This window comes from Thalia democratica, chromosome 2, assembly GCF_965202585.1.
Source record: "Thalia democratica chromosome 2, ktThaDemo2.hap1.1, whole genome shotgun sequence".
In the NCBI taxonomy this organism is placed as follows: Eukaryota; Metazoa; Chordata; class Thaliacea; order Salpida; family Salpidae; genus Thalia; species Thalia democratica.
The window spans coordinates 45,083,525-45,151,804 of record NC_139166.1 but is presented as its reverse complement, the minus strand read 5'-3'; the positions used below and the strand labels follow the sequence as shown (position 1 = coordinate 45,151,804).

The 68,280-nt window shown below is 25.3% G+C and overlaps 1 protein-coding gene across 3 annotated transcripts; it reads left to right on the top strand.

Moving 5' to 3' along the window:
• The first annotated feature begins 9,268 nt into the window (after positions 1 to 9,268).
• On the top strand, positions 9,269 to 42,718 carry LOC145849805 (protein phosphatase 3 catalytic subunit alpha-like). Of its 3 annotated transcripts, none has more exons than XM_082954864.1 (15): positions 9,269 to 9,381; positions 11,457 to 11,575; positions 12,908 to 12,989; positions 20,318 to 20,442; positions 22,004 to 22,115; positions 22,632 to 22,777; positions 27,229 to 27,368; positions 27,469 to 27,546; positions 30,785 to 30,879; positions 31,126 to 31,251; positions 35,336 to 35,413; positions 36,920 to 37,069; positions 39,511 to 39,595; positions 40,305 to 40,402; positions 41,266 to 42,718. In XM_082954864.1, the coding sequence occupies exons 1-15, from the start codon at positions 9,327 to 9,329 to the stop codon at positions 41,538 to 41,540; spliced, it is 1,764 nt and encodes a 587-aa protein (XP_082810990.1). In that variant the 5' UTR covers positions 9,269 to 9,326; the 3' UTR covers positions 41,541 to 42,718. The 3 variants fall into 3 exon arrangements, with proteins under 3 accessions (XP_082810990.1, XP_082810991.1, XP_082810992.1); XM_082954865.1 differs by lacking the exon at positions 36,920 to 37,069 and adding an exon at positions 36,392 to 36,409; XM_082954866.1 differs by lacking the exon at positions 36,920 to 37,069.
• Positions 42,719 to 68,280: the final 25,562 nt, after the last annotated feature.

The following is a 68,280-nucleotide window of genomic DNA, read 5'->3' as shown; positions in this document are numbered from 1 at the left end:
CTTTTGTGTTTTTGTTTAAAAACTATTCATAATTTTAAATTTGTTCTACTGTTAAGTTCTGACGAAAAGTAGTGTAATACGTATAAACTATCACAGAAAAACTTGGGAGAGTGTTTTATATATCTGTTACGCATTAAAATAAATTAGCTAATAATGTTTGAAGTCTTTTTCTAACAAAAAATGATAATTTACTAGTTCTTATTTCAAATGTTCAAAGTAATTATATCACAGTTATAAAGATCAGTAAGTTCCAAAAAGAACTCAATAGGACTGGTTTTCTGAAGTCTGTAGCACCCTTGTAAAAAATAAGAAAAAGGTTTTTTTTTAACAAAACTATTTTTATTAGAGATTTTGTTTATGTAAGTAGATTTGCTTATGCTTTCGTACTAAACTTTTAAATATTGATTACAGATAGATAAATGATACAATAACATGTAAAAATTAGGTAAAGTAAACTACTTTCGTGTTAAGCATTCTTTGAAAACAGCTGAAACTAATTTTGGTAAATTTAAAATTATAAACGGTGTAATTTTTTTTAATTTCAAGAGCCTATTACTGAAAAAAAAAATCTTAGCTAGTTTGCAATAAATATTCAATAAAATCAAGATATCAAGTAAGATTATGCAACGTTGTTAATTTGATTTCAATTATACGTTAATCTACATAGTCATCAAAATTTAACTGCTCTTGTTTACCCGTAGAAATTCAAGCTATGTCAAGCACATTCTTTTTTAAAAGTAAGTAATAATTAATCTGCGTTTCCCAAATGTCTTATAGCATTTGGTTTTTTTTAATTTTTTTATTTAATTTTTTAAGCTTTGATTTTTATTAATTTACTAATTATCTAACAACGACATCAATATAGCGACATTTCAACATTTTCTATTTGTTTTGAATTTAATTTAAAGTACTGTTGTTGTTTTATCGTTTAAAAAGACTTAAATAAAAGTTATGCTCAAACCATTAAAGTTTTTATAGTTACACTTCAAATTTTATAAGTTAAATGGTTTTTTATTTGTTTAGTTTTTAAGTTTATTCCATAAGCTATCATTTACAAAAATCTACCTAAGTGATTTTCAATTTTTTCTAATTGCAATTTGTTTTTATTTTAAAATATTTAACAATTGTTGTATCTACTAAGGCTATCTTAAAATTTTTTAATTAATAGTTGTTAAGGGTTTTTTATTTTATTTAATACTTATAATTTATAATTCTTTATGTCTTACAGGTTTAACTACATCAAATATTTACTAACTACAACACAAATTTAATAAACACTAGTTACTTAAAACTTTTTTAGTATTACTGTAAACCAGGGGCGTCGCGTGGGGTGTTGCACTGCCGCAACTGCACCACCTTGAAATTTTGTAAGAAAAAAAAAAGTATCTATAACGTTTTCGTTATTTTTTTGAACGAAATCTCTTTTAAAACTTCAGTTTTGAAAACGACCATTTTGCCCACTTCACTGCCGCAAACTCTTAGCTGACTGCCGCAAATGAACTCAAAAAAGCAAAATTTCTTCAAGAATTACTGCAAAATCAATATCTTGCGGTAAGTAAGCTAAGTTGAAAGTTCCCTAAAACAGGACTGCTTAAGTATCATCTACAAGCTATTGTAAACATAAAATAAAAACAAAGCTAAGCTACTGCAAAGGATTAAACTTGAGTTTATGTACCCACATGATTTTTAAAATTTAACAGATCACTTCTATTAAAAGATTTGTCATAAATTGCATATTTTGAAAAAAAGATAAAAACCCTAAATCACCAAAGTCTTAAAAATTTGATTTTTTATTTTAATCTGCATACATAAACTTAACTATAACTGATTATTGTTATCATAAAATTAATAAAATAAATAATAAAATTTAAGTTCTGAAAAAAAGAATTAAGAAGTTTATTATAAACTTCTAGTTCACTCTTACAGAAAAATATTTTAGGTTTATATTAAATAAAAAATAGTATTATTTAAACAATCACATATTTAAATAAAGTAAATAGCCTTAACTTAGAAACTTTGATTACTTAGAGTAGTTTAACATTTTAGGAAAATTTAGTCTACCTCTACTTTATATGACTTTTGGTTTAATTTTTTCATAAACAAAGCAAAAAATTTAAATAAAATTGTTGAAACATGGTTGCCTTGCCTCATAAACAGGATAACTTAGAAATGTTAAAAACTCAAGATGACCCAAGATAAATTAAAACAGACCAAATTAGAAAAATATTCAGGCTAACTAAAGCAGTTTTAATTTTTACTCTGAAAATAACAAGCTTATTTAAAATTAAAAAATAAGTGTTTTACTCCTATGGCCACATGAAAACTAACTAACCAAATTTTTACTTCTATAATGGTTACATATTTATAAGTTATCTTTAAAATTCATGAAAAGTTCAACAGCCTCACAACTAAACTTAAAAAAGTTGAGCTCCTGACAAAAATACTGTCATCAAAATGAAAAACAAATTAAAATTATGTAAAGAGAAGATACCCTTAAAAAACTATTGAATTTTAAAACTCCAACAAAAAACCATTAAAATTAGAAAAAAAGTTTATAAAAATTTTAATGTTTGTAAAAAAAATGTGCAAATTAGTGAGGGGTAAGGGGGGAGGGTGTATAGGCACTTTTTTACATGTTGTTCTTATTTTAACTTTTTCAGAAAGCTAATAGTTACTCTTTAATAAACTTGAAATTTCCAATTAAACTTTCAGTTACAACCAGTCAAAGCCAGAGAGTACAATGATTTATTATACAAGGAGCAAACCAAAACAGCAAAAAATACAATTTTACTGAAAACCTATATTCTCCATCATTTTTAAAACAATTTTTAATTAAACTTTTTCATCCTAATTTTTATAAAATTTTATACTTTTGTTGAAGAGAAGTTTTAAATTTTTAAGTATCAATATGTATTTTAATATATACAAAAAAAAACTTTTGTTAAAATTTTTTTTTTTTGTTGTTTTAAATATCTAATTTAGCATTTTTTTTTGTTTTATAAAAGAAACATCTAAAGATTTTGAGGCCAACTTATAAAAAAAAGATATGATTTTAGTGATTTGATTTATTTGTTGTTTGAGTTTATATTATAAAAATAAGGATTCATTTGTACCTCTGACTGTGAATTACCATATCTCAAAATTTTTTATGAATTTTTAATATTGATAAAAGATGACTTGTAGTTAAATTAAAACTGTATAAAGTAATTTCAGTAAAATAATTCTAAAGTAGATGTTAAGGGCATAAAGGGGAGGAGGGGGGGGGGGGGGTTAAAACATTTTTTTTAAAACTGTTTTAGTTTGTGCCTCCCATTATGAACATTTTGTTGCCTTTGAATTTGACCGGCTATATCTTAAAACATGTACTGAATTTTTGAAATCTGTAAAAAGCATCTTGTAGCTTAGTAAAAACTACATAAAATAAGATCAAATTGTGAAAAAAGTGTTTTATCCCCCCTATGCCCTTAAAAGCAAAGCTTATCTTCAGGTGTAGCAAAAGTTCAGTTGTTTTCAAACTTGACAGTAAAAATATATTTTTATTAAAATAATTGATTTTTTTTTTAATTCTGCACCACCTAAAAAAAATACCACGCGACGCCACTGCTGTAAACTATAATTTGTTTTGTTCTTTATTTAATTTTTTGCCATTACTTGACGTCTACTAACACTATCTTCTAATTGATTTTTTTTTATAGATTTATATATACTGATGAGCTCATTGAGCAAAAAAGTGCGTATTAAATAGTTATTTGTAAAAGATAAGCTAAAATACAACAGACTAAATAGTATTATATTACTTAAGTACATGATAATAAACATAAGTTTGTTATTTGAGTAGAACTGTTTTGTATAGTATTTTTATAAAACTCAACAAAAATAAAAATATTTATAGCTAAATAATTAAAATCTCTGGTACCTAGCTTTTACAGCTACCTGCATATTACAAATGCAATATTTAAAACGTGCGTTAGTTCTGTGATCAATTTTTTTGTGCAAAAAAAAGTTTATACACATGATTTCAAAAAAAAAAATTTAAACAGCATACGGTGAATAATATTTGATTTAAACAAACTAAAGAAAAGTTGTTATTTTTATTCTTTTGGATTTGTATTGCAAATTTAAATGCTTATCGTATTGAAAGGACAACAAATGTAAAGGGTATACTTTCTAAATAATTTAAAGGATTAAGAAAGTATTTAAAGTAACAAAATTATAAACTATACGTAGCTATTAATTTTACTTTTCACGTAGTTAAAAATTTTGTTTTTAGAAAAAAGCAGCATTGAAAACAACAAAAAATTGTGTAAAAAAAAAACATTATAAAACTAAATTTTTAACTAATAACTCTTTAATAATTAAAAAATAAGTAGTTAAATATTTATTTAAACTTAAATAATTCGATTTAAAAAGTCTATGTAGAAGTCCCTGTACAGTACTTTATGATAATTATAAGTCAAAACTTACTTTCAAAAAAATGATTATAATTGTTAAGTCAAAAAAAAACTATGTAGCACTTCGATCTTGGATTAAAGAAGTTTAGTAAATTTATTTAAAAAAACAACACTTCTAAAACGAAGATAAAAAAGAAAAAGAACACGATTACCAATTATTATTATTGGTAAAAAGTTTTTACGAGTTAATTGTGACGGTATAGTTGTTCAACTTCTAACGTCAGTTTTGTTGATTTTTTTCATGCGTCAAAACGTCTACGTTTTGCTGCCAGATTACTTTATACACATCTAAAGCAAAGAGTCGGCAGGCAGTAGGGGGCTGATTTGAAAAATAAAATACTTTCGAGCCGCAGTTCTAGTTTTTTTTTACTCTTTATGACCCAGAGTATACAGTGTTAGTTTTGAACTTCCGGTAAATTGAAGCTAAGCGTTTTTTCTGCTCTTCATTTCAAACTAAAGAATAAATAGAAATGTTTTTACAATTTTCTTTGGCAAGCTAAACTTGAATGTTCGCAAGCGGCAGTAATACCTTTCGCAGGCCGCAGTTTATTGACTCTGTTTAAAGCGGATATAGCTACGACTGAGTTCAACATTAAAAGTTAAGTGAACATAAATTAATGTTAAATTTTTCATGACTTTTCTTTCAAACGTCAATACTACCATTAGGTCGTGTATTTGGAACTTAATTTAAATGTTGACGAACTTAAAGCGCTCTTTAACAGTATTGAAAATCTCAAAAACATTAACTAACAGCTTTAGTTAGTTCCTTATTAGTTTGTTCGCTTACTATGTAATTTATCATTTAAAAAGACTGTCCATCAATTTAGTTAAGTACATCATCAATAACAATATTTTTATTGATTAAAAAAGAAAATTTTTGAATTTTTTCTACCTGATTGATCATTTATACTGTGTAAATTTCTTCCAGTTTCAAATGGCAAAAGTAATTTTAATCTACTTCTAGGAGCAGCTGTTTTCCATATTCTTTAATAAACTGATTTTGTGTCGCTTTTATAAACAGTACAGTAGCTTAAATACTAGCGCTTGATTTTAACCAAAACTGGTGAATTAATTTTCTTAGCTTTAAGAAACCTATTACGACTTGTGTTACTCATGTAAAAATAACAATGAACATGAGCTTGTATTTTAAAGAACAAACATTGATTTTTTTATATAATTAATAAAAATATTAATCTAGTTTTTTTTTCGTTTTATAAGATTTAAAACATTAAGGTATATATTTTTTTTTGAGCCTTGGCGGCTAGTATATTTAAAGATCAGTCTGATTTGCACTTTTACTGAGTCAGAAAAAAATTAATGTTTTTTCATGATATTTTAGATTTTTTCTACTTAAACTTCAATTTCTGTTTATTTTAAGATATTTAGGTAAGGTGGGTCAGAGATAAAGGTATAATTAGTAAGTACAAAAAATGGCTTTAAAAAAAAATTGCTAACTCAGCAAATATGCAAATCAAAATGACCGTTGAGTACACTTTCAATCGTAGACAGAGACTTATTAGCAAATTTTTCTTAGGATGAATAGACAATTTGCATGAGGTGTATTTTTTTTGTAATGTGAAATGTAAACAGTTATTTTATAAGTGTTGCGTGTGTTCGTTAAGCTTTCGTATGTTAAAATAAGGTTTAACTGCGTTAAAAAATGATTAAATAAATAAAGCTATTTTAATTTAAAGATCTATAATAAAATTATATATTCTAAAAGTCTTCAAAAATGGCTAATAATAATAAAGAATGCGTATAACATATTAATTAAAATCATTCTTACAAAATATCAAATCTTAAACCTTATGCTTAGTAGATACATCAAATGCGTATTTTTATTTTCTCTTGTTTGGTCGATTTGAGATAAAAGTTTTCAAAGTTTAAATTTAAAATTAAATTAATTGGTTTAGTGCTGTATCGAACTTTAATTAAAATTATATTTAGCTTCAAAAAAAAAAGTAAAATAGTGCAATTTATAATAAACCTTTAGAAAATTTGTCTTTGTAACCTGTAATTTTAAGGCAGTTGAGTTTAGTAAACTGACGAAAAACTATGTTTTTAAAAGTTGTTATGTTACCTGGTTGATCGACTTTAATTTAAAATAGGGCGAAAAATCTTTTTTTTTTAATACTAGTTGTTATGAAAAATTGACTACTAATGTATGCTAATGTACAGTATAAACACCTATATTGAATAACATACATATTGAAGACTTTAACTATGAATTTCTCATATTAAAAACTAATTAATGATTACAGCTTAAAGCTTAGAAACTCTTGTCATTAAACTTAAGTTCGAATTATAACTTCTTTTTTTCTGGTTTTTCAAAGTAGATTCCTGAACATTTATTACTGTACAATTTATTTTGATTTTGGATTTAAAAAAATTTTACACTTCCAAATTCTGAATTCTAAATGTTAACTAACATTGATTATAATTCAACCAATAACGTTTTGTAGTCTCAAAATAACTATAGTTACTTGTTTTTTTAACAAATCCAATATATAACAAAAGGACGCTATCAGCTGAAATTGCTTAATTGTATTGTGCATAGAAGAATAGAAATAAATAATAATACTTAAATATAGAATAAACTGTACTTAAAATATTTTTAAACACATTGATGCCATAAATAAAAAAGAAAATAATAATTAAACCTATATTAAACAAAATACATTTTAATTATTGTTTAATCTTCTGCTTTGGTTTCTTAAAATGTTGTTGACATGACCAAACAAGCAAAGCCTATGTTGAATGAGAGTTGTAAGACAAGTAAATGGTGGTAAGACTAGAGATGATCCTGATTTTTAATTTATTAGTTGAAACAATTAAAAACAAATAGGTTCATAATTGTTCATATAAAAACTTATTTAAGAAATTTGAACTGTTTTGATTTAGAATTATTTGTTGTTAGAGTGTTTTTGCGTATATTTTTAAAAAGTGAACATAGATGTTTTTTTCACATTGAAGTTTAGAGCTCAAGGACTTTTCAATACATTAGTTAGAATAATAGAAAACAAATGGGTTCATGGCTGTACCTATAAGAACATTTTGGATAATTTCAACTGCTTTTATAAACAATTTTATAAATAGACTAAAATGGTCTATACTTAAAAAAAAAAAAACTTAGTTGCTTCTCAAGTAAAGTTCGGATAGGTTTAAGGTTTCAAATACATTAATTAGAACATTGAAATACAAAAAGGTTCATGATTGTAAATTTAAGAACATGTCTGCAAAACTTAAACTGTTTATATAAAGAATTTTTGTCTAGGAGTGCTTTGTCCAGTAATAAAGCAATTATTTTTGAAATGCTTTTAAATATCAAAACAATGCTTAAGGGCGTAGGGGGGTATCACCTTTTTCACAACTTAATCTTATTTTATTGAGTTTTAGCTAACTAAGCTACAAGTAACTTTTTACAGATTTTTAAAACTCAAAATTTATTTTGAGGTATAGCTGGTTAAAGGTGAAGACTACAATAGGTTCCTTATGGGAGGCGCAAACTAAAAAGACAAAAAAAAGACTTTTTCACTAAAAATCTTTCTTCCTCTACGCTTTTTGGGATAATTAACTCAAACTTTCAGGAAATGTTCCTTGCATTTTAAACACAGAAAAACTAGAGTTTTCCAAAAACGACATTACCTACTACATTAGATTAAATTCTATTATTTTATTAAACAACTTTTATGTACTGTACACTTATGTTGAGCTTATGAAAAATTATTGAGCTTAGGCTTTTGTAAAACTAAGAAGTAAAGATCAACTTGTTAATATTTCTCACCTACTCAAATCAACAATCTGATTTGCAGATAATTCACTTAACTATTTTTAATCTTACAGGCATGTTGCTTGCTGTGCAGCACATAATTAAAATAGATTTATCTCTCTCATTTGACAGACTCAAAAATTGTTTTAAAAAAGGATGTACATAGTGGGCTAAAAGTAATATAAGTAGTTCAAGTACAAACTATTTCCAAAAAAAAAAAAACAGAATAAGACATTTATGAAATTGATAACTAAGAAAACTTAGAAGAAATTTAAACTTTTTTTTTTATGCTGACATTTCTTTTTGATTAAAAGTTTAGTTTTTTCTCTAAAATTACAAATGAATTTCTGAATATTTTGTCAGATTTTTTTTTTAAAGCATCTATAGCAAAAGAAGAGACCTTCAATTTTAACATAAACAACACACTAAAAAGTTTATTAAATTCAAATCTGTAAATGAAGTAGGCCACATCTCTTTACTCCAAATTATTGAAAAGTTGTATTTTCTCAACTTCAAAATTATTCTCTTCATTTTTTTTCATTATCAACATCCTTCCTACAGGGTTGGCACACACTAAGGATAACTCTTTGAATTTTTTGAAAATCTCAAGATGACCCAGCTTAGCTGAGGTTAGTTTGATTTTTTCAATGGGAATAACTTAGGCAGTTTGTTTTATTTTCTATAAAAAACAAAGGTATTTTTCGGATTTAAAAAAATACCCGGTCAGTATTTTCTAGAAATTGTAATGAGATTTAGGTTTAATATTTGGTTATTTTATAACTAATTTTGTTAAAGAACTTGATCTTTATTAGTTTTGAAAAGTTAAAGGAATATTTTTTTTTAAGAATTTGAATAAACCCAGAATGACTCATGACATTTTTTTGACTCAAAGAGTGGCAACCCTGTTGCTATCTTTAATTTTTCTGAAAATATACTAAATTTATATTTCTTTAATTATCTAATAACTTTTAGGTAATTAGTTTTATAACTAAAAGTAGCGACTTTAGAAACAATAGCAACCTTTTTTATAATGTATAATTAATGTTTCAAGGTATAATAATTTTATGTAAATTAAAATTAGTAAAGCTTGTTTGAATTGATATAAGATGGCAACTGAGGAAAGTGCTCCTAAATTATCTACTACTGAAAGAATTGTTAAATGTAAGTTTTTTATTTTTACAAAGAGTTTAAAAATGTTTTGGAAGAAATATATTTGAAAAAAAAACTAAAACAAAAGTTTATGAACTAATTATGTGATATTTGTTTACTGTTATATTTAAATTGTTGTGTGAAATAGTAAACATTCAAAATGTTTTCTACTTTATATGAAGTTTCTTTTAAGAAATGTCAAACTTTGATAAACAATACATAAATACTTTGAATTATACTTAAAATAGAAGCTAAAAAAAGAAGCTAGTTATTAACCGCCAGAAATATAAAGGTTTTAGAAAAAATGTTATTGCCCTTTTTTGAACTTTATTTTCAGGTGTCTTAAGGCACTTAGTTTTTTTAATATATAGTTTGAAAATTTATTGTACAAAGGTGCACAGAAATTTAAATTCTAGTAATTCTGAGTTATTGTAATTTTTATCTTTTAATTTATTTTAGTTATTTTACAGGGTTCGTGCGCGTCAGGCTAAGTCAGGCTAAATCAGTTTTTTTGAAAAAAGTTGAAAAACATCAGGCTAAATCAGTTTTTTTATTTAAAAATTTGAGAGTCTCAGTTTTTCTCATTTCAAATGCTTGCAACACTTTTGATGAAAAAAATTGAGAAATCTTTTTAAAATCAAATTGAGATGTGAATTTATTTCTAAATAAAACTTAGTTATTAAAGACAATCAGTCAGTATTTGTTAAAATAAATGCTTAAAACCTATTGTTAAATCTTAAAAAAAAAATTAAGAATCTTAATTATTTTGTTTTGAGTAGATTATATACGTTATGAAAATTCATAAAAAAATACAGTTTAAACATTACAGTTTAGTTCAACAACTTAGCTTTTTTTTGAGTTTACTGTTTGTTTAAAGTTATTAGAGATATTCACAACACTAAAACTTAGCTTTAAGATATAAGTAATAAGTTTTGTGGGAGTACAAATTTTAGGTACAATACATTTTTCTTTACAAGAACAAAGTATTAAAGGTTTTTTTTTAATTTAAGTGTAAGCTTTTTAAATCTGATATGACAACAACAATCACTGTATTTATTTAGAGTTTAGGATTTATAATTATTTATCAATTTTAAGTATTTGTCAAAAAACTATAACAAACATTTTTACCTATTTTAATACTCGTGTAAGCGTTTCATTTAAAATTTTAATGCAACAAGACAATGCATGCACGTCGTTTTGTTATAAGTCTCCTGGTTAAAATGTTTTTACTTAGTGCTTAATAAAATTGAACAATTGTGTTTAGTAATATATATTAAATTTTTACACTAGTAATATATTAGATATAACACTTATTTAAAACTTATCACTGAATTTGTTATGTTAAGGGCATAGGGGTGTCAATTACTTTTTGACAATTTAGTCTTATTTTATTAAGTTGTAACTCAACTATGAGTTGCTTTTTGCAGATTTAAAGCTCAAAATATTTTTGAGATAAAGCTGGTTGAAGTCGGAGACTATAAAAGTACTAAACAAGAACCCCAATACCTAAAATGACTTCTAAAGGGGATTTTCCTTACTTTTAAAAAATGTCAGGCTAAATTGGTCTCAGTCAGGCTAAATAAAAAAAATTTCGCGCACGAACCCTGATTTTACCATCATATACTTATTTAATAGGTCTTCAAGAACACTTTTTATTTTTTGATATGTGGCTAAAATGTTTTAAGTTTTAAAAACATAGTAGTATACGATTATTTTTAGTAGTTATGAATTTAATTTATTTACTATTCATTATCTTACTAAGTATTAAGTAGACCTCAAGGAACTTTTTTTTTTGAATTTCAAGTTATTTTTGACCTGTAGCCTTAAAACTTTTTGTAAGAATTTAATTTTTGTAATTATGATTTTCATGTAACCGTCCAACAACTGTGAAAGATTTCAAGTATAATAATTAATTTAAACTTAAAATTTTTTACATTTGAAAATCATACTTGTAATTTTAAGAATAAAACTATAATTAGTAGTATGAGTTTAAAATACAATTTAACATGTTTTTATTTTAACTATTAGTTATCAGTATTTATAGTATGTACTTAACTATTTTATTTTATATAAGTCAATATTTTTAGCTGTACCTTTTCCACCTACACAAAAACTTTCCATTAGAGACTTATTCAATGCTGAAGGTAAAGTAAACATCACAAAACTTAGAGATCATTTATCTCAAGAAGGCCGATTGGAAGATGAGGTTTGTTTATAATTAAACAAATTGGTTCAAAAACTTCCTGAAGTTTGAGGTATTTATCTCAACAAACGTAAGAAAACATATATTTTAGTGGGTTTTATTTATTTACAGCTTTATTTTCCTCCTCCCATAAGAACCTGTTGTGCTCTCTAACTTTAATTGGCTATATCTATAAAAATGCTTTGAATATTAAAAAGCTGTTCAAAGAAAGGTATAGCTAATTAAAACTTTACAGAATAAGATCAAGTTAAAAAAACATTTTTTCCCCTATGCCTTGTGTGTACTAAAATTTATAATTAATTGTATCACTTTGAAAAAAGTTGAAAATTTATTTCAGTATACTTACTTATGTGTAAATAAAATAAACTTAAAGTTGAAATTAGCCGTACATAAGTAACATACAAAATTAAAGACGATACTTGGGTTAAGCAACAGTAATTATCTTGTATAGTTTTTTTTTCTATATTTCTATCTTCAATTCCGGGTTTCTGCTATTTTCGCTTAAATATTAAAATATATACTTGTGAAAATATTTCAAATTTAATTTTTTACCTTACTAATCTTATAGTGCATAGCATACACTGCTTATAATACCTGCATTTTATATAAAAAATTAATAATATGTCTCTTATTTTTGAAATTCATTGAAATTAACAATATTTTCTATAAAAATATGAAACTAATTTGTTTTATGTGTGTTTGATTATATTATGCAATAACTAAACTTTTGTGTAATTTTTTAATTGATTACTAAACTAAATAAATAAGATTTTGTTGTATTTTAAGTGTTTAGCATAATACGTTTTTAATGTGCTGTTCTAGATACTTATAGACATATATTAATTTTAATTAAGACTTAAATTTACTTGACACCTTTGAATCATTCAAGTTCAACAAACACAAAAAACATAAATAATTGTTGTAATTTAAAAAATAAATCAAAATAAATAACTTATTTATAACAACTATAAATAACTCTTATTGTGACTTTTATATTTTCATAAATTTTTGTTTCACACTCAAATAAGTAAAAAGAAAAACTTACATAAACTACCTCTACCTCTATTACTAACATTAAAGTAGTTCTGTAATAAACTTGAAACAGTTATTCCTGTCAGATGAAATTAAAATAAACGCAATTTTTTGAAATGAAGTATTTGGAATTTTTAAGAACTTTTTGGTTCTTAACTTAGCTGAGTTTTTCTTTCTTTTAAGAATGTAAAAGTAGTTATAGTATTGTAAAACATTATTTAAGTTATATATTAAAGACAAAAATAGATTATTGTAGTCTTTTATGCAGATATTATCAGTTTGTAAAACATTATATTCTTTTAGGCTGCAATGAAAATCATAAGGAACGGAACAGAATTATTAAAGAAAGAAAAAACTGTAGTAGAAATAGCTGCCCCAATCACAGGTTTTTTTATATATTTAAATAAGTAGTTTGTTTTCTCTTGTTAACAAAAGTATTTTAGTGACTATATGGTTTTATCCTGATAATTTTCATAATAGTTATAATTCTTTCACCATGGTGCTAATTTAAGTAATTTGATGTATTTACACTATGTTTATGTTATGTTTAGAGTTTATCAATTGGAAAAAAAAGTATTTATACTTTCACTCTTAAATATTCATCAAATAATCATGCAGTAAAATCTGCATGTAAGCTTGAGCTTTGCAACTGATTCCATCTTTAAATAGGATGGTAAAACATATTGCTCTAGCGTATTTCTTTTAATATGACGTAACAGTGCGTATTGTGGGGGCGGCGTTAGACGTTACTGCGCACGTTGTGAGTTGCTACCTTTCTTCGCCACTGTTACTCAATCAATACTCAAACGCACTGAATAGAATTGCAAGGCTCCTATTTGCTTTCTACCTGCCCTTCCGTCTGTCTGATTTAAAATCATAATCCTTTTACCGTTGTTAGCTACTGTTAATGAAAAACTAATAACTCTCTTTTTTCCCTTTTTATTACTAACTTAGTTTGCTGCTTATGATTGCTTTAATTCCATGTTGTAGCATTTTTTGATAATGTTTTTCTTGATAACGATGTTTAAATTTAATTACTGAATTAAAGATAACTGTGAAACAAAAGTACATGGTGCATAGAAAAATACTCCACTAAAAAAATATATTATAAGCGTTTATTTTTAACGAAGTTTATATAATAATTTGTAAAACTGGATTATAAAACATTTATTTATTATTAAAAATTTTTGTTTTCACTTCAACAACATTTTCAAACTGGAGGAGTTTAATAACTTTTTTATGTTATAATTAAGGATAAGGAAGACCTTAGTGTAAAATAATAATATTTTTTTACAAAACAACTGTATATAAATTGTTAAACAATTTTTTGTAAAATAAAGACTTCATTTATTTTATATTCAAGTACATGAATATGTAAAATCTGCGAGCGTTCACGTTCAAAGTTTGTTTACTTGTTTCTTGTTTATTTACAATTGTTAAGGCATTGCTTTGAAATTTATTTATTTTATATTTTTAAAGCAAAAAGTTTTTTACATTTCGCTATTACGTATAGATTTATAAGTTTGTTTTTTTTTAAGTATGCTTTATTTATACTTTTATTAATTCTATGGTAAGATGATGCAATCTTTGTAAGTTCACTTATGAAACTAGCCTTAGAGATTTAGAAAGTTCTAGAAGAATAAGATAAAATTAAAAGTAGGCTGTTGTTTCACAAAGACATGTTTAGTCTGTTTGCTTTATTAGTTTTTTAGTAAAATTAGTTATTAAATTAAAGTGTAATATGCAATGATTATTGGTATATGTTTATAAATAAATGTGTTTATTTTTGAAAACTAAACATATCTAAAAATTTGAAGAATTGACACTAACTATTGCGACACGGAGCATAAGTTTGGAAATTGAAATCACACTTTTGTGTTCACGTTGGAATTTTTATTACTTATTTAATTCTTTCTTAACTTTTAATTATACTCAGTCGCTTCAAACTACAGCCTCTGTGCTTTTGTCATTAAACTAATATTGAAACGCCCTTCTCTGGTAGTACAACGTATTTTATTTGAATATAACACGTTTAAGCTTGTAGCTAAAACACTTGATTATAAAAACAAGTAAATCGTACTCTTTGTAGCATATTTGGTCTAAATTTTTGTAGCAATCTTGTTTACATATAGTAATAAAACAAAAAAATCTTGTTAGTTTTAAACTTGAAGCAACGTGCTCTAAACTTTACTAAATTTGATAATAAAAAGTTTTTTGCAAAAATGATTTTTGAAAATACTATATGGTTTAAAGAAGTATTGCTTTTCAGTATAACATAAGTTTATAGAATTTTAACTGTATTTTTTTACTAATTTAATATAAATACCACTATCTTGAGAAAAAGCTGTTTGAATTTTTAAACCTTCTATAATTGTTTTATTAACTTCTAGAAATTAAGTAAAATGCGTAGAAGATGGATTAGTCTTAAACAATATTCAAAGTTTTTATTTTGCATAAATCAAAATTATGACTGTTAAAGTCATTGGAGAGGGCTCTAACTTTTTTTTACAAAATGGTTTGTTTTTTAGATTTTTTAAGCTAAGCAAAATTAATAATAGTATTTAAGGTATGAAAAACGATAATTAAGTACCTAAGAAAAACAAGTTTAAAATTTTTCATGAAATTTGAACTTTAAAACTAAAAATATTTATCCTTTATTCGGCTGAATAAAAATATTTTTAGAATAAGCAGCTTTATTTTTCAAAATAGTGAAATGTTGGGCTTTATTTTTCGAGCAAGGCCCCTTTGAAATTTCTGAGGTTTTGTTAGTTTAACAGAAAGATTTTCAATGGTTTTTTTATGTTATTTCAAAACAAAATTTTAACTTAATTACGCAGCAATTTAAAAAAAATTATTTTAGTTTCCACTTTGTTATCAAGATATACCCAAAAACAAGTTAAGTTAGCACTTCCAAACTCTACTTCCTACTTCTTTAGCACATTAAAATACAATTAAGTGATAACATTTTTAATACTTTTTATTATTGTTATAATTACAACAGTTCATTCACGCAACAATCTGTTTCATTTTTTATCGGGTTTCATGAAAACCATGTAAGTTTTTTGTTTGATATTTATGTTCCCTTTGTAGTGGTTGCAACATATTCGATTAATATATTATAAAATTCTATCTATGAGTTATTCAATCTTTACATTTGTATGCTTGTTATTAGTTTTATCTTAAACGAAAACAAAACATACAAAAGAAGTTTTAGCTGGGTTTCAAATCTAAAGTCATATTGTAATTTTAAATTATTAATACTGCTCCTAATTTATACCAATCCTATGACTTGTCAAAAACAATAAAAACAAGTTAAATATATCTATATTTATTTACTTTATTTACATTAAAGGTCAAAGTATATTTAGTTATTGCAGGCATTACTTAGGAAATTTTGCTTACATTGTATATTATAGAAAAAATATTTTAATTTAAAAATTAGTTAAAGTTTCCCATGACTCATACAAAATCAATTTTTTAATTTTTACTGTAACTGAAGTAATTTATAAAAATCTGTTTAAAGAAAATATACTTTGTTAGTTTTAATAAAAATGCATGTGACTATATTTCAGCTTAGCGAGTTCGTAATTTCTTTGTTTTTTATTAACTAGAAAACTTGATTTAGCTTCTGTAGTTGACAAGATTTTCCAAATTTCTTTTTGTTGTTTTTTAAAAGTCATAGGATTGGTATAATTTGAGAACAATTACTGATAATTTTAAAATACAATACGACTTAAGTTTTAATTTAAAACGCTGCTAGTTTTTTTAATTTATGTTTTTTTAGATAAAATTGATAATCAGCTTAGCAGATAATGTAATGATTTAAAACTCATATGTAGATTTTTTAAACATACTAGCTAAATATTGTTGTATTAAAATTTTCAAACATTAAGGCTAATCACAATTATACTTTCCAAGGGTGTTTTTAGGGTTGGGATAAAACACTAAATTTATATTTTTACAATGTTCAAGTTGTAAGTATTCTTTACTTTCGCGTTTTTTAAAAACTTTAGATTTATAAGGAAATAAGAGTAAATTGTATTGTAAATAAAACCTGTGTAATTTTTTCGAAGCTTTATGAAGTGATAGGAAACAAAATAAAATCAGTTTATATTTAAAATTGTATATAGATCAGTTTTCTCGATTTTCAGTTTCTCAGCTAATCAAAGTTTGAAATTTAAATCTAACAGAACAGAAAACAAAGTAAACAAGTTACACAAAATAAAAATATTATGACGTAATTTTGACAGTTAGGTCAACATTCTTTAGAATATTTTTTTAAGTGATAATCTTGCATACTTAAAAAAAAGTAAATGTTTTGAAAATTCAAAAATTACACTTTAAGGTTTTACTAAGTCCATAAATAGTATGCTAGTTAAGAAAAAATAGTGAAGCTTTTTTTGGTATCTGTAAAATAACTGAATAAAAAACTGTTTAATTGCTGTACCTCAGAAAACACGTACCATAAAAAAAATTCTTTAAAAGTATTAATTTTATAATAAACATTTTAAACGAAAATTAGTTTTTAGATGTTGTTTTTAAGTCTTACTTTATCCATCTAAAACTTTATTTGATACATCTTGTTTAGTTTGAAGCTTTACATAAAAAATAATTTATATTATCTTCAGTTACATAATTACTTTGTTTAATAATTTGATCTTTTTTTTCGCTTATTTTATGTTAATAATCAACAACAAATACTTTTTATAAATTTTTTGTCAATAATTACTTGCTCTTCCTAATTTTAATTATTAGAACGTGCAGTAAACTATCTTGAAATAACAAATAACTATTTTGTGCATATATTTCTCATACTTTTTACATTCTATAACCAGAAAAAAACATGTAACGAATGTCAAAGGTGGTACTTAAATGATTTAAGTAAAATCAAATATTTATAATGTTAATCATACTAACTTCTACCAGTTTATTAAAACATGTTGTTGAAATATTTTTCACTAAAAATAAACTTTTTTCTTGTATAGTTGCTTTTGTTGTTATTGTTGTAAATTTGCTAATTATTAGATTACTTTTTTATTCATATATATGTATTAGTTAACGGGTGTTTTTACATACTTGTTTTTGAATCGTGCTTGTTTTTGAGACTATTTGTTTCAAGTTAAGTTTGTTATAATAATGAAATTTAGTTTTTGATCAGTTTCTTAAAGTTATCATTGCAAAAATTTTTAGTACTTCGTAAAATTCTTTTTAAGAGGTTACCTAATTAAAATTATGCTCTCTACTGTTTAAAATTTTGAATAATATAAAGTTAACTGTTTATTACTCTATTATTTATTAAAGTATTAAAATTTTACAACTGTCATAAAGTAAGGTTATTTTTGGTATAATGAAAAAAGATTTCAAAGTTTTATATTAGGAAGCAGGGTTTTATTTTGGGATTTTTTATCTTAACAAAATTATAAATTACATTGATTTTTGTTTTTATCTTTAGGAGACGCAAGTTTTTTCACTTTTTGTTTGTCTACTGCTTTCCTGGTATATTTGTGTCAGTTTTTATTTGATTTTCAAAGGGCCTTGAACTTGCTTTTACGATATACATTTCGATACGTATACGCGTCTACAATGACATTTTTAAAGTGTTTGTAAAAAGTTTTCTTATTTTACGCCAAAGTCAAAAAAGTCTGTGGTTTTCATGCAAAGGTAAAGATGAAAAATATAAGTTTTATTAAACATTTCCTAAGCTAAAAGCTTATAAAAAGTATCTAGAAGTCTTGTGTAGCCTGTTTTTAATTAACATTTATTTTTACTGCTCTACATCATCATTAACATCTCTGAAAAATTTGGTCCTTACTAGTATAATTTAAAGGCTATTTTTAATTTAGATTACATTTACCACAAAACTATTTTTATTAAACTTTTCCATATATAGATGGTTTTCTTTGCTTAAATATTAACTCAAACAGACATTTGAAAAGTAATTACCAGATAAGATAGTTTTCGGAAACTTAGTCACTTTATCTTTTCTTCGAGATTGTGATTTTAATAATTTAAGTAACTTTTTAACGAGTTTTGAAAATAGTATAGAAAGGTAAAAAATAAAACTAATCTTTTTTCTTCAATAATTATCTTAGAAAAATATTTTACAAAGTTTACACTAATTTATAGATTAATGAAAAGTTCGTTTTTTACAAACAAAACTAGAGTTTTTGTTGTTATGTGTGACAAACACTTTTTAAAAGCGATAATAATATTATCAAGACGCCTTATTAATGTTAATGTAATTAATATTAACTATATTATAATTTCTCAAATTGTCCAAATAATGAAAAACTGTTTTGTTCTGCAAATTTTGTTTTTATCTGGTACAATATTGTTTAATAAATTTCAAAGTATTGTTAGATACATCTTATTTTTTAAAATAGTTTTTTAGAAACACATTTATACAATATACTTTTAAAGCCTTAAAGTAAAAATTTTGTAAATTAAGTCCTAATTATTTCAAACTATTTTTAGACAAAGGAAATTAGTTTTTAATATTTTCTTTTTAAGGTTTTTAAGCAGTTTTTTGATCAGACAAAATTATTTTAGAATTATTAATAGTATTAATAGTCAAAATAGTGAATAAATCAAATAGCTAACTTAAAATAATTTTTGAAATTGCTAATTATAAATTTTATAAATTATTGTTTATAGAAATTTTTTGTTCCTAAATTAAATATTGTTTGATTATTGATGAACTGATAGTGCTTTCAAAAATAGTGTATAATAATTACTTTTATAGATGTTTTTGATTTTAATAAAATAATCTTTTTACCTTTGTAGTACTTAATTGTATAATGTTTTTTAATATGATATAAAATTATTGTTTTTTATTTATATATAAATAGTCATGTAAATCAATATAAAACGATATAAAAAACAACTAGCTCTTAATTATAACTACAACAGTTGGTAATCTAGGGTATACCTCAGTAATTGAAATTGCAATGCGTCTAGTACGCACGCCAACTCTCTTTGTTTTTTTTATTGCTTATTTTACACGCAAGGCAACATTTTTGTCGTCAAGATGCTTCCTCAAGCTGTTTACTTTTACTTTCTTTTACTTGAAAGGGTGGTAAGTAGATTTAAGTGAAAATTATTTATATTTTTGAACTGCTGTACATTTTTTGAGTATATTCTTTAGTCTCAAATATAATCAAAATATAATTAAAATAAACTTGGTTTTCGTCAAAAAAGTTTAAATTTTAAAACTTTATTGATAAATTATTAATGTATACGAAAGTACTTTTTATGTCTTACTGTTTGACGCATTTGACAAAAATCAAGTACATTTAGACTTTTATATTGTTTTTAATTGAGTTTAACATATGTCAATTTATTATATGTTTTGATTTTGAGAAAACAAATAAAGAGATCTCAGCTACTAGAGGATAGATTAAGATGAATTAAGTAAGATTAAATTGACTTAATTGAGATTTTTTAAGATAATAAACTTAGTTTGTAAAATAAAGTCTTGAAAGAATAAATTTATATGTCAATTTATAGTATTTTGTTTTTCTTTGACACCGTTTATTGAATAAACGGTTTTTAGCAACCTCAAAAAAAGTTTTGTACAAATATAAACAAACTTATGAATCTTTGGTATATTAGCTGTACAACCCTACCTTCGTTAGGTGTTAGCATTTAGCTGCACATTGTACAGTAATATTATAGTTATGATACAATTAATGTTAATATTTTATTTATTTTCAGTTTGTGGAGATATTCACGGACAATACTTCGACTTGATGAAGTTGTTTGAAGTTGGTGGAAATCCCGCAACAACTCGCTATTTGTTCCTCGGAGATTACGTTGACAGAGGCTACTACAGCATTGAAGTTAGCATAAAAACAATATTTTTATTAAACTTGTACTTTAAAATTATCCAAAGTTGCAGCATAAAGTTTCTTATTTTGTTAACGCCAAAACAACTGCTATATATGCATTTTTGCAACTCCCTTGACAGTTTGTAGTCAAGCTAAGAAAGCTCTTAATAGCTGAGCACAGACGGCTCATACCTTCGTAGACGGCGTTTAATTACTTATTACTTGCACTGCTTAAGTGTTAGAATAAAAGAAAATGTTGCGGGTCGCCGCAAATCAACCGCACAATACACTAAGAGAAGACCTTACACATTTGAATACGCTTATGTATTACTTTATAAACTTTACGTTTTGCTAATTTTCAATCGTCGTTTTTCCCCCTTGGTGGTGGCTAGCTGGCTTTTACGCTGTCGAAATCAAAGGTTGTACTCATTATTAATTCATCGACGGCCTGCAAAAGATAGCGTTGCTCAACTGTGCGTAAGAGCCGCGCAAGATTAGGTTTTAAAGCAGAATTTTGCTAAGTTACATTTTTTAATAAAAAAAATATAATTTTAATGTAAACAGCATTTGTTTGATAAATGTCTTGTTTCTGTTGCATTTAAATTGTATTCTAAAACTTTTACTTCAGCAGTGTACGTATAAGATCAAAAGTGTTTACATAAGGATTTTTATAGTTAAAATAAAAGCAAAGATATAAAAACAACTGTTAAATTCAACCGTAAAGATCTATTATAAACTTGCTGGAACTTATTCTAAGTTTAGGAACTAAAATTTACTAAAATCTTTTTTTTGTCAATAAATTAATACGTACAAATAAGATGCTTAAAGATGATTCATAGAAACTTGAATTATTATTACCTAATGATAAAGCTTTAGAACTTGTGCATATAGGCTGAATTTTCTTTTTTACTAGAAAAGTAAACTTGTTCTATAACTCAACAGTTATTAAAAATGTAACTTAGGTAAAATTCTAATCGATAGTTTAACAAAGTTAGCTATTTAAGAAAAAAATTGCATAAATAAATGGGAAATTTCTTAATTTTAACTTGGTTTTAAAATGTGTATTGATTTTTTACTTCTTTTATTTTTGTTTTAACTTAACAAATATATTGTATAAGAAAATTTTTAACTCTTTTTATACCAACAATATCCACAAATTTCCTGCTAATTTTGTTATGAAGTTTAGTAAGCTTGCATTAAAAAAAATATTGCTTAATTTCCTGTTTATTTTTACGTCAAATTTGCTCGGTAGTTAGCTTGACTATATATTAAAAAAAAACTTAAGTTACAAATCAAATCACTTACATTTTATATATGGTGTTTAAAATACAAAATAAAGCTTTAAAACTGTTTTAAACTTTCATGAACATAAAATTGATTTAGTAAAATTCGAACACACGAATGTTGTCAACCATACTTGTAGCTAATGTCTTTTGCTGTCAACACAAAACTGCTTTTGCGCGTTACAAGTACAACATTCCTTCGATTTCTCAAATGTGATTACATGGAAAATAATCGACAGTAACAATTGAAATGACAAGTCACATTTGCCTTATTGTTGTTGTTTTTACAGTGCGTTTTGTACTTGTGGTCGCTGAAGACCCTCTACCCCGACACATTGTTTTTGTTGCGAGGCAATCACGAGTGTCGCCACCTCACCGAGTATTTCACCTTCAAACAGGAATGTGAGTTTGTGTTTAGTTTAACTGAATTTCTAAATGCCTGAGATTTAATTATAAGCAAATTTGATAATTTCAACCAAAATGTAGAATTTTAAAACAGTTTATGAAATAACTATTATTTCTTAAGGATCATTTTAATGTTGATTTAAATTTTTGTATAAAGTAAAATAATTTAGATATTGGATTTAAAAAAACGTTTTTTTTTTTCAATTGAAACCTTTATTTTTAGTTAATATTGCATAACATTAAATCTTTACCAATACTGAGCTATGATAAACTCTGATAAAATCTAAGTTTTTAAAAGTTATTTCATTAAACTAATTTAACACTTGTTTAAGACTTTTACTCACGTTATAATAATTATTAAGCGTAAAGTTACCTATTTTTGTATCACATTTTGATATCTTTAAAAACCTTAACTAAAAAATACTGTTGCCATTCACATTAAAATTATGTTCTGCATAAACAAGGTTTACTAACAGCGATTTTATCATGACTTAACCAAAATCGTCAATGTAGGTAAAATCAAATACAGCGAGGAAATATACGATGCTTGCATGGATTCTTTCGACTGCCTCCCACTAGCTGCTATAATTAATCAGCAATTTTTATGCGTTCACGGTGGCCTGTCGCCAGAGACGCACTCCATAGAAGACATCAAAAAAGTAAGCAAGCTGTGTTTAGTAGATTGTTACTTGATAAATTTTATAAAAACTATAATATTATTTTAATGTTTTAAATAAAATTCTTTTTTAATTAAGTATTACAAATGCTCTCAATCATTTTTCACTGCAAGTTTAAAAAAAATTGTGATGGGAAAAACTATCATTATTTAAAAAAAAAGTTTATCTTAAAAATTATTTAGAGATTACACAGGTGTTTTAGCTTGAGTTTTAAAATGTCAGCTAACTTTTTATCTTTTAACAAAGTTTTATTATTTAGTACCCTTGTTAAGGATTTTATTAAACTATATTTAAATTATAAGCTCAGTTTGTAATAAGCTATGGTATTCATTTATAATAACTTGAGAAGCCATGCAAAACGTTTTGTTATACTATTATTAAATAGTTTTGACACAAACCATGTTCCTAATTAATATTTTAAGTAATTTTGCTTCTTTAAAATAACTTTGAATATTTTCAAGATAGCCTTCAAGGTTTTTTTGGAGGGGTAAGAAAGCTTAAAACTTAAATAACTATTACTAACTTATTGGCTAATTTTACAGTAGGTTAGTTACTTAACTTAAAATATGTTTGTTTAGGTAAATAAAATACGTATATCTATTACATACGTACGTAAATTCTAAATATAACATATTATTTTATTACATTATTATTGATTTTTTTTAATCAACATTCGCTTTTATTTTAATAAAAATAAACTTTTAGTTTCCTATCAGTATTTTAATTTAAAACTTCCATTTAAAACCGCCTTTATAAAAAATTAGAAAAATTTCGTATACGATTAAAATTCTACATATGGAATCAAAACACTTTTAGTCAGCTAATTAAACTATACAAAGTTATATTTAAAAGTTTGAACACACACTACAAAAGTTTTTTTAAACATGTTTCAGTTTCAATAATTATAATTACAAAATCTCATGATTAAATTCATCTCAGCATAATTCACTTCACAGATTGTTTTGTCCATTATGAGCCTGAAAATCCTTTGATAAAATTAAAAAGCGATGACGCATTTGATGAGATTTGGTTTGGGGAACGGAACTTTTAGATTCCTGCAGCATTCTCAAATTCAAATAATGAATCGTCATGTATTGAATGACATGAGCTTTTTTCTTGCTCTTGTTGTCCATTATCATAAATAATTTTAAAAGGATATTAAATTTAAAAAAATCCTAAAACAACTATATCTTTGCACTCAGTTATAAATATTGTCTTTTAGTCCTTTTATTGTTAACAGTAGTGCTGCTTTTAACAGCACTGTTAACTTGATATACTACCTTTTGTATGTTCCTTTTAATGACGGGACGTTGGTGAATCGTTTCCCTGTTGTCGATTTCTACTATGCAAATGAAATTTACAGCGCCACGGGAGACTTGGATATTTATATTTTTTCGTTAATAATTTTGATGTTTTGATACAATCCCTTTGGATATTAATCGTGTTATTCTATGTTAGTTCTGCTGTTGATATTTGCAATTACGATTGAAATAGTTAGATTTTTGATTAAATTTAGTTGATGTATAATAGAATGTGTAATAATTTATTCAAGTTTTATAATGAATTGATTCAGGTTGTTAAATTCTGGCATAGTTTATTTTATAACAGTTTGCAATCCATGTTTTTATGTGCATTCCGAATCGCTACCCTTTTCTTTTTAAAACTTCTATATTTTTGTCTTAGTATTCTTTGATTAAAGAAGACATTAAATACGACTATACAAAAATTACTTTGTCGTCTTTCTGAATATTTGGTTCATTTTGTTGCAGTAAAAAAAAAAGAGATTTCACTGTTAAAATAAACGCTTTATGGTACTCTCATTTGATGTTGAGTTAAGAATACACAAAAAATAAAAGCCAAACAGAATCTAAACACCATATATACTTAAATTATAACAAACTAACATATCACTAAAAGTATATTTGTTTCCAACAAACTTTAAGACACAGACCTGCAAAACTTAGTCTGAGAGTTTTCGAACTGAGTAATTTTATGTGAACTGGTTACAACAAATTTTTTTATAATCTGTACGCTTTCAAAAAAAATACTTCTGTTTTGTTTAGAAAGTAAACAGTATTATTCTCACAGAATTACTTACTATTTTTACAACTACTAATATACAAAATTTAAAAGGTGTTACTTACGTAAAAAAAAAAATTTGTTCTAATCTTGGTAAATTCTAAATAATATACACTACTTTATTACAAAAATTTGCCCAAGAAAGACCAAGTAAAAATATGATTATACTTGTTGAAATAAAGCTTCACAAAATGGATCATTTAAAATTTACTAAGATGTCACTCTTACAAAAAATGAATTTTTTCTTTTTTTGTTACTAGTTTCATCTTTTTGGTGTACTTTTTTAATAAAAGCATACCAGTGAAAATAGTATAAACTGTCTTTCACAATTTTATATCTAAATCGATTAAACAACTTTTTGTTTGTTTGTTTTGTGGTCATAACTTCAAAAGTTTAATTTAATTGATTAGTGTTTTCAACTAAATTGAACTTAAGATGTAACGTTTGAATAACTTTCTTAAGTTTTTACATGTTTGTGTTTTCCAGTCTTGTGTATCGCTTATATCTCTGTATTAGTATATATATGTAACTATGTTTCTAATTACTTTTAGTGTTTCGTGTTCTGTAAATTGTTTTTTTTCTAAGCTAATACGCATAGCCAATTTCGGCTGATAGCGGGACTGTAGTTTTTCGTATTATTATTATTAAAGTATGTGTAAAAAGTTAAAAAATAAACGCGTCGTAAATTAATTAAATATAACAAAAGTTTAGCTAAGTTCTCGATTTTCCATAGTTTTTGAAAGTTCTTAAAAGTTGAATAAATTTTTATAGACTTCATTCCTTAAATTTTTTTATTTCAAGCAAAGTTTTGCTTACAGCAATCAAGGTACACGAACGTTAATTTTCAAGCGTGGTTATTGCAAGTGTAAATGGATGAATTAATGCTTGTTTTATGACATCACAAGTGAAAACATGGGGTTACTCGGTGCGGTAGTTTAACGTTGCAATTGTTCCGCATGCATATTGCATTAGGCCTCCCTTCCGCCGCATATATTTCAGTTTTAAATCATTTATAAGTGAATTTTAAAGCAAAAAGTTACTTTTGTCGAATATATTTGAAATCTTTCTTTGGTTTTATTTTTTTTCTCTATGTGTAAGATGTTTTGTATTTTCATTACGGTTTTATTAAAATATAATATTTTACATCTGATCAATATAGTTATTCTTTTTTAGTATTAATATATGTTATAAGTTTTGCTTGTTGTGTAGTATTTCCTATTGTATATTTTTTGTATATCAAATAGCTAAAGACAAGTTTAACAATTAGAAGTTGTTATTTACTGCATATTTTTAAAAGTTTAAACTGACTTATAAATTGTTTCCTATGCTATATTCAAAATGTTTTTTGGTAAAATTAAAATGACTACTTGTTTTTGTTTAATGCTGGCGAAACGACTGTTTCACAAAACTTTACTGATACTTTGTTTTTGCATATAATCATTAAATCTATCTTCTTGCTCACGACAGCAACAAAAAACACATAAGTCATACACAAAAGTAGATAAAACGTTTCTCCATGAATTTTGCAATTTGCATTGAGATATTAAAGTAAGCAGAAACCGTTAAATCAGATCTAAGCGTGAAATTAGTTAAACTTGGTTAGTCTTACAACTGCAAGTCCACATAGTGTTCGAGGTTCACCAAAATACAAATGTGCGGCGACTTGCCTGTCTTACATTTGTTTTTTTATCCACAATGCAAAAAAAAGTATTGTTTTGATAAACATCAGTACGCTCAATTTGACAATACTTTTTGTTCTAGTTTTGTTTTATATATATGCTTCTTTTAGCGTTTCATCATTTTTGAACACCATATGTTGTTTTTATTATGGCTGCTAACAACCAGCTTCAATGAGCTAATGCAAACAAGGTTATTTTAAATGTATTTTTAGTAACTTGAATTGTCGTTTAACCATTAATACTGCAGGAAAAATATGTATAGAAAAAACCAGCGACTAGTTTTGAAAAATATCTATGTCTTTTGCTTATGTTTTTTATAGCTTTAAATTTTAAACCACTACTTTAATAAAGATATTTATGAGTCATTATATATATATAGAACGAGTTTTTGTTTTTGTCAAATTTCATGTCACAATATTTTAAGTGTATTGATTGTGGTTTTTAAAAGGATTTTTGATATAGCTGTCTTTTTTATAAAAATGAAAATCTTAGACACAGTTTTATTCTAAAAAATGTATTACATCAAAAAATAAGACAACTTGTTATGTTTGATTCTAACAAAGCAGTTTGCAAAAATGATTTTTTTTATATAAAATGAAAAACTCTGTTTTTAGAATCTGTTTGTATCAAAACGTTTTGATTAATAATTATGCACTAACAAGCTTTGCTTTGCAGATCGATAGGTTCAGGGAACCTCCGGCCTTCGGACCAATGTGCGACATTTTGTGGTCCGATCCGATAGAAGAGTTTGGCAACGAAATGTCAGGCGAGCACTTCTCGAACAACACTGTCCGCGGATGTTCGTACTTTTACAGGTATTTTGCTTAAAAACTGCTGTCTCTATTTATGCTTTTTTTTTAATCATTGTGCTGCTTATTGATTTGTATAAAAATCACGTGAATAAAATTTCAACAGTTACTCCGCGGTGTGCAACTTTCTTCACAGCAATAATTTGCTATCCATGATTCGCGCTCACGAGGCTCAAGACGCTGGGTTGGTTTTTTTATTCTTGATATGTTTTTGTCGCTTTATGATGTAAAAAATGTTAATAAATCACTAATGAGGTAACTGAGCTCTAGAACTACCATTACACTAGTCAGATATTTATTTTGGCATGGTCTATTTTTCAAGTTAAAAGTTAAAAAAAAAATTATTTTGGACTGACGAAGAGTTATAAACTTTTATATAATTCTTTGATACTTTTCAACTTCTTTTTAATTTATAAAAAATTAAGTATTATTCTTAGAAAAAAATTTAGATTTATGTTTTTTAATAAAAGTTTTATTTAAATGATCAATTTTTTAAGGTCAATTTTAGTAAAGCTATTTTACAGTTTGAAAAAAATCTCGCGGCTTGAGTAATACTATTTTTGTTATTATTGGGATAATATACCAGTTTTTTTTTAAAGAAAAAGGCTAGTTCTTTCACTCATGAAGTCTAAAATAAAAATATAGTTAAGGTAGGAAAAGTATTAGGTAAACCATAAAAAGTTTCAAACAAAAATGTTTGATAGTTTATAAGAAATGGATATATTCGTCATTCTTAGTTTCAAATAACTACAATAGTTCAGGGTTGCCACTCGGTCAGGAAAAGTCAGGAAATTAGGAAAAGTCAGGAAAAATTTCAAAAAATGACAAAAGTCAGGAAAAAATGGGGGGTTTTGAAAAAAAAGTCAGGAAATTTGATAAAATTAAAAAAAAAAAGTCAGATTTTGTCAGTTTAAATTTACAAAATTCCTTGTTTTCCAAAGCTTTCAAATGGTAAAAATTAATTAAAATTCTTTAAAGTCAGAAAAAAATTCCAAAATTTTCCTAGAAATTTACAGAAATATTTAATTTTATTTCCAATACCTTCATCTGGTATAAATTAGTAAAATATCCTTTTTAAAACTGCAAAAATTTTCTTTTAACATATTGAACAAGTACCCCCTTGAACAAGCAGATTTTGTAAGCTTTTTAGTATTGGTGATCTGTAGCAAGGACACTTCCATAGTGAAACTGTGATATATACATTAAAGTTTATCTAGCATAATTTTAGAATCAAAGTGTTTTTTTTTTAAGTAAATGATTGAGTTCTTTTTAACTAAGCAGTTAGTTTGGTATTTTATAAAACAAGTAAATGTGTATACTGAAGCGGAATGCAGACCAGATGAATGAAACCATATCTTAATTAGATGAAAAGGTTGAAGTGCTAATAAAAAACGGAGAAAATAAACTTGAGTACATACATTTAAAAAAAAACACTATTTGATTAAGTTCTTAATTGTTTAAATGTTTTAACTGTAAAATTTGTTATTGTTTAAAGATTTCACTTGTGAAAGTTTGTAATTAATTCAAGGTTTTAATTGTAAAAGTTCCTTATATGTCGTTTGTTTATCTAGATACATTTATGCTAGGAAATTCTAAAAAAAATGTGTCTTTTTTAGGACAAGCTGTGTTTATAAGGTAAGAATAAAAGTATTTTGCTGATAGAGCTGTTTATTACAACCATCAATCATACACAAATGGTTTAATTGATGTACTGGAAGTTTGATGATAGAATTCAACAAAAAACTGTTGTTTTTAACCTGTATTGAAATTAGATTGAAAGCTTTATATAGTTTCAAGTGTTAGGTTATGTATTTTAGAATAAGTTTAGTTTAAGAGTTTGATTTAGAAAAGTCAGGAAAAATTTTGGTAAAAAGTCAGGAAATTTTTCTCAGCTAGATCAGTGGCAACCATGATAGTTTTTAGTTAAATAAAAAATATCTTTAAAGGTCAACGTGATGAAGATGTGAAGTTATTATTGTACTACCCACCCTATTAGTACTGAAAGATTTTTCCTCAGTATTTATATTTTAAAAGTTATGTAATGTTTTTTATCTTTTCTTTGAAATAAGCTTTTTTTCTACATTTGTTTATTTTTAAACTAAATAAAAAGCTAACTTATACCAACTTATTTGATTAAAAAATTCAAATATAATGAAGTTTGGAATTCGTCGTCATTAACTTAATTTTGCCAAAGCTCGAGGTTGCCTGGAATCCTGGAAAAACCTGGAATTTAAAACAATTTTTACATGTTAAAGTAATGAAATTTTGATTTGATACAAAAAATATCGTAACGAAAAAAAATTGTTATCATAATTTTTTTGATTAAAAACACATTTAAAGTAGCATAATATCTTTTTAATGTTGTTATACTATTTAAAACATTTTTTTACCATAAATTTATACTAAAAAAAGACTCAAAAACTTGTACTTTTAAAAATTAGGAAGAAATTTAGAAAACCTGAAAGAAATTTTTCAAAAACTTTTGGCAGCCCTGCAAAGCTGCTGTAGTTAATATTATTGACAAGAATGACTATACTTCTCAGATTAGGAATTTTAACAAAATTTTTGAATTGATCATTCAAATTTAGTTGAGTACTAGCAGCATTTACAGAGTATATACTTATACTATAATAGGATTAAACAGAATATACTTATAAAGTCTTTATAAAGCTCTGAATATTTTTAATTGTTTCAGAACATATTTCAGCAATTTTTTTTTGGCATTTTAATCTTAAGTTTGATAAAGATTATGTATGATGGTTACAAGTCAAATCACATGTACATTACCTTGATTTTTAAAGTTCTTAGCTAAAAAGAAAGTAGAAGAAAATTGACTGTTAGTCAATTATTGATAAAGTATAAAGGAGCACTTTTAGGAGAGTAAAAATACAAAATATTTTATTAGAATATATTTTAATAAAAAAATGTGATATACTAGAAAACTTGTTTTAAGTTGTTCTGCAGGCGTTTATATGGCAACAAATGCTATTTTTTGCGAAAATAAACGCTGAGTTAAAAGATATCATAATGGTTATAACTTGTGCAATTAAAACTCAAAACTTATTAAATATATCTATGTATATACTATCTAATTGTATATATTTTTTTTAACTTTTTGTTTTCTAAAATACATATTATAGTTCTAAAGAAAAGTTTTATCATTAAAAAGGTATAAAAAACTACTATATAACTTTACTGAAGTTTTTAAATGTGTAGGTAGTTTTTATCAAGTTTGTTGCGTTAGTTAAACTCATTTTTGAAACTTAAAAAAGCGCATTTCTTTTGTAATTATTTGTAGTTAAGTTTCTTCAAAAATACAAAGTTTAAATTTCAACAGATGTCTAATTTAAGGTGTGTAAAGTATACTAACAAAGTTAGTTAAATAAAATTAAAAAAAAAAACATTAAACTAAATTTAAACAGATACAGAATGTACAAGAAGAGTCAACGCACCGGGTTTCCTTCATTAATTACTATTTTCTCTGCTCCAAATTACCTTGACGTTTATAACAACAAAGGTACTTTTTTATTTTATTACTAATAATGACTGAATTTAAATACTATTAAAGAATGTTAATAAAGAACAATTATATACTTTTTTTTAAAGCATTTAATATTTCATCACAGTTTTTTTTCACCAAATCGACTTTTTCCTCAAGCTTTTAGTTTTTTGTTGCTTACTTGTTTTTGTGTTAACCTTACAAATAATGTTTCTACATTTAAAATTATATATTAACAATTGCCTCATACTTTTTTGTTAACAGCTGCTGTTTTGAAATACGAGAACAATGTAATGAACATTCGCCAGTTCAATTTTACTCCCCACCCGTACTGGCTACCCAACTTCATGGACGTGTTTACTTGGTCGCTACCTTTTGTTGGCGAAAAAGGTTTTTTTTAATTTATTTTTTAACGTAAAACTCATGTTAAGTGCTTGCTAAGCGAATTTAAATATATTTTTGTGAATGATTAAGCATCAATCTAAAAGTTCATTTAGACTTTACTAACTCTAAACCAACCACCATTGAAGGATTATCCGTACCGCTTTTATGCATTCTACACTGAAATAAAGTTCAATTTGCACCGAACAATATCGTTCATCACGACTTTTGTCGGCTGCATGTAAGTCGCATCGAACTCACAGACTGCAAATCGCATTTTTCTTTGATAAAGATAAAAAACGCAGCTGCAGAAGAGGTGACGAAATGTTTCGTTGTTAGCAGCTTTCTTATCCCCGCTCACCTTCTCTCCCTGTCACCTCTTCGGTATTGATTTTATTTCGCCTCTCATGCTGCTCTTTCGTTCTTTTTCCTAGAGATGATTTTTTCTGTGCATGGCAGCAGGTTGGTTTTCGGCCGAAAATAGCAGGCTTTATATGTGCCTTTCAATGTTTTTTTTCTTAAGAATTTTGTTTTTAAGCCGTGTTGAAAATTTGTAATTCCATTTGATTTGTTACTGTATGTCCACGGTTGAACTTTTGAATATAGAAGTGTTATCTTTTTTGTTTTCAAGAAGTATTTCTTTTACATATTTCCTTAATTTATAACTATTTGTTAAATGTTTTATAGAAAAAATCTAGGTTCCAAAGTCCGACTAGTTCTTTATTATAAAACTTAAATTTTAAAATATATTTTTTTAATGTTTCTATGGTTATACTTGTTTACGCTTTGTAGTTTTTGCTTGAATCTTCTAAGTTGTTTAAGTTTTTATAACTACTCATAATGTTGATGGTATCTTTATGATTTTTAATTTTTTTAAGTTTTGTTATGCACTACTACTTTATTATTAGTTCTTGGTATGAATTCATTATTAACAATACTTTTTCTTATTATTGTGATGTATTTTTTTGTATCCCTTTACGTGTAATTTACAATCAGTATGTTTGTTTCGTCAATGTAATTATAAAAGTTAATCATTTTTTAAGGAAAATAAAAATATCTTATTAATTTTTCTAGTTATAAGAAGTTTATGAAGACTGCAATTACAACTAATTTAGGTATAACTATATAGTTCTAACAACAAAATAAAAATTTATTTTAGATTTATTATCACAACATTAAACAAAAAAAACTATTGAAAAATCTGAAATGTTATACAGGGTTCGTGCGCGTCAGACTAAATCAGTTTTTTATTTAAAAATTTGAGAATCTCAGTTTTTCTCAGTTTAAATGCTTGAAAATTTTTGATTAAAAAAAATTGAGAAATCATTTTAAGATCAAGTTGAAATATGAATTAATTTCTAATTAAAGATTTAGTTATTAAAGACAAAATAAGTCAGTATTTGTAAAAATAAATGCTTAAAACCTTTTGTTTAATCTCTAAAAATCACCTTTTTCACAATTTAGTCTTACTTTATTGAGTTGTAACTAAGCTATGAGTTGCTTTTTGCAGATTTTTAAAGCTCAAAATATTTTTGAGATAAAGCTGGTTGAAGCCGGAGACTATAAAAGTACTAATCAAGACCCCCTAATACAAAAATGAATTCTAAAGGGGATTTTCCTTACTTTGAAAAGATGTCAGGCTAAATTGGTTTCAGTCAGGCTAAATGAAAAAAAATTCGCGCACGAACCTGGTTATAGTACTTCGCACTTTGAAAATGAATAATTTGAATGTTTAACTTTAATATGTTTAAAATTTATAACTTAATGATATACCTTATATTATATGTATGTACGCTATATATAAATTTTAGGCTATTTATGCCTAAATGTGTCTAGATAAATTATTTTAATCTTTAAAAATTTATAATATATATTTTGATGATGTTAAATATAAGTGCATATTTTAGTTTACTTATTTAGTAAAATTTAATTATTCTTTCATTAAAGTTCATTCTTGAATGGATTTTAAACTTTTTAGAGTATAAAACTTACTCATTCAGAGAATAGTAAGTAAATTTTGTTCACAAACTATCAATAAGATATATATTAATAGCATTATCAATTAAATTTTATACGTGGTTAGCTAGTCATTGTATTTTTTTTTGTCTTTGTATTATGTTTTTATATAAAAAGTTTTATCTGCTCTTGACCTGACAGAAATCTTTATTATATTGATATTTGCAATGGTTTATTGTAAACGATATTAAATTGAACATGGACATAAGATAAAACAGTTATCTAATATATGCTTTGTTAATTTCGATATCCAAAAATTTTACCCGAGTATCAAACTAACACACCTTATAAATGCTATAGAGTTTGCAAGAAAGTTCACAGAGATAAGTGAAGAAGATGTGAAGATTATAACACACATTTTTAATTCAGTTCTCACCTACGATGGAAAAGTATGGACCAAGAAAAATCAAGAATCATCGTTTGACGTCCCTATGGGGTCGTACTTCGGAGCTGATTTATGCGACCTTATTGGTCTACACATTCTTGATAGATTAGGGAAAACATACAAGTCAAACCAGATAGGCTTATATAGGGATGATGGCTTGGCGATTATCAAGCACAAAAACAACCAGGACCTCGAGAATATAAAAAAACAAACAATAAAGACCTTTAAAGACATTGGTTTTAAGATAACAATGGAAATTGCTTTGACTAAATGCAACTTCTTGGACATCACACTAGACCTCGCAAACAATTGCCATATGCCATACAGAAAAGAAAACTCCTCAATCAGATATATCAGTAGTAACTCCAACCACCCGAAGATAATCAAGAAAAACCTACCCAAAATGATTGAGAAAAGACTAAATAGACTGTCCACAGACCTAAGAACCTTTGATAATGCAAAACATAGCTACCAAATTGCACTGCTCCAATCCAACTTTAAACACAAGCTTGAATATGAAAACAAAACCAACCCTGTTGACAAGAAGAAACGTAAACGAACAAGAAGAATTATGTACTTTAATCCCCCATACTGCCAGTCAGTAAAAACCAACATTGGGAGGAAATTCTTAGACCTAATTGACAAACATTTCAAAACAGAGAGCATGAAAAAGATTTTGTTTTTGATGAACTTTTAATTTTGTTAATTAATTATCTAGTAATAACACTATACATTTTTTAAATTTAATTTGAATTCAATTATAATTTTTTGCATTATTGTATTTTTTTTTAAGTTGTCCATCGTCTTATGTTTATTTTATTTTGCATGCCTGAAGATCCCTTAGGGGAGAAACATTGTTGCCTTTGTAAATAAATAGATTTAAAAAATAAAACAGTTATCCTTAATTTAAAGTTTTCTTATTATTTATCACTTTATAAAAATACTATCAATGTTTTTTGAATATTTTAATTTTTTTACTATTTTTTTTCAGAAACGTACTGTAGATTACTAAAAATTAAAACACAGTTTTTCAAATAAAAGTCAAACATTAAGTATTGATGCTTGACAAATTATTTTAAATTTAATTGTTAAGGTAATATTAGTCAATACTGCCACAAGTCAAGTAATTTTGTTAAAATATTAGTTGCAACTGAAAAGCTGAAATTAGACCAAAAGACTAGTTTTTCTTATGACAGTCTTGAAATTATTTATGTGATTATTACCATATCATTTGTTTATATATTTTTTTTAAATGTTTTTAAAATTTTTTCAACTTATTTTAAATAAATGCTTAATTTAGTTTTAGTTTAATTTTCTAAAAATTTATAGTTTAAATAAACTCATTAGCTAAGCTAGCACTTATGTTTTAATTAGGTCTCATGTATGTAATTCTTATTTTTAATTACAGTCTACTTACTAGATACACTTGTGCTAACAAATTTATGGCTGACAATCCTAATAAATTTAATAATCAACATGCAAATCTAAAAAATATTACATGTAAATATGATCTTTAGTAAAGAAGCTGTAAATTTTCTTAAAGGTATATTATGCTATTGTGAGGTACTAAATTAATTCTATGTGAAAACTATTTTTTTAATTCAAAATAAAATAATACCAAGTTTTGTTAATCATATATGTTTAGTTATAAAATTTATTAATAACAATACTTCATTTTAAATACTCTCACAGTCACTGAAATGCTAGTCAATGTTCTCAATATTTGCTCTGATGAAGAACTGTTCAATGATAAAGACGACACTTTCGAAGGTAAACCAATAGTTTATATAACTTTTATATTTTTTATTTTTCTGTTTTTATGAACTAACAAACGCTATTTTGTATTTTAATTTTATAAAACTTATATTATTTATAAATATGTAGCAAAATTTTAAAGTTTGTTAGCTAAAACTTTAAGTAAACGAGTGGAAATAATATTTTTGATACTTAATAAAGCTTTTATCAAATTTTTAGTCAATGCTTCATAAAACTTATGCATAACTACGTTTTTATAATCTATAAAATCTTACTATACTATTTTTATATAGAATATGCTCAACTTTTTTTATTAATTTGAGGTTGTTCTGCCCTGCAACAAAAGTGTTAATAAAGATTTAAATGTTCTGATTGGAAACGAAGTTGATAAATATTCTACAATATTAAATACATCTTAGCAGTATTTTTTCGTACCTCTAAACCTTGAGATCGATTTAGAATTCTCTTGAAATTGAATTTCATCATGTATGAGCTTTATAAATCGATTTTCAATTTAAAGAGCCTACCTAATGCTTCTAATTAATCTATATCCATGCCTTTATTTTTGTTCTTTAGTTATCTTGTTTCGTAAAATGTCTTTGTGAAAGTAGATTTAAATGTTTTAATGTGCTTTAATTTTAGAGTCTTTTTCATATGTTTGTGTACATTCGTAAGATAAATTAAAGTTTTAATTATGATGATTTTTTTAAGTATACCACAAGTATTGCGAAAATAGTATGATCTTTTAGATAAAAATGTACCTCAACTCTAAACATTAAACAAATTTTCACTTTTGAAAATTAACCATTATATTATTGACTAATTAGCTTTCAAATTTGTTAGTTATGTGTAGTTGACAGTAAGTTATACTTAACTAACTTGAAATTAGTTACTTTTATGTGTTAGATTTCGTAGTTAATTTTGTTTAACTTTTTTCCAGTAATAATTTATGTTTAGTTTAATGTCAAGAAACTAGAATAACAATTTATATAGGAAATGCCCCGGCAAATGGTAAGTTGTATGCTTTGTAGTAAGTGTATGAGTGCAAAATACGTGTATGTTTTTGTAGTTAGATGGCGTCATATATTTAAAACAACTATTCATATATGTAGTTGGTACACAGTTTATTTCATATTTGTAAAATTAAACTACAGTTTATATTGTTTGTATTACTTACTATTGATAGTTTTGCATGCGTTTCGAAATTTTTGAGAGTCACTTAGTTTTTTTATTAGCTTTATCAAACTAGCTTGCCAAATTTTAAAAGACATTGCCAATGTTCTTATGATTTCAGGATTACATTTTGATTGTAGAATAATAGTTTGATCTTTTTACTCAGGTAAGTTGTTTACAAAACTGAAAGTATGGTTACACTCCAGTTTTGCAAATTTAATTTTTTCTTTCGGTATAAAGAACAGTTCAGGACACAGTCATCATCAGCTTCAAGTGTTCACGCTTTTGCTTCTCAAAAACTTGTTTTGTTAAATTTAAAATCCCCTCAAGTGAAACTTCACTGAACAGGCTACAAGCAGCTCAACATTAACGCTTCCCTTCTCAGCCATCTGATGCTTCTACAGCAAGTCAAAAACCAAAGACCGCAGCCCCCGGATTCGGAGGACGATGCTCAGGACGGGACCGATCAGTTGACCCACAGGCCCAGAACCAGAAGTGGTTGGTTACTCGTTAGCTCCACCTGGTGTAGAATATGTGTCTTTAGATAGTTTAAGTTGTAAAAGTTTATAGAGGAAGTTAGATCGTTGCACATCACACCCAGATGTTTTTACTTTGAAAAAAGCTAGGTTACCTTGTAGACGTAATAGCTCTATAAAGTAGCACATTTTTCCAGTCTAAATGTAATACATGTTTCTTTATAATTCATAAATTGTAGACTTAGCCTTACACTAGTAATTCATTTCCATTAGGGCGGATAATATCTGTATTGTTATGTTTCATAATAAGTCTTTGTAAACATTATCAATTGTAATACAAAACTTCAGTAAAAACAAAACTAAAATACTTTTAGTATAGTTTAAACCATACACTTAAAACAGGATTGCCAAAAAACTTCGTATTTGACTATTTAGGCCAAAAAAACTTAGAAAAACCTGAATTTTTCAAAATGATGAAAAAAAGTAGAAGCTTTGAAAAAAAAATCACTAAAAAACCTGGAATTTTTGACTATTTTTACCTGAATGTAATTAAGTTTCGATTAGAAACGAAAAACTATTGTATAATTTTTCTTTTGTATCATTAAAAAAAGTTGTTTTAAGTAGCTTAACTATATCTTTTCTATGTTCTTCTACTATTTAAGACAGATTTTTACCAAAAACTTGTTCTTTAAAAAACCTAGAAGAAATTGAGAAAACCTGGAACGAGTTACAAAAAATATCTTTTGGCAACTCTGTTATTACTTTATTCTTTGTACAACTGGTTTTGTACATAACTTTCATGAAAACAATTTATAATTCTTATCTTAACCAAATTATACTTGTTAAATGCTCATTCAACAAACCATATTATTTACAATTACCGTATTAAGTAAGCAATATTTATATGAGTTGCTGCAAGAAAAGTAGTAAAAAACGTCTAACAGTGTTACTACTAAAAAAAATTTAGACCTAGGTTTTACTCGTATTTATTTTTTTTAATGCAATTGATAAGATTATTTTTATTATTTCTAATGTATGACACTAAAATTTTTAATTTTTTAGTTTAGTTTGTTCCATTTTTCCAAACATTTGTTTTAATTTTGCTTTTTGATTAACACTTTTACCGTTTAAAACTGACCATTTAGTTTGTATCAAGTATTTCAAAGTAGTTTATTTTTTATTCTAATAAATCATACATTGTTTATGTATCATTTTTTGTTTATTGTTTTTATTTCATAAATTTTTTAATTAATTTGTTTCATTCATTATGTGTACAATTTCTAATTATACTAACCGTGTTACTAAGTTTTGCCTCGGTCCTTTGGAAAAGTATGTGTCATTGTCTAAAAAACTGTTTTTACATCGCCCACACACGAAGTCAGAGTTTATCATATTATTTGTTAGAATCTTGTACAAGTTATGGATTCTTAAATTTAGTGTAATATTAACACATTTGTTTACCAGTAGATTTTTAATTTTTTTATTAAAATATCTCACTTCTCATTTTAACAATTGAAAATACAAAAGTTTTAATTCTCTAGAAGTTTTGAAGTATTAAAGTTTTATTTAGGTTAAAGTCTACATTTTTGTATATCTGTCACATTTTTCTTAACAAGTTATTTTAAAAAATAATAACGTTTATATTGTTTTACCTTTATTTTTCTCTGATTTAAATTTTTTTAAAGTTAAAAATTTCAGTTGTAGTTCGAACTTTTATTTAAAAAAAACAGATTACAGTCTTAAATTTTATTTTTATAATTCTGCTGTATAAACTTCATTAAATTTTTTAATTTAAACTAAACTGTTTTTAAAATAAATAAGTTTAGATCCTTTGAATTATACCTACAGAACTTTAAACTTTTATGTTTATAGCTAAGTTATAAAAGTTTTTTATCTTTATTTTGAAAGCAAGTTATTGATCTTTTTATTGTATCCAAAATATTTTATAAACGAAAGTTTATAAAGGTAGAAGAGTCAAGCACTATTTTTTTTTCTAAATTGGCGATATAAATTTCAATAATAATAACTTAAACTTTTTTATATTTCAAAGTATATTTCTAACTTAATTGTTTTACCAAAATGACTTTTTTAATCAAACAGTTATTTGTTATGCATATACCAATTGTCAACTATACATTGACAGCTCTTTTCTCAATATAAATATGCCTTAAGCAAAACAAGCACATAGGCAAAACTATCTGATATTAATTGTTTTTATTTGTATATAAAAATTAGTCACAGTATTTCACATGCGTAGAATCACAGTATACTATCATATTTAGCATTTCACACAAGCTCGTTTGGAAGAAATTCTCACGAACTTTGTTCTTAATAAATCTATACAAACTTTTAAGACTCAAAAATAACGATGTGTTGATGTTCATGTATTTGAAACTGAACATATTTCTATTTTTGTTGCATAAAGTTTTAAATGATTTTAAACTATGATTGGTTTCACACAAGGTGGATACCCTGCAGCGCGTAAAGAAGTTATAAGGAACAAGATTCGCGCCATTGGAAAAATGGCTCGTGTGTTCTCTGTCTTGAGGTAAGTACCGTGAATAATCGTTGAGATAATTAAAAAGGAAGTAAGGTTAGTAAAAGTTGGGGAGAGTGTTAGAATATGTACAGGAATATTTGTTTAGGAAAGTCTAGTGTTTTAAGTGAGCCATAGTGCGCAGTTTAGTGTGTTAGAAGTGAAAGGTATATATTATGTTGTAAGGGTTTTGTTTAATCTCATTTATTTTTTTACAGATAAAACTAAAAAGAAAGCAGTTTTGTTTCAAAAGATCCGTTCAATTTCCAGAATGAGATACTTTTTCTATTTACTCAGGTATTTATTTTTAGTAAAGTGTTTTTACTACAGCTTTGTTTATAAATTTATAAGTTAGAAGTGCTTTTTATAAGTGAAGCTAAGACAGAAGTTTCTATTGAACATTTTTTAAAGTACTAACATTTTTACAGTTAGATATAAAAACGCTATATACTTTTTAGTAGTTTTCATCTACTTTAGAATATCGTTACTTTATTATTTTATAACCATTTTTTTGTTTTTGTAATAAGTTTTAAGTACAATCATACTTCGAACTATGTTTAACGATTAAAAAATTAAATATAAACTCAAACGTTTCAAAAAATTTTTGTTCTATTAAATAGTACAATGCTAAAAATTTCAACCTAAGCTTTTATAAAACACTTTGAAAATTACAAACCTACAATTATTTATGAAGTTTTTTACACAAATCTAAAATTTTTAGAAAAGAGAGTGAAACAGTTCTTGAACTAAAAGGCCTCACCCCGTCAGGCATGCTACCTATGGGCGTGCTATCCGGAGGTGCATCTTCCTTGCAGACTGGTTTGTCTACCCAATTGTTTTTCAGTTGTACTTAACAAAATATTTTAAATACTCAAGTAAGTTTTTATTTTTTATCGACAACCTTTTCGTTGACCAATGTTGATAAGTTGTATTAATTAACATGCTGTTATCATTTCTTAAAGTGGAATTTTCCTCTACGATGAATTCGTTTAGCGTAATTAAGTTTACGGCCATAAAGATTAAGTGTTATTTTACTACTCGTAAGTTTAATTTACACATTAAAATTAGAAAATCTAAATAACTGTTCAAAATATAGTTTTAATCGTTTGTTAACAAAAGATCCTAGTGAGGTAACTTCACTGGAGAATAAATAAAAACAAATTATACAGTAATCTTCCTTTATTCTACCAACATATGTTTCTGTGTGTCAACGAATCAACACACTTCAACTGGGTTGTTAATGGGAAAGATAATCTAAATATGATTTTTGATTTTAGGAGTTTGGTAGTGTTTAATATGTGTCTGAAAAATTTTAAATCATGATTACTTAGGAAACTTATGATTGGTTTAAACATTTAAAGTGTGTATTGATCAAAGTTTTTGTTTTTGAAGGAATGTTAAAATCACTGTTTTGATTAGATTCTTACTAAAACTTTTTTTAATAGCTGTAAACCTTTGATTTTTTTTGAGATTATGAATAATAACTAAGAAACTAGAATCTTTACTATTATGACTTTTTTTACAAAACGGCTTATTTTTATAATTACTGTTATAGTTTTCTTATAAATATTATTAATAATTTTATACTTAATCTTAATGAATAACACTTAAACTCTTGCATTCAAAACTTTTAGTTTATGCAACTTTTAAACTTGATCAGACTAACAAATATTTGTCTTCAGCCATCAGCGGAGTCACAATTGGCCAGTCCATAACGTCCTTCGAAGAGGCCAAGGGTCTGGACCGCGTCAACGAGCGAATGCCGCCTAGGAAGTCCGCCAATTCCGACTCGGCCGCGGACACGCCTTCGTCCGGCGCCAAAAAAGTACCGGCAGGCCGCAAGCATGCCACCAACTACGAAGAAGGGAAGTCGGGAAGCCCTGGAACTAGCAACTCGCCGGCTCACCACCGCGCCAGCAAGAACGCCGCCCCCGCCAAAGGGCGCCCCTCCAAGTAATCGCCCCCACCCGCAGTTCAGCGAGCAACCTCATTTGCATAAACTGGTGTTGTTTTGAGCGTTTCACTGGAGTCGGCTCTTCACTCTGTTGTGGGGGCAGCAACGTTACTAAAGCGCGTACAGGAATTATACTTCTCGAAATTTCAACCACTTGGCTGCATACGAAACAAAAGCAAACACTATAAAAGTTAGTCCAGGGACAATTATGAGCTCTCTCTTAATTTTTTTTCGTGTTTATCTTAGCTGTTTGCTACTTAGTTTCTAGCATTGTTGTTTCTTACCCACTTTTTATAATTTTCACCCTAATTGCATCAGAAGCGCATTTCTTCCTTGAGTTTTTCGATTTGGCATAATTGTACGAGTTACGTTCATATAATTTACAATCTGTTTTACTTGCTACACATGTTATTTATGGTTGAAAAAAAGTGTGTATAACCTAACCCTAAAAATATTTTTTTAAAGCTAGCTTCATTGTTTTTTTAACACGTGTTATAGTTCTTAACTATTTTTCAAAAAAACAGTTAGTCTGAATTTTAAATTCCGCTGTGTTTGTTTTGCACTTTTAACAAATTTACTTGAGCATATGCTTAACAATTTTTTTATAGGTGACTCACTTATCTCTTAAAAACTTCTTCCAAAAATTTTCATAACTTGGTAGTTTTACTGTTGTCATGTATATGCGATAACCGTGATTTGACCTTTTCATTTTGCCCAACTGTTTGTAGCAACGTTTTGGAATTCTGTAAAAACAAAATTTATACATTTTTAATTTAACTTCAGACATAATTTGTCTAAAATGAAATGCTGTGCAGACGAAATACTAAGCCTCAATGAAGCCTCATCTTATCCGTCCATCTATTTTTGTTTATTTGATTGTATACGGTAACAATTCAGCTTTTAAAATGTTCTACGTACATTTTTCAAATGACTTACTTATTTCTATAGAGTAGCATTTAAGAGAGTTTCTATAGTATTTCTGTAGAGAAGCCTATTTTTATGTTACATTTTCAAGTAATTGTAAATTTATCTCGTATTATTCAGATTTTAATTTATAGACATGTTTGCTTGTGTACGTTTTGTTTTTTGGTATTCTTTAGATTTTTATTTTTTTTTTTTTCATTTACGTGTAGCTGAATAGCACAGAGTAAAGTTTCAGTTGGAATAAATATTTTTTTTTATTTGCAGTTTGCTCACACACCTAATTAAAAGTATTGCGAGCTCTTTTGTTTCTGCGTTTTACGCTTCTTTTTGCACAAAACCTAAAAACAATTGGTTAAATGCCATTTAAAATTCCGACAATTAAACTTCTAAAAAAAAATAAAAAGCTAGAAATCAAAAATTATTTTATATTTGGAAAAAGTAAAAAAATGCGTATGTAAGTCTATTCAATAAGATTATGATTTTAATTGTTAAAAGAGAATTTTAAATATTACTAAAGTTTTTAAGATATTAAAACTTATTTAAACCTTAATTCAAGAAAATCTAAAACTTTACATAATAGTAGAAATGTAATGTAGGTTTTAATTAAACCTACATAAACATTCTTTTATTTTTTCAAATATACATTACTTTTTTAATTGTGGTCCTTTAAATATTTTTAAAGAATTTTAATGGTTTGAATTTGAATAGCCGTGCACCCAAAACAATTAAATTGGTTTGTAAGGTCTGTTTAGAGGTAATTTTAGATATGTTCTCTATGTTTCAATATTATTAAGCTAATTTTGTTTAAAATTCTAAAGACATAAACTGTAGTTATGCATAATAATTTTTTAATGAATTTATTAAGAATTTAAATTAAATTTCAACAAAGTTTATCACAGTCTTTTTTTAAATTTTCATCATTCTTTAATAGTACAAAAAACATTTTAAGGCCAAAACGTAAATTTCTAAATAGATTTAGTTAATGAATTGTATCCATTTGACAAAGAAGCGTAAAATTCCAGCATAAAATAATACACTTGTTGTGCACATTAATACTTTAGGACAGTGGTCGTCAAGCTAATCAAATTAAGTGTACACCAAGCTGCCAAAAATAAAATCGGTTCACCCCAAGATCTAATTTTAATAAGCGCCGCTAGTGGTGGGACTACGTAAACACTTTTATTAGTTCATTTCTCCTTAAAAGTCATAACTCAGTTTGTATTTACATGCAAACCATTTGACAACTGAAGCTGAAACTTTTTATTTGATCCTCTTTTTAATTGACCTCTTTATTTGTTATACATTATTTTCACAATAATATTTTAGTTACTTTATAAAATGTTAACTTCATACTTAATATAACTCTATGTATTTTTTTTTGTAATCTCAAAATTTCGTGCACCCCTAAATGAGTTTCGTGTACCCTAAAAATTTCGTACACCCCAAAAAAAGTTTCGTGTACACCTTGACGACCACTGCTTTAGGACATAGATTCCGAAATCGATATCGCCCCCTTTTGGGCGTTTTTTATATTCGTTAGTTTTTAAAAAACTAAGCCTATTAAATTCTTTTTTGAGTTAAGTTTATAAATATATATTTTACTGCAGTAAAAAATACTAAAACACTAAGGTGTTTCAACGAATAATTTTATAATAATATTTCTACAAAAAATTCCAAGAATATTGTTTTTGATAATATGAAATATCGGCGAAAGTCATCAGAGCCAAAGCGTTGACTTTAAGCCGTGAGACAAGCTCAAATTAGTATAAAGTTTTGGTCATCGATTAATTGATAGCTAGTGGTTTGATCGAAACTTTTATATTTTGATGCTTACAAATTGGTTTTCTATTATAAAACATATATTAGCTAATTGAAATTTCTACAAGATTATAAAATTGTTTAAGATCGTAGTTTTTTTAGTTTGAATATCAAAGCTGCGTAGAGATTTTTTGCTGAAGTTGCGTTATTATGTTTTTACTTAAATCGTAATCCTTAAAATATATATTTTTTCTATTAAGATGCTTTTATTCTGTCTGTTCATCACCTATAAATATACATTTGAAAAAAATTCTCTGGAAAGAAACTGTTGGATAACAGAAATAGTAATAAGTTTGTTTACTTTTGTGTATCTTTAAACAGTTTTGATTTTATAAAGATGTTTAAAAAACTTATACAATAGTTAAAACTGTTTTGCGCTACTAAGTATATAGTAATAAGTAATTAAGTAGTATCTTAATATAACGGCTCTCTTGAAAACTCATTTATTTTTCAACCGATCTTTTCAAGCTAACTTTGTTTGATTTTATATTCATTATTCTAATGTTCTAATACGGGGTGGGCAAATTTTCTAGTCTTCGGGCGAGATTTACTAAAAAAAGTCTTTATGAGCCATACGTTTCACATCCCTATTCTAATTTCTACACTGCGCTTTTTAACTCTTAAAAGTATAAGCTGTTTACAAAATATTTTTATGTTATTTCAACTTTTCGATATAGTTTTCTTTTTTCATCTAACATCACAAAGTAACTTCATTGTTTTTGTTTTTAATTAGAGCTTATAAAAAATTGTTTGGTAGAATATTTAACTTGAACTATAATTATTACAACCTCAAAATATGCTTTAAATTGAAAATCTGTATAAACTTAAAAATTTCTTCGTAAAAAGCGTAAAAAATAAGATAAATTTAAATAAACGCTTTCAAGAAAATCGCAACTTTGTAACTTTTGTATTATCAACATTCATTATCTCATCTGATATATTATTATTATCTTCATTTACTGCATGCAGTTTTTTAAGTAAAAAATACGGTATGCTTTTTCACGGTCAACAAGTAAGTTCTTACAAAAAAAGTATAAAAACAGCTAGTTGTTTTGTTAACAATTAAACTTATAGCACATTTGTAATTTTCACAGTTGACCCAAGTCGCGCTGAACTAGATAAAAAGTAACTTACTGATTAGATTTTTTTAATACAAATAGTTTAAAAATATCCAAAAATTAAGTTTTAATGTAGCCTAACTTCACAGTTTTTTCGTAAGTAAATATACTATTTTAGAAAAAAAAAATAATTTGAGTAGTAGTATCTTTCTAAAATGTTTTCAGTAAATGATTATTCTACAACATAAATAGATTTATCCTAAACATAAATTTACGCAATTTAAACTAATATTTTATTTAGTTTTTGTTGTTAAATATTTTTAATGTTTAGTAGATGTTAAACATAACAGTTTGATAATAAAAAAAACACGTTTTACTTAATCTGTTTCAAAATATTAAAATAAAAGTCCTTAAGGGTATTTTCGAAGAATAGTGTTTATTACATAACCTTTTCTGTAAGTATTATTATAATCCACAAAAAAAAGGTAGTGTTATATATATAGGTTTACATCGTCAACGTTTGCACTTTTTTGTTCAATGTTAAACAAATATTTTCGTTTTTATGACGACGTTTCGCTAAAAAACAGCTCTTCAGCTATTAACAAAGCTAAAAAAAATACAGATCGATAAAATAACACTAAAATTAAAGCACAGTCAAACACTATTATTTTTTTTTGTTAGGCTATAACAATTTTTAAGTAGGATAAAACTTATGTTAGTTTTATCTCCTTGCACTCAAGGATTGATACCTCGTCTGATCTTTTTTACATAATGTAATAATTTTTGATGCTTACAAGTTTAATTGTCGATAAAGTGCAAAAAATACTTTTTTTTATAAGTTTGAAAAAAAATAAATCAAAAATTTTTATGTTTTGGGATTTTTTTCTCAACAGATTCTTTTATTTACAGATGTTTATATTAAATTTAAGCGAGTCCTTTCAAATGAACTCGAGCTCATTAGTATGACATAAGTTGTGCATAGAATTTTTGTGTTTGGTTTGAAGTTATTTATTTATTAGGTCTTTGCTTTCTGGCCACTAACTTGCAAGAAACTTGAGGGGGCCATGATGTCATATTTTGAAACTAACTCACTCTAGATATTCTTAATGGTTATTTTTTGAAAAATATAGTTGGAGGGCTCCATAGTTTTTTATTTCTTTATAGGGGGTCATTTGGAAAAAAGTTAGGGAAACCCTGCTGTACAGTTTCAGTGTTGGCACACACTCAGGAAGGCTCAGGCTTGTTTGATCTTTTTTGAAAATTTACGGCTAGGTTTTTATTTTTTCCCTAAATTTCAGGATATCTTTTTTATTACATATTTATTCTTCATATCAATTTTGTTTTATCAAGTCCTTCTGTATTTTTTGGTAATTTATGTACTGAAGCTTTTTTGATACTCCTTTTCACAGTTTTTTGGTCCTTTTTTTTTGAATTTTTCAATAAACTCAAGCTGGCTTTTTTGTTTCGAAAAGCTGCAAACCTGATATTAATTTTCCGCCGAACAATCCCAAAAAACTCAGATGCTTTCTTATAGAAATACTTTTCAATTTCGATCAAAATTAAATTACATAACTAATAGATCTAGCTGTCCATAATGTAGTAAAATATGATCAGCTAGTTTGGTATGTATTAGAGTAAAAAAAATACTTATGTAGGTACAAATTAAAATAAATCCTTAAAACTTATTCAACACCTTAGATATGAAAAATTAGAATATTATTAAAATTTACAAGCAAAAAGTGGTATAGTTATGTTTTTAAAATATAAACAAACTTCATTTAAATTCCTGATAACAAAAAAACTATTAAAAATTAAAAATAAAATATTGAAAAATATTTTGCTGTACTTGCAGGGTTGCCGAATTATTTTTTTCTAATAGCTTAAAACATTTTTCTAAAATAACATTTCTAAACTTCCCTAAAATGCATAAATTAACAACTACAGCGTATTATTTCAAGTTCAGCTAACTGTACAATATACTGTTTCATTACTACGTCAAAATTATTATAAAAATTTTCAAAATCTAATTTATGTTTACTATTGTAATAAACTGTAGCTTACTGAGGAGTACATGAAATCTAATATTTCATGTATGAAACAGGTGTGTATTTTATAATTTATAAAATTAGATAAATATATCTAACATTATGTACCTATAAAATATATATTGAACTCTACGTCAAAAGGTAAAGTTTCAATCTGAAATGTTTTTGATTTTTAAGTTTATTGATAATTGTAGCAAATAATTTAACCTTTTATTTTATTTTAGAAAGAAAAAAATAATAATAATTAGTAAATAAATTTGAAGTTTTTTTTTTTCGATTACTTTAAGAACTTGGACTCTACTGTTAACATATTTTAACCTATCAAAAAATAAGCAAAAATAAATTAAAGCTATAACATAAAAAAGATACCTAAAATAAAGTTGCAATATTAAAAAAATAAACAGTAATGTTAAGTTGTATGTAAATTGCTTAATCTAAATAAAAAGTATATAATAAATATATCATTTTAATTAAAACTACCAGTTTTTACAATCTTGACTAAAGTCTAAGTATAGAAGTTTAACTATACCAAAACAATCAAGTAAATAACCACAAAAAACACTTAAAATAGTAAATAAGTTTTTTATTTGTAAGAAAGGAATAGTAAAATAAATAAGATAAAAAACAATAATAATCATAAAATAAATCAACCTATTATTAGTTTTAAGTTTTATTAGTTATTTAAGCTCATAATATAAATATTTAACTTATTTAACTTTCTTTGTTTTCTGGCAAAAATATATTTAGAGACTAATAATTTTATTTACACAGATAAAGTGTATACTATGAAATTCTTTACTGATGCACTAACAAACTACGGGTCAAATGTATCTTTTTATCTAAAAAACTGCTAACAGTATTAAGCGTGTATTTAAATAACACTTTCTAAATAGCTAATAAACTAACAAACTACAAAAAAAATATTACAACTTTATACAAACTAGACTGAATTAATGCTATTAAAACCCAGTTAATATACTCAAAAAATAAAACCTACTCAGATGAAAAATGAATACTAATCTTATGTTTATAAAGTCTGTCCAAAGTTTACTACCTTGATTAAGAAAAGGTATGGAGTGCTAATTAACAAATTTCGACATGTTTAGGTTTTAGTCTACTCCTTCATGTAAATTGAAAACAAGTTTTTATGTTATTTTTATTAAAAATCTTTGTTTTTTGCATTTTGTTACTTCGGGTCAAATGTATCTTTTTATCTAGAAAAGCTGCTTACAGTATTAAGCGTGTATTAAATTAACACTTTTTTAATAAACAGCTAATACACTAACAAACTAAAGCAGGGTCGGTAGCCTTTTATTGTTCGCGAGTTTTAGAAAAAAATTATCATGGGCTGCACTGTTTAGTAAAAGGTCTTTGAAAGCCGCAATTATTTGTTTTTAATGTAGTAATCAGTAAAAACTACAATTTTAAGCAAAATTGTGGCATAATAAGCTATTAATCTACTAGTAAAGATCTTGGTTGAATAATAAGCCTAATTGTGAATTTTTACTACAAATTTAAAGTATTTATGGTTGCAAAAAAGTATTTTTTGAGTTAAGAGGGCCGCAGTTTGCCTACCCAAGAGTTTAAGTAAAGTACTTGTTGATAAAATCTGTAAGTTTTTAGTTCAAAATTTTTGACTTATTTGGATATTTTACTTTTCATTGGATGTTTCTTAGCACACAACAAAATGTTCCATTATAAATACATTATGCTACAAATTTTTAGTTTCTTAATAAAAACTTACTGGTTATTTATGCTAAATCCTTTATGCAATACTAAATAAATACTCTTAAATTATATCAATAATAGTCAACACTTGTTAACTATCAAACATTTTTGAACAAGATTTTTAGTCCTTTTGAGGCACGCAAATGTACGTTTCTGTGTGAACTTTGTCTGAACCTTATACCACAAACATAACATTCAAATGGTCTATCTCCAGTTTGGATTCTAATTTGAGTGTTTAATTAGGATTGTTGAGAAAACTTCTTGCTACAAACTTCACATTTATTTATGGGGATTTTCTTTAGTGTGAGTCAACATGTGTTTTTTCAAATTAGCTGTCCGATAGAATGATTTTTGAAAAACTTCACGCTGAAAATATTTTCTTTCCTTATGTAACAACATGTGTCTTGTCAACTTATCTTTTCTAGTAAAAATTTTGTCACATTGCTCACATTTAAATGGTTTCACATTTAAGTCTGTTTCAGATGAATTCTCCGTGAAAAACATCACACTGATAAATCTCCAAACCAGAATAGTAAGCTGATGTCTTTTCAAATTACATTTTTTTTTTAAACCTTTTATCACAGACATCACACTTATAAGGTTTTTCTCAAGTATGAGTTCTTTTATGAGCAATTAGTTGTGATTTAAAGTTGAAAAACTTTTCACAAAATTCACATTCCTACTGGTTATAACTACCTAAACCTGTTTTTTTTTACTTATTGTTTAAAACTAAAAAACATAACAATTACAAACTAAGAAAACTATTTAAACAGTTAACGTTCTGACAAGCTATAAGTGCTTAATAATTTACAGCATAAAAGTTGGTATACAGACTTAAAAAAAGGTACTTTACATTAAGAATTTAATTGACTGACAATGAAATATTTTGAACTTTTTTCAGCTGTAATTGCTTTAATAAGTTGATTCAAATTAAACAACTAATATTACAGAAACTACAAAGTTTCTGCTATACAGAAGTTTAAAACATCTTTTTAATTTTTACAAATCTTAAGACTGCTATTACAATGCTTATCGTGAAAATAACAGCTAAAGTTAAATTCTTGATAAAGAGAATATCATATAATTAAAGTTTTGTTGAATAACAAAATGGACAGAAAACTTTATAAGTAAAGATATTTCAAATGAAATTATTTAGTATAAATACTATTATAGTAAGTAATTAGCTCAAAAATAGTTCTAAAAAAGCTAAAACTCAAATCAATTTTATTTTGTAAGTTAATGAGTAGAACTTTTAAAAAATAAGCTAGTAAATAAAATGAAAGGATGTTTAAATCAATACTAAAACTGACATAAACATGACTAAGTTACGCTGAGTTTTTGAAAATCAATAAATTTAAAAGTTTAAATTTTAGTAGTTCTAAAGTAGAAAAAAAAAACACAGTTTTTGTTTAATTTTTATTTCTTTAATAGTTAAAAAGTTTGCTACTTACACTTTTGATTCAATACAAGCATTTGTTAAAACGTTGTTTTGTAAGTATAATATTTAAGTATGTATTTATTTTTAAACATTTAAGTATTTAAATATGCAATACTTGCAAAGGTTTTATTAATTCATGAAAATATTTGCAATCGATACTTGATGTATTTATATTAAAATTAATAAACAACGATAATACATAAATGTTTTCAATACATTTTTAAACAAAGTAAAACGTTTAGATAAAAATTTCGCGGGCCGCATCTATGCCTTTGCTCATTTAAATTCAACTAAACATTTAGTAAACATTTGCGGGCCAGTTGTTTACACTCTAAGGCTCGGCAAGCCGAACATTGCTCACCCTTAACTTAGAAAGTATATTAAAGCTCAAAAGTTTGCTATTCATTTTATGCAAATGCATTTCCAAGCATCCAAATTATTTAAAAGCATTTTTAAGTAACTTCTTTAAGTTTTATTTCGAAGCTCACTTTAATGCGGTTTAATTAAGTTATAGTTTTAAATAAATATTTTACTTTTTTCGGGCTTTTTTAAAAGTTCTGTAACATTAAATGTAGTCGAATTATTTTTCAAGTGTAGCTTATTCAACAAATCTACTTTAGAAAACAAACTAACTTAACCTCAAGTATTCTAATTATTATCAAGCAAAAGCTGTTTGTACGAATTTCTTGTGTTTAAAATAAAAATTAAATTAAAGGGCTATATATTTCGTTAACGATGTGTAGAATATGGTAGAGATTTATAGAAAACTACAAACTTAATTATTTTCATATTTCAAAATCATTCCAAAGCTTTAAAAGTAAAGTTTTATTCTGTTTATAAAGCTTCGCTTTATACTTATTTTAATTTGTTGCGTTTATATAACTTTATTGTTAAATAGCTGCTCAAATTTCTTCAAAATGTTCTGACAAAATTTCTATATTTTATAGAAAATAAAACAATTCTAAAATGATTTAAGTTTTAAAAATAACCTAAAAACCTTAAATATTTTTAACTAAATATGTACAGTCTTGAGTAAAATTTAAACTTTATATAAAAACATGTTTTCTTAGAACTTCAGTAGTGGTTAAATTCTGTTAATTTGTTATTATTATATTATTATATCAAAAATGTTTTCACGTGATAGCATATACTTTGAAATTTTTACTGAGAAAATCTATTTTTTTCAAATAATCTTTAGCAACCCTAATGTTTTATAATGTTAATTATAATAAATTTCTCAAATTTTTTTCATGACTATCATTTATTGACGTAACAATGTTTAAATAGCAAACTTTTTTCACTTAAATTATTTTATTTTTAATTGGTTTTATCAATATAATCTTAAAATTACTTCGAAGACCTTATTATTTATAAGGTCTTACACAAGATCTATACATAGTTCATTTTTCACTAATAACCAATTACGAAATATTTATTACTTTATTAAACTAATGCAAATAATTTTTTAGTATTAAAGAGTAAAATGCACTTTTAAACTGGTAGGTGTCACGAAGACTTTTTTGCAAGGCGTTACTTTTGTTCGAAGGATCACTCTTGCACGAAGTCACTTATGCACGGGCTAGAAATATTTTATTTTAAACTTTTTTTTCTTTTTCTATCACTGTTAACCCTTACCTTGGTCGGTAGTTAAAAAAATATTTTATATTTGGTTTTTATTACTTTTCAAACTATAGCTGTTACCCTTACCCTTAGTTGGTGTTTTTAATTAATATTATTTTAAAGTATTATTTGGTCAGTATTTTTTTTTTACTCTTGTACAAAAGCATCCTATCGTGAAAAAGTGTCCCTTCGTGCATATTTGACCCGTCTCCCTTTTAAACACTGCGGTATAGTAAAACTTTTAGACTTATATTTTTTACTGTACTGTAATACTTTGAACAAAATTAGTTATAAATTAATTGACGTAAATTTGTTACTTTTTATTTTGCAAAAAATCTTGAATATTTCAAAATAAAATTCAATTAAAACATCAGTACTTTACTTTTATATTAATTAATACTATTCTAAAAACTAATCTAACTCAATCTTAAACTGTACATGGATAAGTAACAATTTGATATAAATCTAAGAAGCATTACTGTTATTTATAAATCATTAACGTTTACAATGTTTTAATACTTTTTCGTATTTTTCGCAACCTTTTCTACACTTTATAACTTTGTTTATTTTAAGTATTTAAAAGTTTAACAACTAATTGAACTTATAAAATAGTTTTCCAGTATTCTAATTTTTTAATATTTTATAAAATCATTTAGTAATAATACAAACTAGTTAACTTCAGTCAGAATGTTTTACATTGAAAAAATAAGAAAGTATTTTGTATATTTTTAAGTAATTAAAGACATAAAAACTTCTAACCTAATTTTATAAAATTTAAATTTAAGTAAATATTAATACATAATTAAAGTGGTTATATACGAATAAAATTTAGAACATAAACATTTATTTTAATTTAAAAAAAAAGAACTTTTTAAATATACATTTAAATTAAGGTTATAAATTTTAGTTATTTTTATTTCAAAATTAGAGTAAGTGGTACAATATTATTTTAAGTTAAAAAAAACAGTTTTTAAATTAATTTATGTTATTTAAAAAACAGAACTTTTCACGTACTAAACTTTAAGTACTGGTTCAAACGTTTTTAAAAGACAAAGAACTTTAAAATTTAATTTTGTTAGTTTTGGAATGAAAGTTAGACTATCACATATTAATATTTATTTATATGATAGTATATTTTTATTAGCAAATTAACTAAACATTTTGAATTCTAATATTTTTATAACGACTAAGTAGTAGTAAATATTTTTTAAATAAAATCTGTTTAACAATCAAGATTTAGTATAACTCTACAGACAAGATGCTAAAAATTAATAATAAGTATAAATAAAATTAAATCCTAAAATAAAGAGTATTTGTTAAACTCCACAAATATATTTCTGCTGTTACTACTAATTAGTAATTTTTTTTAGTTGTTTTAAAAAAAATAATAAATGAAAAAAATATATATATGTAATTTAAATTTCAAGGAAAAGTTCAATTTAAATAATTTTAAACCTAAAATTAACAAACAGAAGTATCTTAAAATAAAACATTGATTTTTCTGTATAATAGCTTGCTTTTTAATTGATTTAAAAATATTAATAGTTTTAAATAGCAAAGTATTAATATTTTCATTTTCTAACTTTTTATAGAACTTATTTCTATATTTAAAATGTTTAAACTGAAAAAATAATCACAAAAAGTATCAAAAATTTAATTAATCATTAGACATTAAAAATTAAGTTCTATAATTTTTTTATGAATCAAAATCTATAAAATATTAGTTTTATAACGTTTTAAAGTACATACTAAATATTTAGACAAAATCAACTGGTAAAAACAATAACTTCTTGCAGAAAGTAATTTTTAAAATGTTACAAAAATGTCATTAAGTCAATAAAAATTTATAACGTAAAATTATTGAGACAGTACATATTTTTTTTATTAACTTTTTTCTGTTTCGCTTGAATAAAATCAAATAATCAAAACAATAACATAAATTAGTTATCAAGCAAGTAGCTTTTAGTTAACCATTTCATTATGTAACTTTAGTATGATGGTTAAACGCATAAAAGATGTAAACAATTTACCAACTCAGAGTAAAAATTACTTTTGAAATTACAACAAACAGAAAAAAAATTATAAACAAAACTTTTTTTTTTAATAACATAACAAGGAAAATAAAAATCTAAAACTCTCGATATAATTTATTAAACTGCAGTCGATCTATTAGTGTAATCAGTACTAAAACTTATTTTGTTTAATAAATACATTAATTTTTCAGTATGTTAAGATATTAAGTAAGTTTTAGAAAGAATATACTAGATTCAATAATAAATTTAGTATTTAGCTGATATAGTGGCCGTATACCAGTAGAATCTTGGGATAGGTGTGAGGTTGATCATTATAAGTTTTAGTCTATTAAACCATTTACCCTTACACAAAACCAATATCCTACTCAGTACCCTATTGCTGTTAAATAAAATCTAGAAAATTACATATTTATTAAAAAGTTTAATTAGTTAATAAGAAATTTTATATTTTTATTAATATTTTAAATGCTACTTATAATAAATGAACAGCATAGAATAAGCCAGTTTGAAAAAAAAAAGTGTCATTAACGACATAGGGTTTTAAATTTAAAATGTCACTATTAAAATTCTAAGTTCTTAAGGGATTCAAAGTGCCAATATTGATAAATAAAACTCTTAAACGATTTCTAAACTAAGTATTGCAACTTTACTTTCAAAGTGTTTGATGCCATGCTCTTAATGTTGTAAAATTTACTTGGAGAAAAAATATGTGAAGTGAATTTATAAATTTATTATTTACATCTTAAACAAAGTGCTAATATTTTTTAATTGCCCCAACATCATATGAGTTTTTTATTAAATATTTTTTTTTTTTTCAAAAATGTAAAAAAATCTATAAAATTCTATAAAAAATGTAAAATAATTTCTGTATATATATAATTAAAAAAATAAGATTTTGTTTTATTACGCCCTACTAAATTTTAAATATCAAATAGTGGTATCCTCTTTGTTTAGATATTGCCATTTAATATTGAGCAGATATCAAAAAATTTTGTTTTCAGCAAAAGTAAAATAGCGCGAAAAGTAAAAAATTGCTTTAAAGTTATTTATATTTATTTTCTACTTTTAATATCTAAACATAATTTGAATTTATACTTTATAATCTTTGTACCATATATTATTTAGAAGTTAAGAAGTTTATAAAGTTATTAAAAATTAACAAAAACTAAATACACACGAAGATATCTAATTTAGTATTTTTTTTACTATTAAAAAATTATTTTTTATAATCAAAGGAAAATCTTAAAAGAGTTTCTGCAAGTGGTACAAGTGTTTTGTGAAGAAAATATCTAAAAAGTATGGCGACAAATTGGAAAGGTTTTGTGGTTATTAAACCATCCTTTAATACAAACTTGAAAAAATGTGCTTGCTGACCATGACCGATTTTCTACCGATTTCATATTTCTACCGATTTCAATGTATGCCATGCATATTACACACTAATCACCAAAAATAACTCATCAGCTGTATATGTGTCAAATTGACGCATTCTTTTAGGGGTCAAACCTTTATGTTCATTTTAAACATTAACAAATTTGACAATTTTTTTTGTCCAGTTCACCGGTTTCTAATGCTGCGACCTTTAATTTATCTTGGTGGATTATGAATTTGTTTTCAAAACGAGTTTTATAAAAACCAGCAAAGAAAATACCCCTTAAATTAACATTCCTACTTTCAATTTTTCTTAACATTCTTGATACTGATTGTCAAGGTCTGCTTACAGTTTCATGTTGACATCCTAATATTAATTTAAAAAAAAAATAATTTATATATTTTTTAATCTAAACAGTCACTTTTAACAATGTCTACATTTAATATGATTATTATTGAAATTAATTTGCTTACTGTTTTTAAAAAATACTAAATGGTAAAACATTTTAACTAACCTTGTAATTTTTGAGTACGTTTTGAGTATACATATCTGCTGGTTCTTTAAAATATTGTTAAATTTTTTATAATAGGAATAAATATGTAGGAAATTTGAATAGTATAACTATATTTATTGTGTTACTTCTATTTCAATGAAGACCAAAAAGGCTAGTCTGAGTTTTCTAAAACTACAAATAAAAGTTTATTTATTACTCTCTTTTTTTTAATTCGTAAATAGAAAATGTTTGGCTTATAAGATATAAACATAAGTTAAGGTTTCAAATTTTGTTAGTACTCTCCTTGAAATTAAATTTAAAATGTGATGTCATAATAAATTTGTAAATTATGATAGCCTACTTGTAAAAGAAATTGTATAAAGCTTTTTAATAGAAATGCTAGTATAAGTAGATAATGATGATTATTTTCTGTTTTGATAAATAAAATTATTGATTGTATCACTTTGTTTTAACTACAGTTAGTTGCTTGTAGAAAATAATACTAGAAGAAAACTCTTATTAACTTAAAGTTTATACAAACTTTAAAACTGGTTATATTAAAACAGATTCTTACACTTCTTATACTCAGATATTCATTGATTATACTCATTAGTATTTTGTGTTATTGTCTAACCTTTAAGTTTTGATTCTTATAGTTAATAATTTATTATTTTTGAGAATAAACAATTACTCAGTTTCACCGCAGAGCGGATTTTCAAATTGTAAATCTGTAGTAAAATAATAATATTAAAAATGACAAATATTTAGAAATTGGTTTGAGTTAAGCTTATATAAAAAAAATTAAAAAAAAAAAAAATAAATAAAAATTAAGAATTATATTAATGTAAGACAACCTTTAATTTTAAAACTATCAAATTATAGTCTACAAACAATACAATTAAACCATAGTATACTGTGGGGTATTGATATCTAATGGATTTAAAGAGATAAAGACTTTTACAGAGTTAGAAGTTATGGAGTAGTATATACATATTATTAAGCACACAGTTCTAATAATAAATTAATAATGTTCAAAATAAAACCAGGGAGTAAGCATTAAAAAATTTTATGAAAGTATTGTTGTTGTTATTGTTAACACAGATGTATTATGATGACAAAGTATAAAATGGCTTTTTGTGAAAAATTTTAGATAAGCAAAAATTAGAATGAAGGTTAGATTTCAGATGCTAAATTTAAAAAATAAGATAAACATTGAATATATTTAGTTGAGAGATAATCAAAGAGAGTATAAACTACTAATAATTCAACTCAAGAAAAAAAAAATATATATATAATAATAATAATATATATATTAATTCTCCAATAATTATGATTTACAACTGGGAATGGGTATATTATAATGTATGCACAATTTATCTTATATCTTAACAGAATTTAACTAATCAACAGACTTGAAAAAATAAAATAGTTTTAACAGTTTAAGACTGAGGATGGGAATAGTATTATAATACATGCACAAATAATAAAATATTTTTATATAATTGATACCTATGTGAGATATAAATTATAAATATTCATTTAAGTAATGTGGGCATTGGGTTATCAGTTCGTTTCTCTTGTTTAAGGCTTTTCTTTTGTCTGCTAGGGCTATATGGAGTCTTTCTAGGTTACATAAAGTGCACATGTTAGTATGGTTTGAGTTAGATTTTACTGATTCTACTATTTTCCATTCAATTGAGTATTTTATTTGGTTACTGTATAGATCCCATAGGTGATTTGCAAGTTGGGTACAATTTTTGGGTTTGCTTTTAAAAGGTTTTGGGAAAGAGGTTTTGTGTTCATTATATCTGGACTTAAATGTTCTTTTGGTTGAACCAATATAAATTTTGTGGTCATTTACGGATGTGGAGACTTTAGCTTGATATATTACATTACTTAGGCAACACTTGTTATCAACGGGGCAGTTTGTTTTTATTCTACAATTACAAAGTTTTTCGTTTTTATCTGATTTTTTCGTGAGTTTTTTGTTGTGGGAATTTATAAGGGCCATAATATTTGGTGTGCAGCAGTATGATATTTTTATAGAATTTCTGTTGATTATTTTATGATAGATGGTGTCTTTCTTAAAATGTTTATCTACTAAATCCAGGAAAAGTTTGCCAATTTTAGTCTTTACAGATTTACAAAAGGGGGGATTGTAATAAATGCAATTTCTTTTTCTAATTTTGTTAATGTTTGTACTATTAAATTTTTGTAGGTTAAATTATATTTAAAATTACTTTTATTTAATGCGTTTTGGTATAAGCCCTTGATGTTATTAAAAACTTCTTCATTTTTAGATAGTTTGCATAATCTTTTTTCAATCATTTTTGGTATATTGTTACGTATATTTTTAGGGTGGTTGGAATTGTTGTTGATGTAGCTAGTTTTGGAATTAGGTTTACGGTAGGGACTATAGGTGTTTAGGGATAGGTCCAGGGAGACGTCAAGAAATTCTGTGCTAGTGTTGCCAATATCTATTGTAATTTCAAAACCTATTGAAGACATTTTTTTTATAAGGGACTTTTTAATTTTTTCAAGTGTGGTTCCAGAGGATTGTTTTATGATTGCAAGACCATCATCTCTATATAAGCCTATATTTGATGGGCCTGTGATTGGGGATATTTCGCTTAGGATGTATAAGCCTATTAAATCGCAGACCTCGGCGCCCTGGAATGAACCCATAGCTATATCAAAGTTATTGTTATTTGTTTTTTTGGTCCAGATTCTGTTGTCATAAAATATAATGGTTTGGCAAGTGTGCATAAGGGTGTCTATTTCTTGTTTGTTGAAGGTTGTGTATTTTTCTGCAAATTTAATAGCTTTGGTGAGGTGTTCTTTTTTTATTGAAGGATAAAAATTTTTTATATCAAAATTAATGAAGCATTTATGGGATTTATCATTGAAAATATTGAACCATTTTATAACTTCTTCAGAATTTAACCATTGGGTAAGATTTGATTTTGATCTTATTTTGTCAATGTGGGTTTGTAAATTTATTTTAGCAATTTTACCAAGAAAAGATTTTGATGGGTTGATTGTTCTGCAACTAATGTTATGGGGGAAATTAGGTTTGTGGTCCTTGACAGTTATGAATGCTTCAGCTTTGAGGAACTTGGGAATCTTTCTATTTTTTGTATTATAGTTGGATAATATTTTGGTAGCTTCTTCATTAATTTTAATTGTTGGATCATTAGGTTTTATTGAATATTCACTTGTTAAATTATTAATAATTAGTTTTTTGTAAAGTTGAGGGCTAGCATAATACAGGTTGGAAGTTTTGTCAGATTTGACAATTACCATTTTAGTGTTTAACAGTTTTTTTATATCCTTTGACAGTTTTATTTGGTATTTTGATTTAAAGTTATTAAATTTGATATTCTTAATCATGTCAAATAAATCATCCTCAAAAGCTTTTAAATCTTTTATTTCAGGGGCTGATCTTCTAGAGGCAAATATTTTGTTAATGTCTTCTTGTGTGGGGGTGTCTAGATAATCATGGGGGTCTTGTAAATCGAAGAAAAATGCTTTCCATCTGAGTCTATTAATAAATTTGGATGTTTGGTCAAAAATTTTTGTCATGAAATACTTTTTGTTGCATATAGGAATATTTTTGAGGGAATGTTCAAAGTCAATTAATTTTAATTTGTCATTTTTTGTCATTCTATTTGAGAGAGTGCTCCAACTTTACAGTGAGCTGTGATTTAACTAGAGAGTCTAGAACAAATAAATAAGACACAGTAATCTATCCACTAATAGGAGATTGATAATTAATAATTTATTATTTTTGAGAATAAACAATTACTCAGTTTCACCGCAGAGCGGATTTTCAAATTGTAAATCTGTAGTAAAATAATAATATTAAAAATGACAAATATTTAGAAATTGGTTTGAGTTAAGCTTATATAAAAAAAATTAAAAAAAAAAAAAATAAATAAAAATTAAGAATTATATTAATGTAAGACAACCTTTAATTTTAAAACTATCAAATTATAGTCTACAAACAATACAATTAAACCATAGTATACTGTGGGGTATTGATATCTAATGGATTTAAAGAGATAAAGACTTTTACAGAGTTAGAAGTTATGGAGTAGTATATACATATTATTAAGCACACAGTTCTAATAATAAATTAATAATGTTCAAAATAAAACCAGGGAGTAAGCATTAAAAAATTTTATGAAAGTATTGTTGTTGTTATTGTTAACACAGATGTATTATGATGACAAAGTATAAAATGGCTTTTTGTGAAAAATTTTAGATAAGCAAAAATTAGAATGAAGGTTAGATTTCAGATGCTAAATTTAAAAAATAAGATAAACATTGAATATATTTAGTTGAGAGATAATCAAAGAGAGCATAAACTACTAATAATTCAACTCAAGAAAAAAAAAATATATATATAATAATAATAATATATATATTAATTCTCCAATAATTATGATTTACAACTGGGAATGGGTATATTATAATGTATGCACAATTTATCTTATATCTTAACAGAATTTAACTAATCAACAGACTTGAAAAAATAAAATAGTTTTAACAGTTTAAGACTGAGGATGGGAATAGTATTATAATACATGCACAAATAATAAAATATTTTTATATAATTGATACCTTTGTGAGATATAAATTATAAATATTCATTTAAGTAATGTGGGCATTGGGTTATCAGTTCGTTTCTCTTGTTTAAGGCTTTTCTTTTGTCTGCTAGGGCTATATGGAGTCTTTCTAGGTTACATAAAGTGCACATGTTAGTATGGTTTGAGTTAGATTTTACTGATTCTACTATTTTCCATTCAATTGAGTATTTTATTTGGTTACTGTATAGATCCCATAGGTGATTTGCAAGTTGGGTACAATTTTTGGGTTTGCTTTTAAAAGGTTTTGGGAAAGAGGTTTTGTGTTCATTATATCTGGACTTAAATGTTCTTTTGGTTGAACCAATATAAATTTTGTGGTCATTTACGGATGTGGAGACTTTAGCTTGATATATTACATTAATTAGGCAACACTTGTTATCAACGGGGCAGTTTGTTTTTATTCTACAATTACAAAGTTTTTCGTTTTTATCTGATTTTTTCGTGAGTTTTTTGTTGTGGGAATTTATAAGGGCCATAATATTTGGTGTGCAGCAGTATGATATTTTTATAGAATTTCTGTTGATTATTTTATGATAGATGGTGTCTTTCTTAAAATGTTTATCTACTAAATCCAGGAAAAGTTTGCCAATTTTAGTCTTTACAGATTTACAAAAGGGGGGATTGTAATAAATGCAATTTCTTTTTCTAATTTTGTTAATGTTTGTACTATTAAATTTTTGTAGGTTAAATTATATTTAAAATTACTTTTATTTAATGCGTTTTGGTATAAGCCCTTGATGTTATTAAAAACTTCTTCATTTTTAGATAGTTTGCATAATCTTTTTTCAATCATTTTTGGTATATTGTTACGTATATTTTTAGGGTGGTTGGAATTGTTGTTGATGTAGCTAGTTTTGGAATTAGGTTTACGGTAGGGACTATAGGTGTTTAGGGATAGGTCCAGGGAGACGTCAAGAAATTCTGTGCTAGTGTTGCCAATATCTATTGTAATTTCAAAACCTATTGAAGACATTTTTTTTATAAGGGACTTTTTAATTTTTTCAAGTGTGGTTCCAGAGGATTGTTTTATGATTGCAAGACCATCATCTCTATATAAGCCTATATTTGATGGGCCTGTGATTGGGGATATTTCGCTTAGGATGTATAAGCCTATTAAATCGCAGACCTCGGCGCCCTGGAATGAACCCATAGCTATATCAAAGTTATTGTTATTTGTTTTTTTGGTCCAGATTCTGTTGTCATAAAATATAATGGTTTGGCAAGTGTGCATAAGGGTGTCTATTTCTTGTTTGTTGAAGGTTGTGTATTTTTCTGCAAATTTAATAGCTTTGGTGAGGTGTTCTTTTTTTATTGAAGGATAAAAATTTTTTATATCAAAATTAATGAAGCATTTATGGGATTTATCATTGAAAATATTGAACCACTTTATAACTTCTTCAGAATTTAACCATTGGGTAAGATTTGATTTTGATCTTATTTTGTCAATGTGGGTTTGTAAATTTATTTATAAATTTATAAATTTATTTATTGATTCTTATAGTTCACCAAAAATAGTCATTGCCATTTCTACAACTCGACCAAAATCCAATGAAAATTTTAAATTTTCATTAAAGTAGTATCTAACAAAAATATTTAATGTTTGTTTACCGAAATAAAAACTAACTTTTAGAACTTAACTTGTTTTTATTAGTTTCATAAGATAAACCTAGTTCATGGTTGCCACTCATCTAGCTGAGAAAAATTTCCTGACTTTTCCTGACTTTTTCCTGACTTTTAACCAAAATTTTCCTGACTTTTCTAAATCAAACTCTTAAATTAAACTTAAACTAAAATACATAATCTAACACTTGAAACTATATAAAGCTTTCAATCTAATTTTAATACAGGTTAAAAACAACAGTTTTTTGCTGAATTCTATCATCAAACTTCCAGTACATCACTTAAACCATCTGTGTATGATTGATGTTTGTAATAAACAGCTCTATCAGCAAATACTTGTATTATTACCTTAATAACACAGCTTGTCTGAAAAAAGACACAAATTTTTAGCATTTACTACCATGAATGTATCTAGATAAACTAACGACATATAAGGAACTTTGTCATCTATATATTTTTCAAAAATATAAAAATGTAAAGTATACACATTAACTTGTTAAATAAAATAATAAACTAACTAGTTTATAACTAGTTATAAAGAATTCAATTATTTACTTAAACGAAAAACAATTTGATTCTTAAATTATGCTAGATAAACTTTTGTGTATATACCACAGTTTCACTATGGAATTGTCCTTGCTAAAGGCCATCAATACTAAAAATCTTACAAAATCTGCTTGTTCAAGTAGGGTACTTATTTAAAATATGTTAATAGAAAATTATTGCAGTTTTATAAAGGATGTTTTTCTAATTTATACCAGATGAAGGCATTGGAAATAAAATTAAATATTTTTGTAAATTTCTAGGAAAATTTTGGAATTTTTTTCTGACTTTAAAGGTCTTTTAATTAATTTTTACCATTTGAAGGCTTTGGAAAACAAGGAATTTTGTAAATTTAAACTGACAAAATCTGACTTTCTTTTTTAAATTTTATCAAATTTCCTGACTTTTTTTCAAAACCCCCCATTTTTTCCTGACTTTTCCTGACTTTTGTGATTTTTTTAAATTTTTCCTGACTTTTCCTGATTTCCTGACTTTTCCTGACCGAGTGGCAACCCTGCTAGTTGGTAAAATTTTTATGATATTAATAAAGGACATTTAAAGAAAGTAAAACTTTAATATCATAGAAAAGATTGAAAAAACACTACATTAAAATCTTTAAACCAGCGTTTCCCAAGCTGGGCCAAGTGGCCCCCTTTGGGGCCATGAGGTCATAATTTGAAACTTACACTTGTTATTCTAAAGTTGATGATGAAGAGCAAAAAAAAAGTCTTAGGCGTTATTAATGGTAATTTTTTGAAAAATCTTGTTGGAGGGGGCTATAGCCTTTTTATTTCTTTAAAGAGGGCCTTTTAAAAAAATTGGGAAACCCTGCAATAGGTATTACGGAACAACATGAAACTTACATATTATTGATTTCATAGTGAAGTTTAAAAAAAAAGTTTTAGGTGTATTTAAAGGTAATTTTTAAAATTACATTAGGTATTATGAGAAAATTTGGAAAATTAAAGAGTTTTAAAGGATCCGGTTGGATCCTAATTTAAAACAAGTCTACGATCCAGATGGATACTATTTTTATGGATCAGGTAGATCACTAGTTTTTCGATTTAGAAATCAAACAAAAAAAAAATCATTTTAGCTTATACATTTTTAAAATATAATTTTCTTAGACTTATTTTATGTGCTAAGTTTTTTATTCCGTATAAAGTATTTTCTCAAATCTTAATTTTCTTATGTTTTTTCTTTTCTGTTCTTTATAACATAATCACTCAACTATTGTGTCTAGTTTGTATAAAGTTGTTTAAGTACCTTTTAATATAATTCAAGTTTAAATTTAGCTATGGTTAATAGTGTGAATGTTATTTGTATTAAAACCGTACAAGTTTCTTAATTTAAAAGTCCAGTAAACATTATAGACTAACGTTTAGAGAGCTATTTCGGAACATAACATACCAGGAAAGCAGTAGACAAACAAAAAGTGATAAAGCTTGCGTTTACTAAAGATTAAAACAAAAATCAATGGAATTAATTATTTTTTAAGAAAAAAAATTCAAAAATAAACCCTGCTTCCTAATATAAAATTTTGTATAACTCTTTTCACTATATTGAAATTAACGTTCTTATATTTAACTTGTAAAATTTGAGACATTAGTTTATTTACTTCTATTTTATAATAGCAATGGTAAAAATTTAATTTTACCTAATTTTATTTAAATTTTAAAACAGTAGAAAGCATAATTTAAATTGGGTGACTCTTTATAAGAATTTTAGAACATAGAAGAAATTTTTGCGATGATAATTTTAAGAAATAGCACAAAAAACTAAATTTCATTTGTTTAACAAACTTGATAATCTATAAAATAAGTTTGATTAAAAAGTAAGTATGGTAAAACATTATGCTAAATAAAACTTATTAAACTGTTTTATTATATGCTCTAATAAATAAAATTAAGAAAAGAAAGTAGTTTTTGATAAAAAACATCTAAAAAACTGTTTGATGTAGATTATTAGAAAAATATGCAAAAATAAAGAGCTTCATAAAAAATTTAACAAATTATTAAACAAAGTAATTATCAAACTGAAAATAATAAAAAAATATTTTATTCTGTAATACTTCAATTTAGTTAAGAAGTATAAAATTTAAATTTTTAGAGTGATAAAATGAAATAAAAAGTATACGTTTTTTAATTAAACTATTTTGATCAAAAGTTAATTTTTTTAGAGAGATTCTTTTAATGCTACTAAGTGTTTTTCTGAGGTACAACAATTTCTTTATAATTACTTTATAGATATTTTAAAAAATCATAACAATTTTATTTCTTACTAGCCTACCTCATATGGACTTAATAAAATGTTAAAGTGCAATTTTTGAGTATTTAAAAAAATATGTACTACTTTTTTTTAACTATGCACGTCCATTAGGTAACCAAACTGTCAAAATTACGTCATAATATTTTTAGTTTTGTGCAAGTTTTTTACTTCTGTTTGTGTACTTTTAGTTTTCAAACTTTAATTAGTTGATGAAATAAACATTGAAAAATTTGTTCAATTGATAAATTTAGATATTAACTTTGTTTATGTTTTACTTTATTACTTAAAAAAACTTCGAACATTTAGCTAGTTTAATCAACAGTTTCTTTATAAATTCTAAAGTTTGGAGATAAAGTCTGAATGTAAAGACTACCTACAATGTGAAGTAAGCTATAAATTTAGTATTTTACGTCAACCAAAAAAATATCGTGAAAGAAAACTGCAGTTAGCCTCAGCGTTTTTAAAACTTTATTCAACAACATTTAGTTAGTACATTTAAGTCCTATGAATTATATAATCATTACATTTTCTAGTTATTTATTTAATTTAAAAAATATATGTATAAAGTTTGAGTTTATATTTTCGGTCATTTTGTAATTTTATATTATTAGTAACTGTTCCCAATTTATACTAAAATCTGATGACTTTTCAAAAACATTCAAAACAAGTTAAAAAATCTATAGTTGCTTACTTTGTCTAAATCAAAGATTGAAAAGTATTTAACTATTGCAGGCATTACTGAAATAATTCTGCTTATATTGTGTATTTTAGAAATTAAATCTTTAAACAAAATTAGTTATTAATAAAAAATTAAAAATTTCCCATGACTCAAAGCAAATCAATATTTTTGTTTTTACTGTAAATCAATTAAAATATAAAAATCTAATTTGGTAACTTCAACAAAAACGCATGTAATATACTATGTTTATACATTTCAAATTCGTATTTTTTTTGTATTTTATGTCCTACGTAACTTGATGAACCTTTTCTAATTGACAAGAAAATAACTGCATAGGAAAAAAACTTAGTCCAGAAAATTTTACACTTAGTTGTTGTTCTAAATAAATAGAAATTAAAAAATATAAGATTATAACTAAAAAAGTTAAATATGGTAGGTAAAAATTCATTAAAGAAAATTTTAACAGTAAACAAAACATTTTTGTTTTAGTCACATGGTTACAAAACTGGTTTTTCAAGTTTTGTAACGGTTTTTCAAGTTTTAACTTGTTTTAATGCTGTTTTTTAGATAAAAAATCTATTTTAGCAAAAAACATATCAATAAAACTTTCGTAGTACTTTTCATTTCTATATTTGTGTATATAGTCACATAAAATTAACAGTTTCAAAATTTTATTTAAGAAAATTAGATTTTAATTAAAACTTGAAGTTTCACAAGTTCTTTGTTTAAACATCATCTATAGCTTTTCTGGAGACGGGTCAGTTTTGCACGAAGTTACCGTGGTTACCGACAAGGGTAAAGGTTATGGATGACAGTGATTGTTAAATAAAGAAAAAAAATAAAACATAAATTAATCTCAAAAAAGTAAAAAAAAGAAAAATAATAATATCAAACAAGGATAAGGGTTAGGACTTAGGAGGGTTACAGGTATAGTAAAAAAAGTAAAAAAAAGAAAAGAAAAAGTATATTAAATAAAAAAAAATAAATAAAATAAGAAAACAAAAAACTATTTAACGCATTTGTAATATCTGAATAATGGAAAACGCCAAGTATAATATAATACTAGATAAAAATAGTAAATAAGTTTTCGACTATAAAAATATTTTTCATTGCATATAAAAATAACTGTCAAAAGTTATCTTGAAAATTAAAATAAGATTTATAAATTAGTAATATATTGGCATAAAAACTTGAGAAAAAATAAATAAAGCCATAGATGCGTCAAACTACTTAATTTAGAAAAAATGTTGCTGACCATTGTTTGAACGCTTAAATTACGAACTATAAGTTATTTTTCAATAGAACATAGAGAAGTTAGAATTTCATAAAGTTTTTGAAATAAGCCCTTTGTAAAAGATTTATACATCTACACAGCTATTTATTTCATAGCCAACTTTCTAGACATTAAAAAAAATATTAATAGTATTTCTGTATTTTCAACTAAAAACTAATTTTTAAGAGATATTTCTTAAAAAACTTTTAAACTTTCTCAGTAGTCAAAGTTTTGAAACTTAGATTTAAAAAAAAGATCCGTTTCTTGTAAAGGAGGTTATCATTACTCTTAAATACAAAAAAAATTATAGAAATAGAAAATAATTGCTAAAAAATCAACTATCAACGTTTTAGAAATACCGATTAAAAGTTGTAGAAGATATATTTTTAATGATTATTAAAATAATCAATATTTTTTATTTTCTTTTTTTCTTTAAATTTTCAGATATTTTAAACTGTTATTTTAAATAAACAACGCAGCACTTCGTTCAAATCTCCACATTTATGTTAAGGTGTAGCCGAACCATGCTGTGATGGTTTGCACTCACACACTTCACTCGAAACTTTGTCAAATATAGTACTTTTTTTTAACTTGATGAATTATATACTTCTTTTATTGATAGTATATTTTAAAAAACAATTATGCATCTGTTTGTTTTCAATTTTTATAGGGTTTTATAAAATCTATATAACTATTGTTTATTGAACGACAAGAAAAAATGCGCTCAAAATGTTTGGTCCAAACACCTGGTGCACGAAAAAAAAAATAATTTTTGTTTACTGTTTGTAGTCCTTTTGTTGTGGTTGCAATTTTTAAGAATTTTTAAACAAAGACACTGAGAATTTATGTTACTTTTTAGATAAATAGAAGTTTCTTTGTGGGCTGAATAAAAGCTGTACTTTTAAAAAATTTTGTATTTATATATTTTATTATTCATTCTTTAAATTGTGCTGTACAAGTCAGAAGTAAAGTTTATTAAGTCCTAACTTAACAAAAAATTTTTCGGGAACATCTTGAAGCAAAGTTAATTAAAGTAGATTTTTGTAAGTGGTTCGTAGATAACTTAAAATACAAATGTGAAATAACTTGTGAAATAACATTGAAAGTATTTTTGCCCAAATAATAAAACATTAAATACTATGCAAATTTTAAAGATCCCTTGCTAAAAAATTGAGCCCAAAT

Coding starts and splice junctions, on each gene's coding strand:
- LOC145849805 (XM_082954864.1), top strand. CDS start 9,327: ATGGCAACTGAGGAAAGTGCTCCTAAATTATCTACTACTGAAAGAATT. Junction 12,990..20,317: donor AATAGCTGCCCCAATCACAG/GTTTTTTTATAT, acceptor ATTTATTTTCAG/TTTGTGGAGATATTCACGGA. Junction 30,880..31,125: donor TGACGTTTATAACAACAAAG/GTACTTTTTTAT, acceptor TTTTGTTAACAG/CTGCTGTTTTGAAATACGAG.